Raw genomic sequence first — 62,680 nt, 5'->3', positions numbered from 1 at the left:
CTGCTTATATTAATCATTCACTTAAGACAGATGTCACTATTGATAAAGATTGTTTACTGTGTAACACCTTTTATCAGGCAGTTTCAAGGTATGCCATGAGCTCAGAGTATTTGGAGAGTGTTACAACTTGAAAGCAATATCTCCCTGAGCTGTTAGATCATTCTCGAACGACCACACCCGAGAGTGCTGACAAGAGTGAGGTTTATGCCTTTGCACGGTCTTTGTACCTAAAGAGTTATTAGAAGATGAAGCCATTTAACTTGAAACAGTTGAAGACTTTCATTCCAAAAGTTATAAGAATTGCTTATAAGTATGGGTCGAAAATAGCAGTGAAGACGTGTGAAGCAAGAAAAACAAATTGCAGTTCTTCGCTGAAGCTAAGTCTGCCAAAAGAGTCTGCCGCAAGCGCAGACTTGGTACTCTTGTCCGGCGAAGTGGGATTGATATACTTACATGTATCTGTTTATCGTTTTTCACGAGAAAAGGCAGATCTCACAATGCATGTATATTTACTCAGAAAGCAAAAACAAGTTCTAGCAAATGAACTCAGCTCGGGGTACTTTTGTGAGACACTACCAGAGCAAATAATTCCTGCAACCAAGACGATGCATAGATGACCAAGCAGGCCTATGGAATTTAATTTACCACAGCAGAAGAAGCAACTGCTGTCCTGTGGCATAAACATTCTCTTCAACAGCTTCATGTATCATCAACAGCACAACAGTCGGAAGATGCTGAAGCGTTATTTTATTTGAGCTGGCATGTTTTATAAAGTTAACGATTAATGCTTTTCACCATTCCATTTAGCTACTTCAGACGTGGTTGACAGGTTGAGTTCTTCATCATTAACATTCTTTCATTCTTACTTCCTTACTGTCATGAAATCCACATACCAACGATTCTAGGCACAAATTGTCGCCCAAGAAATGGCCGATAAGCCAGCCCTACTTCCTCGTGGCTTTGCAGTTTGCATTAACAGATAACATCGACAGAAGTGGAGGTTGTGCTGCTTTTTCAACTGGACAGAGGATTTCATGACACATCCATTCAGGCTGTGGAACCCTTGCCAACTTCCACAGAAACACTTAAAAATATAGTAAGCCCTCTACTTCACAGCAGATTTACCCCATTAACCTTAATCAGTATCACGAGGTTCAGTCTCAAATCCATCTGGAGTACCTACACGCTTCCATCCTGTTATTTCAGATGTAAACTTTATTTACTCTTTTTCACTCCCAGATGATGAGAACAATGCACTCACAAGCATGAAGACAAAAAGTTTATTGTTATATGTTAAAAAATTATGTATGTCACAATGAGGGGCTCACTTGTGTTCTTCCTGATTTCATACAGCTTTGACAACACATGACACACACTGAAACAGAACAGTGGAGCTACGCATACTGCTGTTGCTTTAGCATCTGGATTCAGGAAAACCCATATTTCTTAATGCAGTGATGGAAACAAATCCCAACATTTGCTATAAATCAAGCCATAGCATATCAAGAAGCCCATGTTAACATTTACCAGTCACTGTATAGTTCTGTAAAGGATCAGATCTGTGTGAATGACAGTAACGTTTTTGATAACATTGATGAACTTTCAGAAGAAAATTCTCCCTTATTTTGAAACGACGAGTACAGCAGATGCCACATCCCTATTTCATGAACAGAGACATGGTACACGGCAATGCTACATGTTCATGGCAATAAGGCTTCGACATTTCAATTTGTGTACTACTTCAATCAGAAAGCTTGCTCCCATTTTTCATGCAATGGACAGCTAAGTATACCTAAAAATGTTCGCATTTGACTTGCCAGAACTGAAGCAGATTCCACCTGATATTCTTTCCCACTTGAAAAAAAGGTGCATTTGCTGTAATTATTAATAGTAATGATGGATGTTCTGTAACTTTTCATGAAGCACACGACATGATAATTAATAAGGAGTTTAAATGTCCATGACAACAAGAGGTATTGGAAGCATTTCCCCGTCTTCTTCATTACCTACCATATAGGGGGAGAGTACTGACAATTTCAAATTGTAAGGAAAGTCTCCTCTCTCGTTGTTCAAATCACAAGAGGCGAATGTCGTGCAATCGTGATAAGTTGACAGATGTTGGTCTGCTTTTTAATGATGGTCCGGAACCTGATCGCTTACAAAATATTTTCACTGATGAGGTTTCATCACAAGTTGTGTCGCAGGATCTGCAGACTTGAAACAATGTTAGGAAATTAAAGATTAATAGTTACAGATATTGTCTTTAAGGAGACATCAAAGACATAAAATCAACCTGTTGCGTGTCTATATCAATTTGTTTCCCTTCCACGTGCCATTTGTTGTCCAGATGGATGACTCTTCAAAGCAGAATCAGAATCAGAATATGCATCAGCGTTGCAAAAGAGGTGTTAACCCGACGCCTTCTGTTGAAAAGTTTGCCCTGCATTTTCCCAAACAAAAACATGTATCATAGAAAGTATGTTGATGGTTAATTGTCTGCCCTCTATAACCCACCGTAGCAGATCTGCTACACCGTTTTGTTGAGAAGCTCATCCTACCAAGGTCATGTTTTTTAGCTTTATTTACCATAGTAAAATGCAAATGTTAGCTCAGTGTATCGGTTCATGGTGAGGAAATACTGCCAGCCCTTCATTAGCATTCTACAGGGGTCATGGTACGAAGGGATGATATATCTTGAGGCATACTCTACATGCAATAAAATGATAATGGGTGCGCGGTGGGGCCGCCTATGGTGGCAGCAAGCAAGGTCATCATTGGCACCTCATAAGCATCATGAAGGGCGGCACCTGATCGATGTTACGAACAAACAAATGAAGATCCTAAACATCCAATTTTGCTTCTATATTTTCAGATGCCAAGACACCGATACACTGGACAGGAGGTACTGGATATCCTGGATGGAGCCAATAGTGATTTTGATGAACTATCAGACGGTAACTCTCATATTGATATCTTCATCACAAGACAGTGAGGGAAGTGAAAGTGAGGGATTTGCTTCATCAGATGATGAACCCCTTTCATCTGTGGCCAAACATATTCCGGTGAAGAAGAAACCAACAAACGAAGAAAACTATAAGTGTGAACCAGAGCCAATGGAGGATTTATTACCGTACGGATATTTTAAGAGGTTTGTGAATGATGATATCTTCTGAAAGCTGGCTTTAGAGACCTCTATGCTCACCAAAAGTCTGGCATTAGTCTGAATACAACTGCAGCGGAAATAGAAATGTTCACTGCACCGGAAATAGAAATGTTCACTGCACCGGAAATAGAAATGTTCACTGCAGCGGAACTTGGATATTTTACTATATGGGTTTGGTCCAGATGCCATCAGTAGGTTGTTACTGGCAGTATGATACACGCTACCCACCAATAGCTGACTTGATGTCTATAAATCCATTTCAGAAAACAACTTGCTTGTTTCTGATGCCGAAAAGGAGGATAGGGCTTGGAAAATTAGGCCATGGATAAATGACCTGAATGAAAACTTTGATACTTTGAGCCCTGAAGAGAACCAATGCATCGATGAAATAATGGTGGCATTGAAAGGGAGATCTCTCCTAAAACAGTACCTGCCAAAGAAACCTAAAAAATGGTGTTTAAAAACTCTGGGCTAGATGTGGTGCTCGTGGATATTTGCACGTATTTGACATATACCAAGGAAAGGGTACTGGTATAGCAAATGATGATCTGGACCATGCTGACTGTGGACTGGGTGGCAATGTAGTCTTGAAGCTATGTTCTTTACTTCCAGAGAAACACAACTATAAGATTTTTGCAGATAACTTCTTCTGAAATTTTAAAATGGTAAATGAATTGAAAAAGAGGGACTCTTCTATGTTGGTACGATCAACAAGAATCGACTTCGTGGATATCCCCTAAAGTCAGAAAAAGACTTGAAAAGGAAGGAAGAGGAGCACATGACAGTGTAGTGGAAATTACTAACAATTTATCGCTTGTTCGGTGGTTTCATAACAAGTGTGTTACAGTTGTGTCCTCTCATGTTTGGCCACATCCTTCTGATTCTGTGCGTAAGTATGACAGGTCTAAGAAAGAGCACATCAATGTCAACAGGCCAAGAGTGATTGGTATGTACAAGTCAATGGGAGGTGTACATTGCTATGGTAAATGCATGGTTTGTCTACAAACGAAACTGCAAAGAATTAGCAGTAACAAACCCTATGCCTTTGAGAAAATTGCGAGGCAGGCCATCTCTTGATTCCGCATCAAAGACGAAGAAACAGGTCAATCCGTCGCCAGTTGAGGATATGAGGTTTGATGGCGTCGAGCACTACCCAGTGTATGGAAGCAAAAGGCAAAGGAGTAGAAATTGTCCAGATGGATTTGCGTACGTTAAATGTATGAAGTGCAACGTTCATCTTTGCCTAAGCAAGAACAGAAATTACTTCCATGCCTATCATGTTCACTAAGACACAATTACAACCAGAACTGACCTTGCTTTACTCATGTCTTCACCTTGTTTTGTTCTTTGAAGTCCATTTTTTATGTGTTTTTAATCTATGGTATGGTTATCCTGAAAATAAACCGTTACTAGAAAAGGATAAAATCTTTGTCATATTTCCAGCGTTACCCATTGTAGGAAATTTGCTACAAATGAAAAAAGTGGGTGAAGGTGGGTGAAATTGAAAATTAATATTCTATAGTTCCTTAGACCACTCAAAGTGACAGTTTCCTCAAATGAAATAATTTGTACACACAAATGAAGGGTAGTGGGGAATAGAGGGTTAATTAAGAAAACACAAAAACTTTTGGAGGGTATGCTCATTTCTGTTTAAACGTCAGGTTGTTAAAGCCATGAGAGAATTTAATACATGAAAAGTACATATTGTGTTCGATCACCCGGGAAGGCATGGTGCTTTTTACGTCATCCGCCATGCTGGATACAAAACGTCACGACCAAACGGCACTACCGAACTATCCCATTCTGACAAACGAAGCTGAGGTCAAGCGAGCCCAACCAAAAAAAAACATACGCCCGATGACATGCAGAGACAAAACGGACTGCATGGTTGTAGTCCGAATGATGTTCATGGCACTGTACACTGAAATACTTCCCATATTACTAAACAGGCTGATACAGTACCTTTTATTTTCTAACTGCTGGTGGTTTCAAAGAACAACCCTAATTTATCGAATCATAAAGAGGATGAACCTACGGTTTCGTTCCACACAGAAAAGTCGAGTTTTAAACGAGTGGTTGTTCACTCCCCTTTATGTATATGTGGAGGTGAGGACCGCTAAGAATGAAAATTTCTTTATAGATATCAACGTTGTGATTAACTTACAGAAGGTTGGACCAAGTCTCATTGACCCATATCTTCTTTTTGCAGACTTGTGATTGCGGTTGTGATTTTACATCTTTCTTTAAAGGTCACTGTAACAAAGAGTACATGTCAGTCAATTTATTTTTTCTTAGAAAACATGCCTGTTCTGTTTTCACAGGTCGTCGTAGAGTGTGGTGGAGGTGGAGAAAGCAGTTGACGAAACTCCGGTAGTGTATGAAGAAGCACTGGACATTTTATTTTACAGTTTACGCTGTAACCAGTGTTTTGCACAGGTACGGGTTGAGAAGGTAAATGTGGGAATCCTGTTTAGCGGTAATAAATTTTCAGAGGGCTATCTTCAATCCTGTTAGTAACAATGCATTCACAAAGCAGCAACAGAGTTTGCTTGGGGAATACCTGCAGAAGTAAGCTAAGTTTTCTGGTCACGGTCACCGTGACCCACTAGGTCATAACCCTAAATATTGCATCTACTCGTTAAAGGACACGGAGACTGACAAAATAATTATGTCAGAACTTGTTCAGGTGACAGTATGGATAAGCTGAAAGAGTACATCATAAATGTGGAATTGATACCAACTGAAAGCCGTCATTAGCATTCCAACATTGACCATGAGTTTGTTCTGTCAAAAACCATCAAGAACAAACTTCTCGCCAAAAGTAAGACCAAGTCGTGTGAGGAGTTCACATGCTGGATCCAAGCAGTATTCAATCACCTGTGGTGGTCAACTGACACATGTGACAAGGATCCTGAAGTGCTTGTTGAGAAGTTGTTACTAGTAGTGTACCATACGGCTAATATTCACAGCTAGGACACATCTCACAAGTTTTACAGTTGTGAACATCCACCTATTATGAAAGATGAGGTCTAGCCAGCATGGTTAGAACTAGGTTCGATAGCACACAATGCTGTGGAGGACATCGTGATGGACAGAAGACTGTTGAAGGATATTCGTTTTCTGAACAGGTCATGGGTTTTTCATGTCAAGTACTGTCCAAGGCGCCAACGACAGCTGGCAGGGTGGAAGGGTCAGTTGACTCGTGGCCCGACTGGTATCACCGATAGCGGGCGTATGGCAAGCCGTTTTACTTTTTATTCGATATTTGATGATATCATCAAATATTTGGTGATATCAGCAAATAATTGTTGATATCATCAAATCATTTGATGATATCATCAAATAATTGCTGATATCAACAATTATTTGCTGATATCACCAAATAATTGTTGATATCAGCAATTCATTTGCTGATATCACCAATTCATTTGCTGATATCACCAATTTATTTGTTGATATCATCAAATAATTGCTGATATCAATAAATAATTGCTGATATCAACAAATATTTGCTGATATCGGCAAATGAATTGGTGATATCAGCAATTGAATTGTTGATATCAGCAAATCATTTGCTGATATCAACAATTCCAACATATCACTAATTAATTGGTGATATGAGGTACCGAATTGCTGATATCATTAAATGATTTGCTGATATCATTAAATGATTTGCTGATATCAGTAATTGAATTGGCGATATGTTGGAATTGCTGATATCAACAATTCATTTGCTGATATCAACAATTCATTTGCTGATATCAGTAATTCAAGCGTATCGAACCAACGTCTACAAAAAGGAATTGAAAACGAGCGCTAAAAACAAAACCCATCTACAAAACCCCGCTAATTCTGAAGTAATGGCCGTATACATGGTACAAACATTTCAAGCTACATCGGCTATAGCCTAGATATACATGTGTGACATGTGCACTGCATCGTACAAATTGCAAGATGGAAGAAGCCGGTCCAAGTTCCAATCTCGGTTCACAGCGAACCGTCCATAACCTAGTCGGAAGAGCAAGAGCAGCTATTGCCGTGTCTAGTTCGGAAGCAGAGAATGATAACGATTTCGATGTTGTCCGACAGACTTTCCGATCTTTTCGGAGACGTCGCGATACAGAAGAGAGCTTGCGTAAGTCTGACTCTGACGTTGGCCTAATTGGGTCCCCTGCCTTTTGTGTTTTAACATTAGACCTACAGTAGGCTAGGACTAATACTATAGTAACGCGGTACTAATTTAGAATCCGTACCATTCGACCCTACTTCCTAACCCGGTACTAATTTAGAATCCGTACCAATCGACCCTACTTCGTAACCCCTAACCCTATTCCCTTCTTCCTTACCCTACTCTCTAACCCCTTACCATATTACCTACTTCCTAACCCTAATTACTACTTACCCTACTCCTTAACCCTACTTTCTAACCCCTAACCTTATTCTGCCTATTCGAATTAAGCTTTACCATTCATATGGTACGGATTCTATAGTTAGGCCCTAACCCCTAACCCTATTCCCTTCTTCCTAACCCTACTCCCTGACCCCTAACAGTAACACTTTAGTTTCCAATTGCACAACTTTTTTTCTTGAATGTCCGTTTGCCGAATAAAAAACATTTAGGATCCACAGACTGATTGGCCATGACAAATATATGGCCTACTTCCTAACCCTAATTCCTAACCCCTAACCCTACTCGCTAACCCTACTTCCTAACCCCTAATCTTATTTTGCCGATTCGAAGTAATTAAGCTTTGCCATTCATATGGTACGGATTCTAAAGTTAGGCCAAGGTGGGAATTACTCACAGAAACTCCTTTTGTGTTTCTATTTTGTTAAAAATACAATAGGTCTAGCCTGGGGCAATATTATTCTATGCTAGTCCTACAGTGCTTTGTACAGTACTTAACCCAGGGCCCATGCTAGGCTATATGTTACAGACTACAGTACTTACACTAGGGGCTTGATGGCCTAGCCTGGGTTGGCCAAGCATAATAATTAAGTTAGGCCTAACACATTTGAAGCCTACTTCGGCCTAACACCAGGTGTTAATATAATAAAAGAATAACATGTAGGCTACTGTAATAAAAAGGCAAGGTTTAAAAAAACGTTCTAAGGGGAGAAAAGTGCTCCTCCCCTTTAAGAAATTTTGCCTTCAGAAGGGGGCTTAGATTCAAAATGGTTCTATCTTTTGCATTTTCTCAAACTTGTACTGTATGTTTATGCACTAGAAATTACCATTTTTTGTGAAGAACCCAGAAACCAACATGTTTTGAGAAACTAAGCAAACTATATTTGGAAATAAAGAAAATGTGAACAATTTTTCTTCTTATTATAAATGTTTTCACTAACCCCTTTGTTAATTTAAAATCAGTACATTTAAAGATGTACTGCATCTTCTGCCAACCATAAACCTAAAAAGTAGCGGATCCAGGGTTTGAAGGAAGGGGAACCAGTCATGAAGGCAAATCCCTCACATGGGAGCAAGAAAAGTGTGCCTATGACAGGGGGGGGGGGGGACTGGGGCAGAATATAAGCAGCTTTTGTTTGCAATTTCTCAGGTTTTGACGGCCTTAGAATCATAATCAATACAATTTATCAGCAAATGGCAGCAATAATTGCCAAAAATAATGACTTAAATATAATAATAAATAAATACCATATATTAAAGTGCTGTTATCATGAAATAAAACATGCTCAAGAGCACTGTACAAAGAACCAAAACCTGGAATATAAAATTACCAAACATGGTGAACATGCCTTCAAGTTTTAGGAAAATACAGAGGCTGTGGCTGGTTGAACCCCCACATAAATCTGCACCCATTAAGGATAGGGGGTTGGTGCTGATGTTGGTTTTAAAGTCATATCCTAGACACTGTCAAAGCTGACAAACTTTGTCCTATCATTCATTGACTCCATTCATAGGGCAGTTTTTAGTAAAACAAAAACATAAAGATTTTTTTTCCTTTTCTTTATAATTCAGGGTCTTCAAAGAGGGGTAGAAAATTTCGAGTGGAATGGAAGGGGACTCCTTTTCTTTTGAGAAGGTCCAATCCAGACTACTTTCCATCACCTGCGGAATGTAGATTTTTGAAGGAGCAACACTTTGGTGAGAAGATCTTATTTTCTTATATGAACCAGGCTTTTGACTTTTATTAAGTTAGAATCAAAAGATGGACATAGTTACTGAGTGAATTGATTATTGGAATCGATGTATGGCACTGAATTACTAAACATCTTACAGTACATCGATCCATCTTTTGCCAGTCCTTATCGTGTTGAAATACTATCATACATAGAGTTATATACTGTCCAAAAATGTATGATGGTGTAATGTACTTTGTCTGTGTATTACTAAAGAACTGGTCAAAATGCAAGTTCGGAAGCATGTTGATTATTTATTCATGGCACATGGCTCAAATTAGCCTCACTTAGCATTACTATATCATCTGCACTTCTCTTAATTACCCAATGTACGTAGCAGGCTAGTGCATTCTCAGTTACACCAGTTGTTTAAATCTTCAGTGTCCCTTTAATGTAACCACCATCCTGTGGTAGTCCTGCACGATACATACTTACCCAGATACTGTAGGGACCACGAGCAGTCATCATAGCATGAGTGCGTGTGTTTGAGACACCAGCTTGTATCAAACACTTAGCCGGCAAAATGGGAAATAATTATCTCAGCAAAATTTGCACTGTTTAATGACACAGTATCCCTTTCCCGCAGCTGTATATGAGAAATATATTAGCAAACACGATAGACTGATACATTTACTGTATGTGCGTTGTGTCTTTTACTCTAGGCACCCCAGATACTCCATTTGAACCATTTAACCGCAACTGGAGTATCGAGATGCTCAAGACAAAAATTTCAGAATTATACCCCGAGAAGTCTCTTGGGGTTATCGGCTTCAAATTTGGCAGGTGTGACAAAGGGAAGAAAATTCATCTAGTTGAGCCGACAAATGTAAGGGAACTCGAGAAGGCAGTGGGGAGAGGGAAACTTCTAGTCATTCCTAACAATGACATTGGACTTACTTCGGTAAGTGTAAGACGTATTGGGTATTGAATGAACATATACATGTGCAAGTTTCAGTGTGATCAGTTGTTCTGTGTTTTCATGTTAGCTTAATCTTTCCTTAAATTTCTAGTATGTCTATAATTAACTGGTAATATATGTCAATAGACTTAAAAGGGCCTTTGTTCGAATGCGTCCAGCAAGTGCAGAAATTTCAATTGGTAATACTTCAGTTGATGATATCATAACTTAATTTAAGGTACAGTATACATGAGTTTGTAGAAGATATCTTTGAGTTCTAGGTAAACAATACAATGAAATAATACAATGACAGTATGCTACCGTAAGTGCACTCTTTCTAAGACTGTGTTATCATACTGTACTTGAGGTTTTAATTGAACATCCGGGAATTATCAACCACATTCTAGGACTGATGGATACAAATCACTGTTAAAATTACTCAATGATTTATTTAGAAAATCATTCATTGCAATCACAATTTCCAAATTTTACTTTTTTCCTTTTTGTGTTAAAATGTTGCAATTCGTTCACCATAAGCCTTTGTGTTTACAGTACCTCATATTTTTTCATAATTTGTTTTTAGTAATTTTTATAAATGTTGTACAGTACCTATTACATTGTTTCTTACAGATTGAAAGCAGCAATAGACTGGAAGAATCTGGAACTCCAACTGTCACCTTTACTACACAGGATAGACAAAGCAGATCATCAGGTAAGCAAGTGATATCCTTTTTGGTTGCAACTATATGATTCACCTATCCATTGCAATTGACCTGAAGCTAGACTAGCAATACTGTCGCCAATATAAGTCATGTAACACTTCTATCGCCGTAGTTCACTAACCTAACCATGGCCTAAGAGTCAATGGTCATGATCTGCTTTAAAGAGTCACATAAGATCCAACCATAGACGTCAAGTGGTTCTCTGCCTTTGCAACATGATGCACAATATAGTTCCTGTTCTTTTAAGGATCAGGGATATTGCATTAGGCAGGGCATCATGAGGAGACAAGAATATTGGACTCTGGATATATCGTTAAAGGGTACTGTAGATGCAGTCACCACAATTTGCCTACAGTAGGTATATCCTGGTAACCTAATTCATGTACGCTATGTTTCTTTTCTATCATGTCACGTGACAATATTTTTGTTACTGGATCGCTAAATTCATGCAGGATAAATACCTTGGTTTACCTTTAAGATAAACGATAGTGACAATTCCACATTCAAGAAAAGATAAGATTTTCTTAGTAAATGCTTTTAATGATTTTCTGTTTACACATCCGAAAGAATGGAGTCAATTTGATGTCCTGAAGTGTTGTAAAATACCGCCTAAACTTGTCATTTTCTTGTTAAAAAAATGAGCATTTTGCGAAAAGCGGTATGGTGATCATGTGGTCTAAATCAACCTGTGACGAGACAGAGGGTTTGATGGACAGCTTATGTCCGTTTATGACCAGGGTTGAAGGTTATGTGTTGCTGCCGTGCCACACCATGTGCGTGTATGTAGTCTAAAGGTGCCTGCAACTAAAATACAGGGCCCAAATGTTGATTTAATCATGGGAAAAGAGGCAAGGCAAAAAGAGCTGGATAAAATTCAAAGTAGGGTATTTTTAGAAACCGTAGCAATGATAGTTATTGTACATTGTACCGGGCCCTGGAGGGGGGACAACCAAATGGTATCAATCATGAGAAAAGAGACAAGGATAATTCTTTTACGGTACACCTACAGTATTAGACATTTGGTATCCCAAAATACTAATTGCAGCAACTTTATATTGTACCGGGCCTGTGTAGGCAGCAATCAAAGAAAGGCCCTTCTGCCCACACATAATTCATTTATGTGAAAATGAGCAGGATAAATCTTTTAGTTGCATTGGACTCCTTGGACGTTGGGGTATCCAAAAATACCAATTACAACAACTTTATGATGTAACAGGACCCATGCAGACAGCAGCCAGAAAGGGCCTGTGGCCCACACATGATATTTAATCATGTGAAAAGAGAGCAGGATAATTTTTTTTATTGGTGCTGGACCCTATGATTTTTGGGTATACCCAAAAACCTATGACTGCAAATTTATCCTCTACCATGGCCCAGACAACTCCCCCCCCAAAAGGCCCATACATTATTTAACCATTTGCAAAGACCCAAGGATAATTCTTGTAGTTGCATTGGACCCTTTACCCATTGGAGAAAACCAAAAATTGCCCATCTACAACTTTTATCTGTACCGTGACTCAGGCAACAGCCATAAAGGGCCCATGTCCCACATATGATTTGATTATGTTAACAGAGAGCAGGATAAGTCTTTTAGGGGTGTTGGCCTCATTAGTCATTGCTGTATTCAACGACATCATTTTTTCCTGTAACAGGGCCCATGCAGCAACCTTAAAGGCCCAATTGCCCACACAGGAAGTAATCATGTTAAAATAGACAAAGGGCCCGGAATTCTTATTTTTAGAAAAATTATTCTGATTTAGCAATAATTCAACAGAAAATTCACCTCATTGTCGATTTTAACACATTCATGAAGGATCAGTTTATTATCACTCCTGTTTTATAAGCAACATTTATCGTTGCTTATAGGGTTAAGATTTTTGCTTGCTTGCTGCAACTCCATGGAGTTGCCGCCAGTGAACAAAATACAATCTCTTGCTGAGAGGAAATCTTTGCAGAAACCGTTGCAAAATTCTTTACATTAATTATCTGTTTATGTCATTTATTCTAGTGCTATTCAAGGTCATTGCATTGTTTGCAAATTCCTAAATTCATATAACTTATGGAGGCGCAAAATCAGTATTTTAGTCTCAATTTGTTTATACCTTTCCTGATGTCCTATTTGTAAAATTCAAAAAGTACGTTATTTGGTAGCATGTAAACTACTGTACAGTGGATGTAAGAATTGGAATTTTTTTTTCTGTCTCTATTTTTATACTTTAAATATAGAATGTTTAATGTTCTGAAAGTCATGAAAAGTACCGTACTTGAAAAGGAAATTCAAGGAGCTTTGTTAGATTTAGCTGGTGTTTCAGAATAATGTTGGGAGACTTGTATTCCCTTTGAGCTTGTAAAATACTAGTTATGTCAGTCTTATCTTCATTCCCTTTCTACTTGACATCAAAAGCACTCATGACAGCCTCAACATCAACATCACCTGCTAGAGTAACAACACCAACAGTACCTGCCACAGCTTTAGAACCAAATACCCCTACTTCAACAGCAACAGCCACAGATACCGCTACCTCGCAGCCAGCTGGACCATCAACGATGGTGTTAGGTAGGTCTTAAATTTATTTAGAAGACACGGGGGGACTAAGGTACAAGTATGTAAACATTTTACTTGCTAAAGTATAGTTATCTTAAAATTGAACAAGGAAATGATGAATGTTTGTCATATTTTATTTGAAAGATTCCCTGGGTTAGACAGCAGTCAACCACCCTATCCCACCCCACCCTCTCCCAAATGGTATTAATATACTGTACCTATATGGGATTGTGGGCATCACCCAGCATCAAGTCTGAATATTTTCACAACTGCAAATTTGGGTGGTTGACATATACCCACTGATAGTGTTTTGGTTATATATTGTAATGTAACTGTCATTATGCCATGAGGGGAGAGCCACATCAGTTACTATTATTTGGTAAACAAGTAAGTTTAACAATCCTAATGAAAGTTTGTTTGGTGTGTGGATGTCTGGTGCAATTAGCAGAATCCTTTTGATTTTGTGGATATGATAAGTGGATAGGGCAGAATTAGTTATTATTTGATGTTAGTTACTCTTCAACAACATCTGATTTTAGTCACCTTCACTACAAAGTCATTGGAAGTAAGCGTTCAATGAAGGATGTGGAATGTCCCAGTTATTTTAAAATTAAAATGACAGATATATTGGTAAGACACAGTGCACAGTGAATTGCGGGTAACCCCAAAATTGAAATAACCGCATACTATAAATACAGCAGGTGTCATTGAGAACTGTCTCTATAAACAATAGGAATCATCTGTTCTTTCGGATACTGTTAGTCATTTTCAAATTGAGCAAAGACCTACTGCATTAACTAAGTTGGTATCATCTATAAAAAATATTGACAGTTTAAGCTGTTTATAAAAATACCTTGTAATGACTTTTTTGTGTCGGTTCACCCTAAATTATTGTATGTAAAGTCAGTACAGTATATATTTTAACAGTGTTGGACAAAGTATGTGGTCTAGCACCGTGTTGTTTGTTTGAGTTCTTGATTTAAGTATGCCTTTTTTTCTCTTGAAAAATTATGTAACAGACAAAGTTGCAGTACATGTAGACTCAATCAATACTGGACTTAGTAATCCAACTTTCGTAAATCACTTCATTTCTTAGTAACATACTGCTTGGTGAATGCATTTTATAGAAATAGTTTCCAGTTCATCAAATTGTCTCTACTTATTTGTTAGATGCCGCTGCTGACGATGAGTTACCAGATTTTGACTTGCAGTTTAATGTCATGTATGGTAAATATATTCATCCCTCATTTTCAAAATCTGCATCATTATCACATGATCAATTCTACCTCATTATTTGTAGACATATAAATGGTAACAAAGAGCAGATGTGTATGCACAAATATATTGAGAAGGATACTATTACAGTTCTCATACTTGGTATGTAGATACCGCATTTTCATAAGAAAAACTCTCTTGACTTTGATGGCAGTTTAAGGTTATCTAAGGTCACCAGTGGTCAAACTTTCAAAACCTTGTGAACACATTATCTCAAGATAAGAAGCATGGATACTTTTCATATGTAGCATGTGGTTGTGTTGCATTAAGTAGGAGAACCCCATCATTTCTTTGTGAAGGCCAAAGGTCATCTCAGGTCATCAGAGGTCAGACTGTTAAAAAATCTGCCAAAAAATCTTTTGCTCTACAATTACCTTACTGTAATGTAACCCAATGCCTTTCTTGCATTCTGGTTGTTCCTCAAAGAAGGTTGAACTTTAAAATGAGTATTTATATTGCCCTTACTAGGTGAGTAGATGACTCATGATGTTTTTCATGGAGGTAGGGATGCACTGGATATCTGGTCCGGCTGGACTATGTGACCAGATAGTAAACAATATCCATGTCTGGGTCCGGCTAGATCTTTCATGAAATACGATCGAATCTTTCACAGATTCTGGGCAGAATTAATTCTTAGAAGGTGGTGGTACTGTAGTTTCATAAATACATGTAACATCTTTCCCCATTGTTTTTTTTTTAAATGTGTATTACATAATAAGAGATTGTCCAAGGTATGGTAGGTTAGGTGTTCATTTCACTTTTAATGTAAGTTGATTGTGGTTTCTTAAAATTTAGACAAGTTAAAAATTATTCACATCTAAAATTACCAGAACTGACAGTGAAGGCAATTTCAAAGTTATTCTATCCCCAGTTATCACACACAGAAAAGTATTAAAATGTTGTTGTTGATTAATCATTTGAACGGATGAACAGCCACATTGATGTCACTGGAAACAACCATTCAGAACATGTTTCCATTAAAATACTCAAGCAAAGTAATTTATTTTGCTGTTGTTCAAAAGCCTCAAATATGTGATTTTGAAGATTTTTACATCTTTTCACCATGAAATTTGACATTTTGCTTTGGAACCAAGTAATGTTCTGGATTTTTCCAGACCCTACATACAGTTATCACACCAAAAAGCTTCATTGATTTTCCAGTGCCTCATTTTGTGTGATTCTTTTTGGAGATAAAGCTGAGGTACAACAAATTTTATAATATGAATATCCACCAAAGTAAGCTGGGAGCAAAATGCATGCACTGACAGGGTGTCCACACAGTAGGGAAAAAAGGTAAAGTCTGGAATTTTTGTACGATCTTGAAAGTCCATGAATTGTGTAATATAGGTCTGGAAAAATTGCCATATGGTCTTGAAAATTAAAAACTTACACTTACGGTACTTGAGATCATGTTGGTACAGTATGTGTGTCCAGTGTCCACAGTGTGTAAATGCATTAAATCAAGTTTGCAGTTTTATTTCTTCCCAACATAATTCTTTCTTATTCAGTCTTAAAAATGGCCATCTTGGTCTTGATAAAGTCTTGAATTTCAGTATCTCGAAAGTGTGGGATCCCTGTAAAGAACTTTACTGCTAGGATTTTACCATACATAATGAGCATTTTTTTAATATTTTTTTTTAAGATCCACTTGATACAGATCCTCCTCCTAAAAGTGGAACAAATGAGATGGAACAGGACGTAAAGCAAGGTACAGACAGATTAAAAGTTTTTCACTGAGTTTAGCTTTTGATTACAGTGGCAAGATTTGGTATCATAACAATCTGTATCTGAGTACAGGCCGAAGTATGTAGGTATTTGAGAAGATTATGGAGAGGTTTTTCTATGTGTTGTGTACAAATAGACTGCTGTTCTTGTGTCAAAGGTCATGATAGGTCAAGGCAGGTTAGAATGCAATTCACAATAAATTGTCTCAGTCTATTGAAAAAGAAGCTATAATCAAGTATGTATTTTATAAACATACTTGAGCCATTTGATCTGGGTGTATCATATATGTACTTTTACAACAAGATTAGTTAAAGTATGCAATTCCAAAGATATTTTTCTGATGGATCTGCTACTGAGGCCAGCTACTACTAGAATCTTTGGTGCACCCCAGTATATTGACCTTACATATGAACTGTATGAAACAGAGAACTACTGCTGTTCACAAAATAGATGCAGTACCAAGTGATGAACTGTGGATGGCCTAAAAATAACATGAAAAGAGGATTTAACATTTGACTTCATAGCTCCGTTGGCAAAGCAAGCATAGAAAGTGGGAGGTCCCGAGTTTGAAATATATTAGAGTCATTTTACTTTCACCACTTCCATACTTTTGGTGTTATGTACAGTATATGTAGCATTACATATACTAACAATAATCACAGTGTAGCAGTGTAACTCCTAAAGTCTGTTGCACACTTCCAAACCTAAAGTAACACATCTCAATTCAACAGTCACATGCATGATAGCAGTGTGCATGTCTTCACTATGAAGACCACCTCAGTGAAGCCTGTATTAAGTGACATTATAAATGCCATAAAATATGTTGATTCTGCTCGTCTGACAGATTGCCATTTACTGTGGTTTTAGCAATGAGCAGTGTTTTGTATATTATCCAGTCAGGATACTTGAATGTACTGTATGTATGTTACTTTTCAAATGAGGAAAAACTATGGAAGAAAAGCATGTAAGTAGCTCAGAAAGTCAACTACATGCATAGAAGTCAGTTACAGGTTTGGCAGCAGCCAGTCACATTCGTATGATCATTGGATTTGACAGAAAACTAGGTCAGGATAAGAAAATCATGAATCTGAAGGTTATATTGAGTTTACATCTTGTCAAATATGGGCTGGCTCATTTTTCAGTGAGTTACATTGACTGATTTGCATTGTAATTTATCTATGGTTTTTTGTAATCTTTGCAGCTTTCTTAGAGTTGAACATGAGTCTGTCTGGAGAAGTGGAGGTCACAATTAAGCGTGAAGAGGTGGTTGACTGTCTCTTTAACATTCACACTAATCCTGAGATTTGTAAACAAAAGATGAAAGTTTGCTTCGAAGGGGAGTCTGGAGATGATTTTGGTGGCCTTACAAAGGAGGCTCTCACCCTTTTCTGGAACAACGTAACAAAGGAATTCTTCACTGGTGAACATATCACTGTACCTGGCCTGCCACTTCACCGCCTTCGCAAAGAGGAGTGGAAGTTCCGATCGCTTGGCAGGATTTTGACTCATACTGTTGCATTAACAGGTGCATTACCCTGTCGACTTTCCCAGTCAGGAATTATTGCTATGGTGTTTGACAGTGGTGTAAATCCAGAGTATCTCTGGAAGGACTTCCTCATGTTTGTTTCACCTGCAGAAAATGTTTTAATTTACAAGGCTTTAAATGACTTTGCCTCACTGACACCTACCTTGTTGGATCGCCTTACTACATTTTTCAGTGTAAATGGCTTACTTGAAGTGCCAAAAAGAGATGAAATAAGAGACCAACTTTTGGCAATTGCAACAGAGAAGCTGGTGAAGTCTCCAAGCCGTTTCTACGCTCTGATGAGGGAAGGCATTCCAGAAGCACACCTCGGTCTGTTCTGGCGTCATCTTTCTCTGGAACACGTGTCGTACATAATGGACTCACAGAGACCTACTCCATCAAGAGTTGTAGAAGCTCTTCGTACCGCTGATGACTTGAGACCTCAAGAAGAGTGTGTTTTATATTTCTTAACGGAGTATATACGATCACTTGACACTGATGATCTTCTTAACTTTTTACTGTTTGCAACTGCATCAATCCACCTGCCAGAAGGAGGAATAACAGTGTCTTTTGTTGCCACCTCAGGACTGCTGCGCAGGCCAGTGGCACATACTTGCTCCAACACACTGGAAATCAGCACAGCATACAACAGCAGCCAAGAATTTAAACGGGAAATGAATTTGTATTTAAGAGATAAGTATTCCTACCAATACACACTTCCATAAACAGTCTCCCTTTCGGTATTTCTTTGTTCATGTACGTGTTGACTTTTTTATTACATTTAATTCAGGGTTGCCATGCACTAGCCATCACCTTAAGTTTTTAATGTTTCCTACATTCCATCCATTTCTGGCAACTATTTTTGCATACACTATTTTGATACTTTGACATTTTGTAGTAGCCATTTGTTTAAATTTTAGATTCACTTGTAGACGTCAATTCTTGCCCTGTTGTTTATTGATACATGTGTATTATAAAGTAAATGCTTAAAGGGTGCCAAATAAGTCTAAGTTTTTTTTTCACAAAGATGCAGAGGGGTTCCAAGTGACATTTCAAGATTACATTTTCTTAAATCAATTTCACATTAATATATTTTATTTTATTTTTCTTCCCAATTATTGATAAGTATCTGGTCTTTCCTTATCGTTTTGCTGTTTAGATCTAAGGACAATTTAACATAGCTTCCGTTTAAGAATAATGTGCTTACAACTCAAATAGACAGGAGCAACTCACAAATGTGCTGAATTTAAGAAAAAAAGGTCTCAACAAAAGACAAGTTGCAAACTTGGTGACCTGATGTAGATGAGCTATGTAATGACCCAAGAAGTCATTAACATCTACCTGGTAGTAAAGCCTCTCCTTTTTCAGCTTCAGTTTATGTTTGTAATGTCACTTTAGGTATTAGCATGTATGTTATGAGAAATCTTATACATCTTCTTTACTTTTTTATCAATTACCATTCCTCTTTTATTTTAGTGCTGTTCCATTTAACTGCAAGGATCACTATCATTGTCAAGGTAATCTCTATAACAAAGATTCTTGTATAAGCATTAATTATATTTCAGTAAGAATATTGTTTTCATAAAGACGAGAGGGACACAGACAGCTGTAATCACAGAGCAATATATTCCACCAACACAGTGATAGTGTTGTTTTGTTCATACCGCAGACTCTCATTTCATTCAACGTGAATTGATCTGTATTAGTTTAAACTTAATAATCTTTTTGTACTTTGACTTTAAATATGATACTTGACATTTTCTTTCAAAGTTGCACTGGCTGACCCAAATGGATCTTACCAATGAAATACCTCTAACTGACATACATGATCCTTTAATATTTTACAAAATGTGTGGGTTGTGGTTATACTTTTGAATAGTCCACATACCTTTAAGTACCATTGCATACTGATAAACTATGAACGTTACCTGTACCTCTTAATCTCTTTTGGACGTGTCTCCAGCTGCTTTTTACAATCAGTTGCATGTAAAGACATACTTCATATTTCATTTAGGACAAACCTTGTCATGATACCATTACAGAAATATCTTGTTTTCAGGCCCTTACCAAAAGTTTATATTCCAACTTGCCAAAATATTGAAGTATGATCGGTGCATATCAGGCTCACATTAGCCTTATGAAAGCCACTATTAAGTACCTTAATCCATCAAAAATAAGAACAAGTAAAACTACGCACATAATTTCAGCAAATGTATTCTGCCTTACTCATGATTTTTAGCCTTGTCTTTCTAATTTCACATATTATGTAAAGTATCAGCAGTGATGTAATATCCTATTTTGGTAACTTTGTGTGCTATCGGTGTTTTCTTGCCTTTATAATAAATTTTGTTTTTAATAGAGACAATTTTTTTTATCTTTCTCATCATATATCGTGCAGGTTTGCAAATCGTTTTAGTGACAACTTTTTGATTTGATTGAAGAGAGCAAACCAATAAGTCAGAATTTGAGAAACACTACTTAAACTGGCTGTCGGCTGAACAAGTTACATTCAGTTCACCTTTCCACTGGTGTTGTAAAACATCACAAAGGATGTTTAGGAAGGGTAAAACAAGAAATTTGACAGGATCAGCTGATGTTTCACACTTGAGTAAGGGCGACTGCCTATGCCATTTTAAAGAGTTTCAACAAGATCATCCCTGAATTTAACACCATTACATTTCCATCATCAAAGTCATTGACTACACCTTATGTTTCTGGCATGTGCATAACAGATTATTCCCATCTTTTAGCCTACCTCTCCTTAAAATACTTAAATAGTAGTTATGAATATGGTAAGTGCCAAATGAATGAGTTGTATGTATTTGCACTAGTCCTCATTTTATTTGTTCAACATGAATGTAGTTCATAGTTCATACTGCCGTAGATTTCCACGACCCTTAAAAAAAAAATATGAAAAAAGGTCAAATGATTTTGCAACATCCCATATTATTGCTGACCAGAAGTGCACAGGTATTGGAATATTCATTAATGCATGCTTCTACATACAGTATCAGGTTGAAGTTCAAACCATATTTCACTTCCTAAGTGATGATATTTATTCATATTTATTTCTAATTGATTCAAGGAAACTTAACCTCTATGAAAAACAAAAGCGATCAGCTACTTACCAAGGGCTACATAAATACAAATTTTCACTTCTTGAGATCTGGTGTTTACAAGGTTTTGAGAGTTTTCACTCTTGACCTTGAATGACCTTTGACCTCCATGAAAAACAATAGGGATCATCTACTCACCAAGGGCTATCTACAATGCAAGTTTGAAGTTCAAGCAACTTTCCCTTCTTGAGATGGAGTGTTTACAAGCCAAGGCGTCACACACGCACACACAAAGTAAAGTGAATTACAGCAGTACCAACATCTTTTATGCAAAATAAGCTTTACATTTGGAAAAATATGAGAAATAGCCTTTGATGAAAACAATGATTTTAGAAAAAGGATTAATTTTCCAGAGGACCTTTAACAGCTCAGGAAAACTAGATATTTCCATTAAGTTAACATTGTTTTTATATGTGTAACATAAGTCAGAGATATTCAGTGACTTTGTGTCACATGCCTAGCTTTCTCTGAAGATGATATCGAATGCAGTTATCCTAACTACCTGTGAAAAAATTTTAAGGTTTTAAAACTGATGGAGATAAAACATTAGTTAGCTAATCATGCAAAATTCATAGACTTTAAGGAATTTTCCTCAAGTTGCAAATTTTGCCATCAGTGTCTTATAGTCGGCTCTACAACGCCATCACCATCTCATAGATTCCTTCGGCAAGGATTTAAAAATACAAAACACATTTTCAGCTCATCACAACATTTCATTTAGGATGGTGACACATCTTCTGTATTTCAATTTGCTACCTCCATTGGTGTTGTCCACTGCATTTCTCAGTTGCTGCATCTGATCGTTGTCAAGACCTTCTATTGAGTGACTGTCAACACCATCCATGGATACAGTTCTTCCCACTGTTTGCTCACTGCCTTCTTCATCATTAGCCTCCAAGAGAGAACACAATTTTGCTTCTAGGTTGTCATCTTCCTCTTGAAACATCTCCCTTACTACTGTTGCTGTTGAGTTTGTGTTCTCTAGAAAACCATCTAGCCAAATTTGATGAGGTGTTCTACTTTGCTCTGTTCTAATTTTATGGCTGTTCCACCCATTTCTGAACTGTTCCAGGAGCTGATTGATTTCATCCAGATAGACAAATTTAAGTGCAAACATTTCTGTGGGGCTGTCAATGTGTAAGAGGTCATTGTCTTCTAATTTATAAAATTCTTTATAAAAAGTTGAAGTGACATCCTTGTGAACATCTCGCCACAGACGCTCGATTCTTTCATTATGTACTGATTGTCCAGTGATGTGGCTTCCCCGTCCACTTCCTCTTAACAAATTCATGAGAAGGGCAACATCAATGTTTTCACTGCCATAGTCTGACCTGACACGGGAGGGAAGACCATACCTTTTGGCAGCTTGCACAAATGATCTCTGAACAACATCAGCCTGGTTAGTTGTAGAACAATTTAGGTACACAACCATGCGTGAATAACCGTCGATGCCACCATGTGTCACAAATCCCCATCTGTGTGAAACAAAACAAATCTTCATATCATTTACAGTACTAAAACTTATGTTTCGATCATGCCATGAGTTGCAGGTTTATTAGACATTTGGTTCTGTAATAATGGTGTTACAGGCAAAGCATCACAAAACAGTACAATAAAACAGAAGGAACAAGAATGCAAAAATTGATTGAGGTTTGATGACTTCATTACACTAGACATCTGCTCGTTCACCAGAAATAGTTCTTAAAATATAAATGTCCTGAATAGCTTTTGGATCTACCAGTACACTATGGCATGTACAAAACACATCACTCTTCTGTGGAAAATCACCCACAATAAACAATAGGGGTCATGTAGTCAATGTGAGCAACCTCACACCAACTATGAGAAGTATCCATTATTACTCCCTTCAAATATTGTGTTTAGGTTTTCAGAGTTGACCTCTGGTGACCTCAAAATGTTCTGAATTGTTGTTCTCAGTAAGATGAATGTGACTCACGGTATTCATAGCCCAGCCAACATGCCCAGCTGGGCTTAGAGGTAGTCTGTATTGGTCCCAAATTATAGCATGCTATAATTTCTAGACGTTTTCAAAAAGTACTTTCCTGGAGGTCTTTACTATCCAAATTGTTCTCAGACATTCTAAATGAACACAAGATGACTAAATTTCCCAGTGAGGTAAATTTCTTGAAAAAAATATATCAAGAGTAAAGTAACCTATGTTTTGGCTAATGTCGGGCTTTCTGTTTCTCTGGAGCCCAGCTGGCTCCCAAGCGCGGCCCAACTGGGCAAACACTCTTATTTGATTGATGTTTATTTCTTAGAAAATTCATGTTGTTGGCATTTTGTGTGTTATTGGGAGTTTTAAGTTAAAGGATAGGCTATGTGATTACAGCTTAATGTCAATCTAAAATTTAGTTCAATTTTTGCTGGGCTGCAGCTGGGCTATTGCTGGAGTTTCCCACTATTTGGAGCCCAGCTAGGGCCCTACTGGGCACTTCTTTGGACAAAAACTCTTCAGTTCATAAACCCAATTTTGGCAACCTTGAAAAAAATATAAGAAAAAAATTAACATGCTTGTATCTGGCTTAACCCTTACAAAAACTTCACACATGTTTTCCTGCCTACCGTTTTGGGATGTACTTATTTATCAAGCAAGGCCATATATACTGTAGCTAGGCCTGTAGCGGTTAATTACCCCACGGACAAGTTTGAATTTTGAGAAATAAATGTGTGTCATATATGGTATTCTACAGTGTGTAGACTAAATCCGTGCAGCTATTCAAATTGAAGTTTTCTCATAGCTTTGAGTCCAAACAGTATCTATTGGTGTGTTTAAGCATCAGTCATCACCTACTGCCTTAATGGAGGATCTGAACAGAAACCGCCCAAATGAAAGAAGAGAAAAGGCACCTAACTATATGCATATTACTTGCTTTCATGCCCATAGGGTTTACCCAAAAAGCAGCTGGAGCCCACCTATAACCCAACCATAGCCCAGATGGAGCCCGGCTGGGCCTAAGTCGGGCTAGCTCAGTTGGGGCCCACCTAGGACCCACGTGGGCCCCGGTTGGGACAAACACGGCTTGGCCTCAGCTGGGAATGTTGGCTGGGAGGTTCAAGGACTAACTGACAGCAACTTTAAAGAAATTAATAGATTGTGAAAAAATTGATATATTGGGATTACTGTGGATATGCCAACCTTGGAATTGTCTTCTTGTTTTTTCACTATGTGGCCAGACAGCCAGGCCGCACTGGATATCCGGTGCATCCCAAGGCTTTACAGCGAACAAGCCAATTGAATACATCGAGGCAGTCACCCGAGGACATTTTGACAGTGTGTAGTATGAAGTCTAGCTTTTTATATACCGAACAGTGTGTTAGTCTGTTGATTATTTAAAACCATCACAGGGAATAATTTAGTGTTCAAATTTTGCCTAGCATTTCTGAGGTTTTTTCAGTTCTTAAGCATAAAAACATTAAAACCCTGGGGTTATGCATGGGAAAAAACTACTACAGATTTTCCATTTGTGTAGCATTTTGACCAGTTTGTATAGCAAAATGAGATGTGATACTGGATAAATTATTCCCTGCACGTCCATAGAGCAAAATTGAGACAAACCTAATGAGTTTCATATGGCCATCTATATGCCAAAGACTGTTGGGTGTTGGAACAAAGTAAGTTCTTCTGGCCACGGTCCTTCCCCATCTACTGGCAGTTCCCACCGGATCAGCTGTACGCAACATGGAGCGAATTTTTTGCCGTGGGACCAGAATTCCTTGGCTCCTAAGGTATCCATTTATCATCTGAAAATTAGAAAAGCATACAATATACAGCATCAGAAAACCACAGGGGGCAGCATGCAATTCCACCATGGAAAAGACAGAAAAAAGGTCCCATAATTGCATTGACTGGGCTGAAAAAATATAGGAAAAGGGAAGAAAATGGCCCCATAAATTCTCATCACAGAATATGAGATGAAGCTATTCTTATTTTTTTTCTGGTAATGAAGTTTCTTTGGCCAATCTCAGCCTAGTTTTGATAGAAACTGCTACCAGCCAAGATCAGTCTGTGCTGATAGACCATACACCATTGTTAGTGAGCGACCATGCTAGAAAGTTTGTTTAACCTTTGGGATCAGTATGTACATAGATATTGTTGATATTTTTCCCACACAGGCAAACATATGCCGTGTACCACTATTAACACGAAAACACACGTGTTTTCGAAGATACCAACTAGCATTTGCACTGCTAAATTTGACAGTGAAATATCTGCCATTTACCCTACAAAACCATCATCTTATATACAAACAGTTACCCACCAACTGTTATGATTGACCTACTTATTTGAGAATCTTTTGCAACTTCAATTCTTCAGAATGGAAAGAATGTATTATTGTAACATGAACAAACCTCTGTGCCACTATTTGGGTGCTGCTTACTCAAGTTAGTAATAATGGCTGTTAGGTCTTCTTCACTCATGTTTGTGTAACGTTGTCTCATTTTCATCCCATGTTGGTAAAGGAGCTTGTACACAGCAGCAACTGAACACTTAAAATGTTGCGCCATTCTCTTTGCAGAATAACCCTTTTCATACAGGTAACGCAACTGCTCAAATGGTATTTCCAATCTCGGCCTTCCTCTTCGACCTGTTGAACAGCAAACGTAAACACACACTGTCACTAAGAAAAGACAAACAGATTCACAAACAAACAGTGACGTAGCCAGAAATTTGGAAATAGGATGTTAAACTTCCGCAGTCACATGCAACATTGCATTTTGACTTATGAAAGATAATCTAGAGTGCCAAACTTGTGTGCGAGTGTAATGACATACCGTACATTATACAACGGGAGGGGAAAGGGGACTAAGTTACACAGTACTACTACTGCCACTGGGAGTGGTACAGTAACTCCTCATGCACTTGTTACAGGGAGGACAAGCGTTGGGCAAGCACCGAAGGGCCAGGCCTATAAACCTATAGATGAGAGGCTATGACAAATAATAACGGGGTGGTTAAGTAGTTCAATATGAAAGACCAAAATGTTAAAAGTATACCATGGTCGGCGACAGAAACAGGCTGGTAAATGTGCCCATTAGACTGGCTCCCCGATTGTGCCTGCAACGTTCCGTCTGGCTGTGCCTGTGCGTCTGCGATAGAAAGGAGCTGATCTAGCACAGCTGCTATAGAATTGAACCTGTGCTCATCGATGCTCGCGTTAATCCGTTCTAAATTTCTCTTTGCTTGGAGAAGACGTTCTTTCGCTTCAGAAGCATTGTCATTGTCAGTTAAGAGCCGCTCTACTTCGCCCAAAATCCGAGAAATTCTGTCAAGAACGATCTGTGCTTCATCATTTACAGCCATCGCCATGGTGAAAGTACCGCTATCCGTACCCTGTTGTCTCGTCACTGTCATTTGCATGTACTGCACAGTACACTGACATCGTGTGCGCATGCTTGTAAGGCGGGCTGTCACGGTTGAATTACTGATATCATCGTCACGGTTGAATTACTGATATCAGCAAATGATTTGTTGATATCATCAAATGAATTGGTGATATCAACAAAAGCCTGCATTAGTGATATGTACGGTTCATTTGCTGATATCATTAAATCAATTACTGATATCACCAATTGATTTGTTGATATCAGCAAATGAATTAGTGATATGTTGGAATTGTTGATATCAGCAAATAATTAATGATATCAACAATTATTTGATGATATCAGCAAATAATTGTTGATATCATCAAATGATTTGCTGATATCATCAAATGATTTGCTGATATCACCAATTCATTTGCTGATATCACCAAATAATTGCTGATATCTGCAAATATTTGTTGATATCAGCAATTATTTGTTGATATCAGCAATTATTTGATGATATCAACAAATGAATTGGTGATATCAGCAAATGAATTGGTGATATCAGCAAATGAATTGCTGATATCAACAATTATTTGGTGATATCAGCAAATAATTGTTGATATCAGCAATTATTTGATGATATCATCAAATGATTTGATGATATCAACAATTATTTGCTGATATCATCAAATATTTGATGATATCATCAAATATCGAATAAAAAGTAAAACGGCTTGCCATACGGGCGCAGCTACCCGTGAACCAGCACAAGCGGCATCCTGCTCCGCATGCCATTCCTCTAACACAATCTCCGCCGTTTTGTTCACCTCCGCCGCCTCAGTGGACAGTCTCGGCCAGAGCGGCAACTTCGTTCAGTAACAAGGTGGAACACGCAAAAAGTTCAAAGCCTCCACCGGGGGCTAGTGTCGGACACTGGGGCGATCAACGGGGCATCAGGTGGATACGGTGTCAGAGGCCGGGACGGACCGCTACAACCACGGCGTATTTTTCTGGTTTGTCATGTGAGAATCCGCCCTTTAGTAGCACGGACGTTCACTAGTGGACACTGGCCGTTTCTGTACCATTCAAGGTTATTAGTTTGGAATATAAGCTTGTATATTACGTAACTATTTTCCTCTCAAGTAGCCTGATTTCCCTTAGCCATGCAGCCAAATAAGATGTTATTTTTACGTTTGATGATTGTTTTACTGTAATAAAAGTCTTAGCTGGATTATTTATACCCAATTTAGTGGTTGAATTTTCCAATTTGTTGCAATATTCATCCAAATAGACAAGTTTGAGAAGTTTAATTCCGATCTGAACTTTCAAATCGTGCCGATCCCTGAGCGTACATCCTCCCCAGGAGAAAAGCCCGCGCATTTCAGTTCAGGCGCTACATCCCTCCAATGTTTGTTTCGTTTCAGGTTTGCCGAACTTAGGCTAAGCATAGCCGTAATATAACTAGCGTTAGGCCTAAGCTAGTACAATGCTAGGTAAACTTAGCCTCACGCTAGACTAGTTTGAGAGTTTCTATAGTATAAAGGTGGGTCTATTACATGTACGTTGTCGGTTATGTAAGGGTTTTGACAATACGTACGAGTCTAAGATGATAACCTACACATCTAAGTTATCTTCTGGAAGCCTTTGATGTACTTTCGATGAACCTTTTGAAGTAAGTACTAAAGTATATGCTTAACTTGTTCTTTAATTTAAATGTATAGTTGGCTTACAAATAGTAGTACTAAGCTACTTACTAATACTAAACTAGTACTAGCCTAGTGTACTTAAGTCTAACTAGTATTAGGCCTAGTAATAGTAGTAGTACTAGTACTACTAACTAATTACTGCTATACTACTAGTACCAGGCCTAGCCTAGTGTACTTAAGTCTAACTAGTAATAGTAGTACTAGAAGAAGACCTAGTCTACCTACGCTATAAACAAGACAGAGCCTAAGCAAAGCCGCTATTCGCTTGAAATTGGGTGCCTTTGCAGTGGTGTTTGAAACAAGAAAATCAAAACACCATCCTTGTACCAAATTGTGGCATGTAATCAGCCAAGGCTAGGCATAGGATATAAATTGACTTCGTTCACAAGAATATAGAAATTGTCCACCTGCAAGAAAGACAATGTATCATGATACTAAAGTAAATTACACAGGGCAGTTACAAATAAGTAGGCCTACACAAACAACCAAAAATTAGTAGAATTTTTCAAACACTACTTTAAAAATAACACCACAATTGCAGCAGGCTGTACAGAAAAAGCAATTTAATATTCTGAGTTTTAATAGCCAGAGAATGAAAGATAAAATGATAGCAGGTTTAGGTCATAGAAGGCTGACTGGGCCTACTACTGCATTGAATTACTTCCCACATAATCTGGACATGGATGGGGACTACTGTCATTCCAAAGGGAAGCAGCTCGTTACGTACACACAAGGTACACACAGTCCGTCCTGTACCTCACTAATCACCCGCCCTGCACATCTTATACATTTATAAATACACTTATTTCCATTAATTGTAGCATTGTCTCCCAAGCACATTGGGTAGTAATAACCCCACAAAAAAGGAATAACAAATAAATTACAGTGATTTTTTCTATAACTCAATAAATTGCTGTATCAGTCTCTTAAACTTATCTCGAGGTCTTTACAATACTTGAACACTCATGGTGACTGAATGCCTCAGTGAGGTAAATTGGCCAAAGTTGACCATATTTGAATATGTGGCATGTTTGGGGCCAATACAGTTTTGATGCATGCACATGGCCCAGGTGACCACAATAGGAAAATCATTTCCCCCCCCCCCCCACCTCTACCAACCAAAATGAATTGGCTCATTTAATAACAGACAACTTTGAATGCAAAGTTGAATGCAATCTAAGCCCTCTGTTCATTTATTGCTTGTTTTTCTTGTAGAACTGCAATGGCCCGAAAAAGAGGGAAGGAGAAAGTGAAAAGAAGGAGCAAAATAAGGCGATTGAAGAAAATGAAAAGTAAACCCTTTGCTTCTGAAGAAGTAGGCTGCGACAGAAAGGTTCTGTCATGGATGGCAAAGACCAACTTGGATGATCAATGTCCTTCTCCATTTCCTTCATTTCCCAGTAGTAGCCAGTGCTCGGAAAGCCAACAAAGTGATGGGCAGGATACAACTGCCAGCACAGAAACAGTGCCTAGTGAAAGTACAGGTGTTGACACATCTTCCAACACAAAGTGTATTTGTAATATTAAAAAGGAGGAAAGCTCACCAATTGGTGGCATTTTATGAAAACCACTATTTTTAAATTCTTGATTCCTTATTATTATGTTCATTTGCATATGACCCATTTTATTAAGACAGCACGTACCATCTTGTGTGGTGTCAGGATAATTGGCTTTCATTTCATTTGGTCACATATATGTCAGCAGTCCACCACCAAAATCCCCGTTCCCTCTTAAGTTATAACCCTAAGAATAGGTTAATGTAGGGTCATTGGATAATGCAAGTGTCAGCAGGCCTATCCCAAAATAGTATCTTTTAAAAACCTAACATGGTTTGCCTAAGGTGACTGGAATAAGTGAAGGTTTGAAGACAGCACACACCATATTGTGTGGTGTGAAGCTTTGCCACATTCTGTTTAATATTGCTGTTAGTGGCTGAATCTTATTTTATAATACTTACTTAAGACTTCACTAGTGGCCTATAGCCAATTGATCAGTAGACTATATGAGGAACACATTCATTACTCAATATTGATATATAAATGTACTTTTTAGGTTTCACTTAGTAGTAAGAGTGTTACAATATTTCCAGAAATATCCCTAATATGTACAGTTAAGCAATCAACCACCCATCACAACCTCCCACCCCCCCCCCCGCCCTTAACCTAGTTCAGTTATAGGACATTGTTCAGTATGTTCATTGAATGGTACAAATATCAGTAGGTTTATCCAAAGAAAGGCCTAGTAGTTCATATAATGTAGTTGGCCTAAGGAAATGTCATTGAACTGGTAATAATGAGGGTGTGAAGGCAGCACACACCATATTGTGTGGTGTGAAGCTTTGCCACATACTCTTTACTAATGCTGTTAGTGGCTGAATCTTATTTTATAATACTTACTTAAGACTTCACTAGTGGCCTATAGCCAATTGATCAGTAGACTTAGAGAAACACATTCATTACTCAATATTGATATATAAATGTACTTTATAGGTTTCACTTAGTAGTGAGAATGTTACTACAGGTATATTTGATAAAATCACTATTATGTACAGTGAAGTAATTACCCCTCAACCCATTACAGTTGTATGCTGTAATACAGTAGGTTCATTGAAATGTACAATATCAACAGGCGTAATTAAAGTGTAGTCTAGTACATTTAAATGTAATTTGCAATATTAAGTGACTGTTATTTGTGAGAGTGTCATATAATTTGGTGTGAAGCTTTGCCACATGCTTTCTTGCAGTCAATAGCTGAAAATTATAATTGTGGTTAGTGTAAAGTAAGCCTTTTTCACATTGAAGGTATGTCATTATGCCAATTCCCATTTCCAGCAACAATATTGTACAGGTAGCCATGTACTGTTGATTTCAGAGTTCAAGGTTTTCATGTAAGAAATTGAAGTCTTTCATTGAATTATGAGGTAATATTTTGTGAAAGCACCATGTTCCTAGTATAGACACTTCCCCCACCCCCTCCCTCTACGTTTTACTCCTTTCCCTCATGTTTCAGTTACATTTGAATATACAAGTACATCATCTAGACTAAGATTACAGTTAATTATGTATTTCAGCAGGCCTAACCCAGGGAGCATTATCCATTAAATGTTTAGGCTTATTAGGAGATTACGGTACAGTACGTCGTTGTGTAAGTGAGAGTGCTAAGACAGCATGTACCACCTTATGTAGTGTAAAGAAAGTTTTACCACACACTTTTTACTATCATATTCAGTGGCTAATTATAGGCTTATTGTGCTTTGCACATTGAAGAAATTATGATATTGTTGCCAGACCTCTATGATTTGCTAAATGAAAGCAATCGGTATTCACTTGCACTCAGCATGACTGGCCTTTCACACCCCTTCTACTGACACACATTCCCACCCTGTCCACACCATTGTGTGATGTGTTTTACTGCACTAAGTAAGCAACCACAAAGTTTGTGCTTGACAGCACATTGGTGATTTGTCAAAATAACAGACCTTTTCCAAAGATCCACAAATGCTAGTATCCCAGTGGTCATGTTTCAAGTTCACACCTTTTCTTTAATCATTGGACATTTAGTATCTCAATAATGATGATTGTTCTAAAGTAGAATTTCCTACTTGACATAGAGCGTACTGCAGACACTTGATATCCATGTGAAGAATCAGTTCTTTTGACTTGGTGGGAAGGATTGGTATTTATCAATTCCTAAATCAAGTCCATTAGTTGCACTCAACTCTTCGAGTCAAGTGTGCAGTAGACTTTTTAATTTTTATTAACTGTTCCATTTTTTTGTTCATACTACCTTGGAGGAGCACCTTTACTTCAATTTTGTTTTAAATTTTCTCTTACTGTACCAAACACCATATTTATCATGTTCCACTTGTTGTTAAAAGTTTGATTTTTGAAAAGTCAGCTTGTACTGTATTGTTCAGGGTATTGAAGGGGTTATTATTTTCAAGTAGTGCCATTATTTCTTTAATTCCCTTTCTTTGGGCCACTTCCCTCTTATGCAAGTTACCTAAGGTGTCTAGCATTTAAAAAAATATTCACACAAGAAAATGTTTGTATTTTTACCTTCAAAAGAGTTCTTTCATTACTATAAACAAGAGGTTCAACCCCCCCCCCCCCACTATTTAGTATGGCAGATCCCTACCATCACTTCCTCAATTTTACCAATTCTTGTGCTATTGATAGCTTTCTAGAACTGGCTCAGTTTACCTTTTTTCATGATCTTTGCTCGAAGGAGCATGATGCCGGCAAAAACGTGTCAAAGAAACTTCTCTTTGACATTAGAGAGGCTGTATGGAAGTGGATAGAGAGCAACTGTCCATCTTTTGCTGGAAGGACATCCAATGCTTCTTTTGAAGAAATTTTAGATCATATTTGTACAACTTCAGATGAGAGTGATTTATTTTCTGTTAAGTCATCATGTCGTTACATTTGTTCCACACCTAGGTGCAATGCTTTTAAAGTACGTGAGAAGAGAGAATGTCCAGTATATGTTTTTCAGCCTCAATTGAATGATCATAATAATGACATGGGAGCTACTTTATCAAGTATGTTTTGTAACCCCCCAAGTGGTAACCGAAAATGTGATACTTGTCAAGTTAGATCACTTGAATGTAGCAGTCGAGACAATTTTGTTAGACTTCCTGAGTATCTCTTTGTAAGAGTTCCAACTGTTAATAGGAATATTGGTGGGATACAGCAATTGGTTGTGATGGATGGCATTATTGTTCCTGAAGTTATTGACTTTGCTAATGGTCAGAAGTACATTTTCAGAGGTGCAGTTAGGGGTATTGGGAGGCATTTTACTACTGCTGTTAAGATTGATGACAAATTTGTGCACATTGATGGCAATGACACAAACATATTGACAGCACCATCACTGACACAGCTTGCAAATGCTGTGAAGCAGCAATAATACAGTTCTGTGACTAAAGCACCCAAAGAACACCATAGTGATGTCCATTCCTATCAAACTAAATCCATTGATGGATATTTTTTTTTTATGTTTAATAAGGATTTTTCCATGAAATACCTTTCACCTTCTTCTAGCACAGAGGTTATAAGGGAAACATTTGTTGAAAGTTGATGTGTACACCAAATATCCCAGTGAGGAATTCATATCAGCTTTTGACTGATGAAGCTGAAACATCCCATGAGACTGTAGCAAGCCAGATAAGATAATTCAAGTGACTCCAGTGCGAGCCCATACTACTAATTGTGCCAAAGAAAAGACTAAACGGAAACTGCTTCCGCCTCCACCCCCTCCGAGTAAGAAAATTAACTCCAGTAGTAAGAAATGTATTCTCAAGCTTGAAAATGTTGCAAAGGGCTGTGATCCAAAAGTCACATTAAAATCTAAGAATGTATCAGACTCGGATAATGCCTCTATACCGCTGAATGATATCACCAATGTGCTTTTTACGTGACCCGTCATACGGGATACAAAACGTCACGGCCAAACGGCACTACCAAACCATCCCATTCTTACAAACGAACCTCAGGTCAAGCGAGCCAAAAAAAGTACATACGCTCACCGACCTGCAGAGACAAAACGCCCAATCCCCAACTGAAATATTAAAAAACTACAAAAGGACGACCAGCAAGCAGCGAAACAAAACACCCTTCCCCAGCACACCACCGTCCAAAAAAGGCAGCCCTAGATAAACGGCGAATGTCAGACTTCACCGCCTCCAGGACTGCCTGCCAACTGGCAAATTTCCCCCTAAAAACAACATCACATCTATTCCTCCAAATAAGTTTTTTTTACAACAGAACAAACATAAATAATACGCTGCAACACAGCAACGGAACAAACTGGGGGATCTAATCCATACAAAACAAAACCCTGTCCTACCGACCAGGAACGGTCTCCCGTTAAACGGTCGGTCCAGGACTGAAACCACTCCCACAAGTTCAAAACAAAGGGGCAATGCCAATAAACATGGGCAGTACTCTCTAAGCTGTCACAGCCGGTCCTCGGGCACAGTCCATCACCCAATCGCCAGTGATACCTTTTCAGATTGGTCACCAAGGCACCGTGTGCAATTCTCCATGCAAGGTCACGGAGCCTGCAACCATTCAGCCTTGAATGCACCGAACGCCATACTTCGACAGGATGACGTCCCTGTACAAAAATTGCATTCAAGGCCCTATCCCGCAACGAACTGTGAACGAGGGCCGGCTGTGACAGGTCAACAGGGGGCAACTCAATCAGAGCGGAGCAAATGACACGCACCACCCTGTTTGGAGTACTACTATGCGGTTCTCTGTTGCTAAACAGCGCCGGGACCCATCGACGCAGGTGCAAACCGCCCCAAAAAACGTACAAAATATGAACAAGGCAACCCTGGGTCAGTTACCGCTACAAACAACTGCTTAAATAACAAAAAGGTCAATTTACTTCCCAAATGTGATCGGTTGTCTTTCATGTAAACGAAACAACTTCAATAAAATCCCATGTTTTTTATCATGGCAGATAACATTTTATTGAGAACTTGTTACCGTGCAATATAGGTTATTTTCTAGCATTTGTGTGATAGCTTAATACTACATAAACTTTTTAACTTAAAAATGTTTCATCACATATGATGTTCCTGAGTACAGGTTTTTTTTTTCAAACATTTGTTGACAGATATACTACTTTAAATATTCTGTAGTATCACTTAAATATTCTTCAAACTGAGAATCAGTATACAATATATTTTTTCTTGTTTTTCTTGAGTGTTTTTCCAGGTGACTTTCTTAACTTTGAAATTCTTAAAGCAGAGATAAATTTTGAAGTTGTTTCATTTCAAGTTATATTTGACCTACGATATTACAATATTTAAGAAAAGTTATGAAAACAAACTTTCAATTATTCGTCATGCCACGAAAGGAAAGTTTCGTTTAGTCAAGTGCAATGTTCGCAAAGAGACCCTAACTTACAAGGGTGGATCTACAGGGTAAGGACTTAAATTACTTCGACCTATTCCGAAGGAATGTGACCCTGCCAAAACAAATGAAATAACACATCAATTGACCTTCATAGTTGCAAAGGATGGCCTGCCTCTAGTTTTCTTGATGGCAAGGGCTTTTCTAATTTCATGGCCTCAGTTCTTCCTGTGTACAAAGTTCCTTGCAGGAAAACTATTACAGCAACTTTAAATGGATTATTGATTAAAAACCGGAACATTGTGCAAAAGGAACGCGACGCATGCCCGGTTGTTGGACATCCCAAGCATGCGAGGGTTACATGACTGTAACCGCGCATGATATGTGGCGTTGGTGGGTGGGGGTTTGTGGGTTTCATTAGGGCTTTTGGTTGTTGTAGCGTGGGCTGGGGTTGGCCTTGGTCCGTTTTCTTTGCACGTAAGAAACACACAACCGCGCATGGCTTTACTGAAAAGTGGGATTTCGTAGATCGTGTTCTAGACACTATTTAATTTTTCTTTGTCGCTGAAGGTCGGCGGTCGTTTTTCAGAATGGGATGGTTCGATAGTGCCGTTTGGCCGTGACGTTTTGTATCCCGCATGGCGGATCACGTAAACAGCACTAGTATTTTGGAGGAAAGGATCGTACAACAGAGATGGCCCATTTGTGCAGTTCTCGGTGTTAGGACATATACCTCGTTAAGTGATGCCAGAGTGCTCGAGCTGACAGATAAGCATTGGCGATCTGGTGCCATGTTTACAGCTTCATCACGTACGTAAAGTAAAATTCTCCGTATTATTGTATATTTCAAGGTCTTAATGGCATTTCATATAGACGTAGAAGAAATATAATTTATCCCTATAATATCCAACACTGTACTATTTTTAACATACTTCAAATGTTCAATATATATTTGTTTTTGTTTAACACGACAGATCGCAACAACAATACTTACAAGTGGAACCCAGTCCAACCCTGTCCATTATTCAACCAGTGATGCGGGCCATTGACTCCAATCACCTAAAAGTGAAACCCAATGACTCTGCTGCCATCAAGTCCTTCAAGAAAACCGTGTCTGCAGAACTGAAGAGATGAAGAACTTTGGAAGTAGTGGCATAGATCTCTTTTGAAACCAAAATGAAAGTAAAATTCTGAAGTCCGATTCAGTATTAAAAATGTTCGAAACTTTTTACCACTGAAACTTCGCCTTTTCCACGAAATCATGCTATTTGATAATATGTTACATTTGTTTCAGGTTTCATATCTCTGACAACACCGATGTTACACCTGCCCTGATTGCTTCAGCCGTTGACCGACGCTACAAGCCGTCCAGTCATAACTGGACTTGATGGTTACCTCTAGGGGTGGTCCACCAAAGCGTCGCCGTCTGGATGTTGAATCCAAAAACCCGTTAGCCCAGGACATCTTGTTTGGCAATCATATTTTAATTCCCCTAAGCTTCGACCAGAACGGTGAATGGTGGAGGTCCGAGGAGGAGAGGTTCCCTTATATTGCCAAGTTTGCAAGGTAAAATGCGACAGATCATAGGTTTCGTTGAAAAAACGACTGGTGAGTAATTTCTACCAATCGATCAAAGCGACGTACCTTCAATCCACTCCCTACCCGTACAAGAAAATAGTAATGGAAAAAAAGATGCTGAAAAGAAACAAAAGAACAGACAAGGAACAAAAACAAATTGCAAAAGTCACGAACAACGCCGAGGAAGATTGGGAATGTTCAATGTGCGATGGAGAGTGGAGCGAAAGTGATGAAGACTCTCTCTCTCTCTAATGGTGATCTGCCTAAAGGCAGGTCCCTCACCAAACACAAAATCATAAGAACCGCTCTTCTGCATTACTCTTCATAGTGAAATAATTTCTGCCATCGCTGATATCATCCATCAACATTATTCTTTCTCCCTCTTGGTCGCTTCCCGTTCATTTATCCTTCAAGCACACCTTTCAGTAGTACGTCATGTCTCAAGATGTGCCCAATCCACCTTTTCTTTCTGGGCCAAATTGTTTCTCCCTGCCTGCGGACCTCACCAACCCTCTGCAGAACTTCCTAATTTGTGACCCTCCATAGCCACATCTTCAATGCGTCTATTCTTTTTCTGTCATCTTTCCTTAGTGTCCAGGTTTCTGAGCCATACAGGAATACACTCCACACAAAACATTTCATTAGTCTTTATTGTAACTTAAGACTAGCAATAAAAAGAGTGGTGTAGCTTGAAAGTTTCCTTGGCCATTGCAACTCTTGCTCTGATTTCGGTTTCACAATATCCATCTACCAACATAATTGAAGTGTCTGACCTGTTCAAGTTCCTTCCCCTCTCTATATAAACTCTCCTTTGATCCCTTCCAATCTTCATGACTTTCGTTTTCTTGATGTTAATCCTCATCCCAAACTGGTTGACAACTATGTTCGTATTCTCCATGATACGTTGAAGTCCACCTTCCGTACTTGCAAACACTGATGAAGACAATTGTAATTGTTTCATGACTTGTCCAAGTTAAGTGTGCTTTTATTTTCCATGCTGGGGATATAACGTAAAATTTCCCTGAGCGCCTCGTTTTGCCCGACATTAACCCTAAAATATGAAACATGTTTCTCATCTGGACTGTACTTTTATCATATGAAATGAAATAATTTTATTCATCCCAAAATATTCAGAAGTTGTTGAAAGGCTGTGATCATTTTTTCCTTCAAATTTCCTTCATTATGCTTTTTTTAGTAAATGAAAAAGGAAGCGGCATCTATACAGGAAGTTGGCCGAATCTTTGACGCAGGGTAGACTGGGGTGAACAGCCCACCTGGGATAAAAATAACTCCCCGCGCTTTTCGCTGAAAATAAAATACGTTTTTAGTCAGAAAAACGAGTTTTCACAGTCCGACACGTTTTCAGTCCGACAATAAAATACAGGGAATGAAAGCAGTTTTAATGCCATATCACCAATAATCGGTGACAGCCCGAACTGATAGTAAAAAAATCGATTGAATCTTTTGTGTTCAGTCTCACATCACCGGCCTCAGCAAAGACTTGGGACCCCTTAGTAACTATCAGTTCTACAAAGATATGTAATCCGTTCTTCGCTCCTTAATCAGCTTCCTGTATAGTCATGGTTTGTTTGGTTCTAATTCCATGAATGCAATTTATACTTACATTTTGTACTTTTCATTCGATTGCCAATAATGCTGACGAAGGTCCCAGGGGGACCGAAAATTCCAATATGCTGCTTTTTACGTGCAAAGAAACGGACACGGACCAAAGGTCAACAAAACCAAAAACAATCCCAGTCTGTTTAACAACCACCAAAAACCCAACTGAAAACTCACAAACAGAAATCTCCCACTTACCCACAAATGTATAAAATATAGCGTTTAACGTGACGTGAAAAGGACACGGACCCAAAGGCTAACAGAACCAAAACAATAAAGCTCCAATATACTTTCTAAAACGTTACTCCTTATTTGTCAATTATGAGTATATACGAAAGATTCAATCGATTTCTTTACTATCAGTTCGGGCTGTGACAGTTTATTGGTGATATTATGGCATTAAAACTGCTTTCATTCCCCAACTGAAAACATTTTCGGACTGAAAACGTGTATTTCATTTTCGGACTGAAAACTTGTCGGACTGAGGGGTGTACGTTGTCAGTCCGACACGTTTTCAGTCCGAAAATAAAATACACGTTCTCAGTCCGAAAAAACGAGTTTTCAGTCCGAAAATAAAATACACGTTTTCAGTTAGGGAATGAAAGCAGTTTTAATGCCATAATATCACCAATAAACGGTGACAGCCCGAACGGATAGTAAAAAAATTGATTGAATCTTTTGTATTAAGTCTCACATCACCGGCCTCAACAAAGTCTTGGGACCCTTAACAACTATCAGTTCTACAAACATATGTAATCCGTTCTTCGCTCCTTAATCAGCTTCCTGTATATTCATGGTTTGTTTGGTTCTAATTCCATCAATGCAATTTACACTTTAAACCTAGCGTCATACTTTCATTGTGTTACACTTTGTGCTTTTCATTCGACTACCAATATTGCTGACGAAGGTCCCAGGGGACCGAAAATTCCAATATATTTTCTAAAACTTTACTCCTTATTTGTCAATTATGAGTATATACGAAAGATTCAATCGATTTCTTTACTATCAGTTCGGGCTGTGACAGTTAATTGGTGATATTATGGCATTAAAACTGCTTTCATTCCCCAACTGAAAACATTTTCGGACTGAAAACGTGTATTTCATTTTCGGACTGAAAACGTGTTTTTTATTTTCGGACTGAAAACTTGTCGGACTGAAAACTTGTCGGACTGAGGGGTGTACCCCGCATTGCTACATCCCACACATAAAATTTCCGTTGGATTCCCGAAAATAATACGAAGAATATACGAATTTATTTAGCCAGCTATCGCTGTGGTGTAGGAGATGGTATATATCGTAGTGCTAAAAATAATATTACGGCGTAGAGAACAACCTTCGCTGACCGATTCACTGAACGAAGTGGCTGATAAAATATGTCGCTCTTTGTTCAAGTTTTCTATAAATGGGAGTGGAGATAAGCAAGAAAGTTGGGCGACAGAATGTCTATAAACAAAATAAGTAGGCTGTTCCACTTTGCGAGAGGGAATATATAGGCTCGCTTGCAGTGCGGTCACTACACATCGTTTGCACACGTACATATGAATACATGTTCATTTACATTACACGTTTACATTACACATTACACATTTACATTACATTTACATTACATTTACATTACACATTTACATTACATCATTTTTGTTTGCTCTATTGTAAAAAAACATGTTTGGCGGAATAGGTGTAATTTGGCTTTTAGGGGGAAATTTGCCAGTTGGCAGGCAGTCCTGGAGGCGGTGAGGTGCGCCTTCAGATTGAAGGCGATTTTCGCCGTTTATCTGGGGCTGCCTTTTTTGGACGCTGGTGTGCTGGGGAGGGGTTTTTCGTTTCGCTGCGTGCGGGTCGTCTTTCTGTACGTTTTAGAATGTTTCAGTGGGGGGGGGGTTGGGCGTTTTGTCTCTGCAGGTCGGCGGGCGTATGTTTTTTTGGCTCGCTAGACCTTAGTTTCGTTTGTCAGAATGGGATGGTTCGGTAGTGCCGTTTGGCCGTGACGTTTTCTATCCCGCATGGCGGGTCACGTAAAAAGCAACATTACACGTTTGGCATCCCGCATGGCGGGTCAGGTAAAAAGCACGGTTCTGTTTACACTCTACTTCAAGTGCAGTTTCTTGCTATCTGTAACGTGCGTCGATGATATCACGGACAAGAGGGAAATTTGGACAACAAACACCGCCGATGAATACAGGCACATTCTGTGCGACAAGCGTATGGTTTGGATAGTGCTTTTTAAGTGACCCGCCAGCGTCCTAACCCTCCAAGGAAAAAAATTGCGCGACCCACCATGTGGGAATCAAAACGTCACGACCAAGTCAACAACTCAGTCAAGCGAGCTAAAGGAAAAAGAAAAGACTACTACAAAACAACTTCAACTAACTTCTTTTTTAATTGCTTGAGTGGGTCACTGGGGGCTCGTCTCTGCACGTCGCAGAGACACACTTTGTTTTGTTTTTTATTGGTCGAGTGGGTAGCTTGTCTCTGCAGGTCGCTGGGCGTATTTTACACAAGTATTTTACTTTGTGTAAATCACGGCCAAATGTCAACGAGATGTTTAGGTATTGCAGTTTGGCCGTGACATTATGTATCCCGCATGGCAAGTCACGTTTAAAACACTGATGTGGTGTGCGGCGTATAGACAATTGTGTCTGTAACCAATACACCTTACGCAGTTTCTTCAAGTCAACCGTCCTGCGGGAATCAAAACTTAACGGTCAAGTCAACACACGCTGACAACAAAACTCGTCCAGCGAGCCAAAGAAATGGCTCCCTTGATTTTCATTGTTAGAATGGGATGTTCAGGTAGTACAGTTTAGCCGTGAAATTTTGTATCCCGCATGGCGAGTCACGTAAAAAGGACTGATATGTTATGCGGCATATAGATAATCGTGTCTATAACTAATACACCTTAAGGTCTTTTCAAGTCACCCGCCCAGCGGGAATCACCTTCATGGCTAAGTCAACACACGCTGACAACAGCACTCAACTACTACAAAGCAACTTCATTTAACGCAGTTTAACCCGCACGACGATACACTATGTACCTTAATTCTTTGTTTTTCTTTAATTGTTTGAGTGTGTTGATGGGGGCTTGTCTCTGCAAGTCAGTGGGCGTATTTTACTTTATGGCTCCCTTAAGTTCATTGTTAGAATGGGATGTTTAGGTAGTGCAGTTTGGCCCCGACATTTTGTATCCCGCGTGGGAAGTCACGTTAAAAGCACTGATGTGCGGCAATAGACAATTGTGCTTTTTACGTGACCCGCCATGCGGGATATAAAACGTCACGGCCAAACGGCACTACCGAACCATCCCGTTCTGAAAAAGGAAACTCAGGTCAAACGAGCCAATAAGACATACGCCTGCCGACCTGCACAGACAAAACGCCCAACTCAAATATCAAAAAACCACAAGGACGACCAGCACGGAGCGAAACGAAAAACCCCTCCCCAGCACACCACCGTCCAAAAAGGGCAGCCAGATAAACGGCGAAAATCGCCTTCAATGTGAAGGCGAATGTCACACTTCACCACAATTGTGTCCGTTACTTTAACACCTTACGCACTACTATTCACGTCATCCGCCCTGCGGGAATCAAAGCTCTACGGCCAAGTCAACACACTCTGACAACAAAACTCAGTCCAGCGAGCCGAAGAAAAACCAAAATACTACAGAACAACCTCATTTGACGCAGTGAAACCCGCACGACGGGATACACTATTGTCTCTGCAGGTCGCTGGGCGTATATTACTTTATGGCTCCCCTGAGTTTTCATTCTTAAAATGTTTAGGTAGGGCAGTTTGGCCGTGACATCGTATCCCGCAGGGCGGGTGACGTTGAAAGCGCTAGCATTATATTATATTAACTCAACTTGTGTGACTTTTAAAAACATGTTTTTTCTATACCAACTTTAAAATATCATCTTAAATAGATGTGTTCCTCAGCATATTGTCAACAGCAAATATAGGGAAAAACTCGAGACGAACACAATCGTAGGTACTCTAAATCTTATTGATCGATTCCATAAATATACAGAGGACTCCTCATGAACTATAGTCAAAGCTTGACACGTTCTGTTACCATGGTGATAGATACAATGCTCTTTATAGGCAGTGCTATTTGGGGAGAATGTTAGTTTTTAAAGGACATGTGACACGGAAAACGAAACTCCACTGAACTCTTTAAAACGTATAACAATTATCCCAAATCGACTTCGATGGTTTTCGACAGAAAATTGGTGAAATATAACCGCTCATATCAGGATCTCCTCCTGCGACTCCCGCCAAACTCTGCTGATTGTTGGATGCAGCCAGTTCCTCTGATGCCTGTGAAATGTCCGTTTTGTAATGGCAGGACAATACATACTTGTAAAGACCCGCAGGGTCTTTGAAGGATTTGATCCTGCAAACAGAATCCCTGCACTCATCATCAGGTTGCCATGGGGAATGTTTCCTACTAACGTCTGGCTGTCCCAGAAGGGGATGTTGGCACACTCTTTACACCTCTGCCTGACCCTTATCATGGACCCTATAATGTTCCACACAACTGCCTGCACAGTTCCACTGCATGCAGAACATAACTTGAAGAGAAGCAGGAGACAACTCTCTATCACCAAAAATATACGTTCTTTGGTCTCCTCAACATTTGGTTTTCTGCAGATAAAAAAGTTTTGAATTTTTTCCCCAGACTTTCTGGCAAACCATGCACTCATCAGTACATTGGAAGTGTATGCAAAGAACAGTGTCAGGGCTATCTATGTTTGGGATTTAGCATGTCCACAAAATTCAGCTCCCACTCACTGAATTTGCAAAGACCACATTCAAATCACTTATCACAATTTTATTTGGTCATTGAGACAGAAATTATATTTTTGAGGATTTTTTAGAACAGCCTTTTTTCATCATGAAGGTGTGAAAAATGTCAATCAACAAAACAGGCAAAGTCCTTCAGAAAAAAAACAGACCCTAATACTGTTCATCTATGATTTGCCAAAAGAAATGTAATTGGAGGGGAATAAATCTAGTAACAGGAAAACCATTTTGCACTTTGAGAATTGCACACACCACTGTTTCATGAAAACCTTTGATATTACTTTCTTACATTAGAGCAGGCAGGTTTTGTGTGCTTGACCAAGCGCATGTAAGGCTGAATTCTAAAAACCAGCATGATCTGCTGATAATTATTACCTAACAAAAGAACCCATTCATCTGCTCACACTTTTTTTTGGTCTTTGTCTTCAATTTATTTTTTCACACATATATGTCATAAACTGACATGCAAATGTGAGAAAGAAGGATAATAGTTCTTACACTGGAGATGATCCAGGTCCATGATCACCACTGGGATCAGATGAATGAGAAGTAGGCTCATAAATTGGGCTTGATGGCTGGTTTGGCTCACTGGATTCTTCACTAAGTTCTGATGGTCGCTTTGTAGGGCTAACTGATAATGGAGTGGTTGGCTTAGGAGTAGCTGGCTTTGGAAACTCCTCAGATGTGTGTATGAAGTGGTGGCAGTGGGACAAAAGCACACTGAACGTATGCATCAACATACTCTGAACGGTCTGTCTGGGTATCTGTTCAAAAAATTGAAGGTTAAGATTTATGTAGATTGCAAAATGTTTCTTACCTAACTAGACAGTAATTTGCACTTACAGGGTTTGACAAACACATGGCTGCATTGTTTTTTCTTCTTTTTAACAGTTTCAGCAATGTAGTTTAGAAATCCTCAATGTCAATGTCTAATTAATGACATGAATACAACCTTGGGTCTATTTCAAATGTCTTAACTGTCAAGCAACATGAAGTCATGTACACAACATATATGAAGTCAATCTCACATTTATTCGCTAAAACCTGCAAATCATTACTATACAGCATATTCACAACAAAACCAATAGGGCCCACCATTGTGCCAAGTAGTATTTCCACCAACCCACAGTTCTATAGATTCTGTGTGAATGAACCAAATTCAGGCATAATTTTCTCGGGCCCCACCCCTCATATTTAATCAGCAAAATGAAATCTGGCACTGAAAATCTTCAATTCAAACCAACCCACTGTTCTTACATTTACTTGCATCAACACACATGTTATCTTGAGTAAATAGTACTTGAGCAAAGGAACCAAAAACTATACAGACAACAATCTTATCTACCAGTAGGGTATGGGCAGAGGTGATATATTACCTTTAGACAAAAATGCAGTCTCCACGGCCAACTCACCTCTGACCTCAACGTTGACAGTATCCTTTGGTGCAACAACAATACTACTTTCACCCTAGAGATGCAAATGATAGATAAATCACTGATGAAACATTGCACATGACTCCATTCAGTTCTTATATATTCTGTATTTTGTGTCTATGGACACTTACATATTATGCACAGAATAAAACTATATATATATATATTTTTTTTTTCTTTTATTTTATCGCTTCTCGGCCTTTTGGCTAAGATCATGTGTAGTATCTGTTCCCTTAGGGAATGGTGATACACACCTGACGATGATCACACAGTCACAGTCCCGATGCAAGGGGACTGGGGCTGAGAGCGGATCAGTCGTTTGGTAGTTTGGTTTTCGTGCCCAGGTTCTTTCCTGGGTGACTTTTTCTTAAAAAGTATATATATTTTTTTAAATATATATAATGTATGAAATGCTATATATTCAGTGAAAATATCTGACAAAAGTGTTTTCACTAAGTAGCAAACAATACATGACTTATGAAAGTTGCATTGTTTGCATTGCAGACTTTGCTTCCAATTCTTGCCACAACAACTAATAAGATGCAAGATTTATCATTAATTGGAGATTTTTCAAATTCAACACATCTAATGGAAGCAACATTAACAATACTTTTTAACTGTTATTTATGTAAGTATCACTGCAACAGAAATTTATATTGTTAAAAGAATAATTAAAAAAAAACTCACCTCTGATGATGCAATATCCATCATCAATGGTGTTGATTCCAGATGACTGGCTTTCTTTCTTTTTATTAATTCGCGCACTGTTGGGAGTGGTTGTGCTCGAACAGACGATGGTTTTTCTGATATACTGCTACCTTCTGCAGCTTCAAGGGTCTTCATCGTAAAGAAAAACAACATTATTTACTAAAATCCAATGAAGCAAGACACAACGTACCAACATGTTAGTGATTTCCACACATAGAAAACACACTCAACTCTTTCCCTACTGAATAACCCTCTTGAACTAAAATTCCCATTGCCTCATGCGAGCAACGTTGTTCTGTTAAATGAAGAAAAAAAAGAAATCTATATATGGCAATTGACACGTACAGATCATGTCTCTTTCAGTCAGCCTATTGCCAATATTTTGCCTTTTAATAGCATATAAGCAACTTGCAAGTAGATACAAAAATTATTACAACAAGCAAACTGAACACAAAAATCGCTTTTAAAAATATTTATGCCTCTGTTGTCATTTTATTCTGTTTTCTGACTGAAATCAACCCCTTTATGTGTTTGACTTCTGGTATAGAAATGAGCCCAAAAAATCTTTGCTGGCCTTAAACTGACAGCCTATGGATTCAATTGAAAGCTATCAATTGAAAATCAATCATATTTCAGCCTTCAAAGCCTTTTTTAATACAAGGTACTAGCAGAATACTGTACCTGTCATGGCATGTAAGTAAAATTTTGTTCTGTTGTAAGCTTTTGCATCCTGCTTATATTGTTGCACAGGCATGAGACTCTTCCGCGGAAACGCGGATTTCAGATAAATTTTTTTTTCATTTTCGCGTTTTTTCTCGTAATTCGCGTTTTATTTTTTGTATTTAATTTTGTATTTTTTTTTTGGCCGAACATGCTGGACTGTGAAGGGAAGGAACACCGAATTTGACCAGTGGTGGAATCAAGTAGCACAAAGCAAGCAAAACAGCCTTTTTTTGGTTCAAAAAAGCTAATGGATAAATTATACAAGCAGAAATTCCACAATTTTTTGGCGAGTTACGTGATGTGATAGATTCCATCTAGAGTCCACCATTTTGCATTTAAGCCCTCCTTACCTGAGAAAAAAATTCTAAAGGGGAGGGGGAGACCTCCTCCCCTTAAACCCCTCCCCCAGGACGGCGATCAATAAATTTCAGATTTTTTTCCCCCGGCTCAGTCTCATCCCTGGTTGCAAATTTAGCAGGTTTATTCCTTGCAATTTACATTATCTATCGACATGACGACAAGCCCTGTCTGAATGGCCCCCTTGCTAGGCCTACAGCTCAGGTTTTGGGTAGAGTGGATACTTCACAACCTATGACCTACCCTCTATTGCCATTATAATCAGTTTAGCACTTAAAATTTACCTTGTGACAAATACATGTACGAACCAGCTGGAAGTTGCTGACATCTCACAGATTTTGCTAAATTTTATAGGCTGTGGCTATTCTTACGACTAGTCGTAATAATTATTTATAAATTATTCTTATGACATCGGCGAATTCAAAGTAAATAAAGCAACTGCGCATGTAGTAGGGGTAACCCTAACTGTAACCCTCAATCCAACCCTAACCGGAAATTATTGTTACACCTGGTCATGAAAATAGTACTCCTAGTCGTAAAGTAGCCACGTTATAGCAACTGTGCATGCGCAAAAGGGAATTATTGTCCCAACGAGTCGTAAGAATAGCCACTTTGAATTTTATATACTGTTGGAGCTCAGCAATAGGCGTAAATCATTTTCTTAGCTACAGAGACAGATTGAAATACTAATAGGTGGCTGCTGGAGTGCACTCTCTGTCAATACTCATTGGAAAAATCCTGAATGTGTAAAATGACAGCTATGAACCCACCGTGCTATCCTTTGGTCTCAATAAATAATGAGTTACTCACAGCACTGCACGAAACTGTTATGTTAGGTTAGTGTAACTAGGGAAGAACAGTAGGCCCTATTCTCACACTTTTAAAACAATCCATTGTAGGCCTAGGCCCTATGCCAAATACCTGCCACCTCACAATGTAGGCTCAGCAACATCACTACATTTCTACATAAATGATCAAGTTGAGGCTAACGCTTTCATATCCTACACCAACATTAGGGTAGGACATGTACATAGTAAAATTATGATCATGAGAAGATACCTTGCTCAGTGATATAGCTTGGACTAGGCCTATGTTACTAAATGGGGTAATGATTTGAAAGGTGGAAAACCAGCAAAGAGTTTAGTCTAGGCCTAGTCTGAATGCACTCACCCTAGCATGTTCTCTTTTCCTGAAAGCTCCACCGATCTTTCGTTTCTTCACGACCGTTTCGGCCACGAAAGAGACCGGCCCAGGGGTGGACATGGCACTGCCGCTTGGCCTGCTAGTACTACTGCCAGTGCTGCTAACATCTGGCCTATCCATCGGGCTGCTTCCTTCCTGTTGACTTGGCCTAGCCTTGCTTCCAAACAAAGTTGGCACAGCATCGTCCTTCAGCCTTCGAAGTTTATGTGGCGGAAGTCCAAATTCTGCAAACCTACTCCCCACAAATTCTTGAAAGACATCTCATCGAAGTGTGCACAGCACAAAAACGAATAAGCAGTGGGCCGAAGCCAGTCTTTGCGGGTGTTTCTCACGGCATTTACCCAAAGTTTCCGAACGGGTTCTCTTTTGGGGAATCCATGAAGACTCACGCCGTCTTTACTAGAGTTGCTGCATCCGCCAGCGATACAAAATTTTCCCATCGTCGGTAACAGCGGTTTAAAATGAAATCACTTTAGCTTTCAGAAACTTATTGAGTAGGGTCAATGGGTAAGGTCACATGTCCTTTAAGTCGCATGGTGATTGTACGTGAGGACTTGTGACCGCTGTCATATGTATATGTTCCATATACATAAATGTAATTGTCAGATAACACGTAAGTTGAACGTCTGCCTTTGAAAATTTTGTGTCCGTTTATCAAGACAATGTTGTCTGTTATAGGTAATGTATATACAGTTATCTTCAGGTAGATGTGATAAGGTGTGATAAGGTGGGGGAGGATGAAAGATAGGATCTTAAAGGGTCTATAGAATGAATCCGAGAGAAGCATCGCTTGGTGGGAGCGAACTGCCGTGTGCAAATTATCCCTATGCCAACACACTGAAACTCGACTCCCAGTAGCGTAAACAGTAGACTATATATATATATACACTGATCTGCAGTACTGTAGGTAGCCGAGTACACGTCAATCTAGCTAGCGCTTTATATGTGAACAGAGTCGTAACGCTCGTACGTACTATACTAGGGAATTGTGTGTAACAACTCCCCGCTCGTACTTACACGGCCGTAATTAGCTTCACTATTATACTTATACACAAATATCTTGGTCTAGGTGCATATACAGGGCCGGGACACAGTGTACTCGAAATACACATCGAAAGTGTGTCTAGCTCTACAAAGCATTGTAGGACTAGGAGAATGAATTGAAAGAAGACGGCAAAATCTCTCTGGTAGATTTTTTGGAAAACGCTGAAGGAGGTCCGTGTTTGCTATACCGCAGTTGAAGTAGTTTAGGCCTAGGTAAGTCGAATAACTCTCATTACCGATTCAACTACGGTAAGGATGTTGAACGCCTAGCTACAAGCACTGTGGGCTAGCTTGTAAGGTTAGTTACGCCTTACAAGTAACATTCAGGTAATCTTAGTTAGTGTCACTGTCAGGACACATGATAAAAGTATCTGTAATACTTTCACTAGGCCTAGCCTGAATATTTGCAATAGACCTAATGTAGTTGTATCTAGTCTAGACGATCGTGTTTTGCAGCCACCACGGTCAGCTAGGGTATTCAACAAGGACTCGGAGTTGGATAGGAATATATTATTACTAGGCTACTCCTTACTAACCTAACTTTGTGCAGCTTTAACATCACTGTTAGGTACCTTTGCCCATTTGTAGAAACGTAAGGCTTCATTCATGGTATTTTGCGTCCTCCAAAAATCCACAAGAATATCAAATTGATGTCGACCTACACATTTTACGAACATTTCATAGGTCTTCCCAATATCAAAGATCAAAGTACTAGGTAGCAATCTTTATGTTCTGTAGGTTTTGCTTACTTTGAAAAAAGTTAATGCCTGGCCCACATGCTTTATTGAAGCGTAAAGAAAGTGGATCATTTTTTAGTTTTACAAGATAATATTTACATCAGGAGTCACCATTTTGAAGGAAAAGGATGCAGGTACATGTGGTTAAAATATATATGCCTTCATGGCTAGGAGCAAACATTTGGGTGCATGTAGTGTAGTCTGTATAGGTGACTAAGGACAGGCCTTACTTTATTACTAACGTGACTTCTTTTTTTCCCTTTCTGATTGATCATTGATGTATAATTGACTCATGGCCCACTGAAAATTCTGAAATTCTGATTGCTATATAATTGACATTGCTTGCTGAAAATGACCAAACTTAATGCAGCACTACTACTCACCCTTAGATATAGGCACCTTCTGTACAAAATTAATGGAAAGTAGATGTGTTTTCTTGCCTTCTCCTACTACCCAGGGGACTAACACTCTAAAATCAGCAAAAAGACCTCTCAGCAATTATTTTTGGCAAAGAATGGACATTTTGTGCTTGTGGTTAACTCCCAGCAAATGATTCTGCCTATAAGTGTAGCTTATGAAATAATAAGTAAGCGTCAAGAAAGCTTTTAAGAGATTTCGCAAAAGCAACTTTAAAAGTGTTCATAATGGTGGAGAATATGTATCAGATTACAAAAATGGTTAGGCTAGTAATTTACAACTTGTTTGAAAGGCCAACTGAACTAATTTCCTGTTTGTCCTATGCATGCATAGCAAGGTAGGTATAGGCTGTACTTCCACCACATTCACTTTCCTTTATTGAGTTACAATAGTCTCATGTTAGCTGATTACAATCAATAGCCCATGTTGACACCTGGAATGCCCCATGCCAAAACCTAAAAGTTGCATGGACATCCTTCAAGTACCCTGCCAGCTGACATAATTTGGAAACTGTATGTGGGGAGAAAGTACTTGGCAGCCCTCGATTTCAACTTTCACAAAAACCGTTCCAAAGAAAGATGGAGATGGGAATGATGAGTAAGTGTTTCTGTCTATGCCCTCATTATGTACTTATTTATATGTGTAGTGAATGGCATTAGATGTACAACCCATTTCAAATGATACCTTTTAGGCACACTTCTCTGACTCACTTCACAGAATATTTACATTATTACCATAGATGCAATTGAAACAATTTCAAGGTATTTATCCTAGTACATGAACATACAGTTCTACACTCCTTTTGATGTTAATTGTTTCTAGGTAGTATTTCACAGTGAAAACAATCAAGATTTAATTGACAGCAGCCTTATAGCTGCATATGAAGATATTTAATACCCTGCGAGTTGATTATCTGGAGGTGCAGAAAGGAATATGCAAATCAAAACGACCTCTTATGATTTCTTTTCAGGGTCAAGGTGAAGTACTCCATAGCCACCAAGCAATGGCATCCGGTACCTGTGAAAGAGCCTAAAACCTATGGATACATTTTGCATTTCTGGAGAACATCTTGAAAGTTCTGGTAGTTAATCTATGTTCATCCAAACAGGATTGAAAAACCCTACTTGATGAACCCAAACATACCACCAGTGTCCACCGTCCATAAGCCAACAGTTGAAGACTTTTCAGAGCCAATATAAGAGTGGGTGTACACATATTTCCACAAATACCGTACTATACTTTGCTATTTTTTAAATCCCATTCGTTATTACAGCTTGCATTAGACCAAATGTTATGGATGTAAGCTCTTTAAATTCACAGAAGATAAAATACTGCAAGCAAACATCAGACTTCGTAACTGATGCACATAAAATTTAATCTCACCAACTGAAGTCACCGAAATGGTATAAAACTTCTGAAATTGTGCGTATAGTACATTTCTGGTGAAAGTTAGACACGTGAGGCAGTTTTTGTGGATATATCGGCGAGGTATGGATAGTTGCTTTGGAAGAAAAACTACCCTATTTTCCGCAACTACCTATCCTTTGTTTTTCAAAGTTGTTAATGCATATGGCATTGAGAAGTAGTCTCTATAGGTCAATTTATAAAGGCCTACATATGTCAAAATAAATATGTATAGCATGTATTGTCTTTTCCTTAAACAATATCAGGTCCTTTCTGTACCCTCAAAGAAAGTTACCTTACAATCCATGATATGCATTGAAAAACAAATGTTTCTTAATTTGAATATATTTTGCTAAAATATGCCAACTTTAATTCCTGTTTAGTGATAATTCTCTGACGGAAACATGTTCCTTATGCACCAAACTGCACAGAATGGGATGATTACACTATTGTCACGTCCAGTTCTGACGGCTTTCCAGCATATAAAAGTCCTATGTGCAGTGTACCTGTAGGTACAATTACATGTCTTGCGTCCCAGTATCTGTAGGTCATATCTTTGGACCATTGCCAGATTCAAAGCTTCAGGTCCATTATTAATGACCGAAAATGAACGTTTGTTTAATGTAGGAAGCAAATGTCTTGACATATGATCTGCTTGGTTCTCGAGTTCTAAATGAATGTTATGAAGGGGCTCTTGCAACCCTAATCTGAAATATGAATTAGCATGTAAAAGTAGCCAAATTATTGCAATATTATTTAGCAATTATTGTCAGCCAATACTCATAGCTAGTACAGTAAAACTAGGTACAGTGTGCTTTTTACGTGATACAGGCTTGATACTTGATACAGTGCTTGATACGTGATACAAAACGTCATGGCCAAACGAAACTCAGGTCAAGCGAGCCAAAAAAGTAACTAGCTACAGTACCTCTTGATAACAGTTACACCTCTCTTTAAATGACTCGAATTCGTCATGAAGATAACAAAGAAAGGCCATGTTCGGGTATATCAGTAGACCTGCTTATAGGAAAAATTTCTAGATACGACTTCATTTTACAATCACGTATTAAACACCCGCACTCAATGATTGGATACAGCAACTACTTTCCCACAACCGTGCAACAGCAATAACTACTTTGTATTCCTAACATGTGTATTAGGACATGAACAGTGGTTACTTTCAAGCCATGAGTACCGGTTGTTTTTGTGTACAGTTAAGGTCTCTGCTGTGACACTGTTTTAATGAATACTCCAGAGGCATGCTATGTCTTTGCTCACAAAGACTCACATTGGTGTTGCCATATATATACATTCTTAAAAATACTTCTCCAAAATAATATATGATTTATGGATATTGTTTGCAACATATGCCTACAAAAAAATGTACGGCAAGTTGTTAATTCAATCACATCCTAATATCAGCCTCGTCGTTATTGTAAAATGTTCACAGAATTGGATTAATAAGGGGATTAGGGGAGGCATTAAACCCAGTTCCCTCTCCCACAATGGATCCATCGAAAGGTTTCAAAAAAGAAAGAAAGTTTCAGTGAGATCAGGCCAGTCAATCTCATTGTGCTTTTTACGTGCTAAGAAAATCGGACACGGACCATAGGTCAACAAAACCAAGAACAAACCCAGTCTGTAAAACAACAACTGAAACCCATCAATCTCTCACTAACGCAGCGGTTAACGTGATGCGAAAAGGACACGGACCCAAATGCCAACAGAAGCAAAACAAATAAAACACTACAAACAGGCCCCAAAAAGCCAACCCCAAACCACAAAGACAAAAATTAAACCAACCTATATCATGTAACGACCACACAACCCCCACACCTACCAACTAACTCACTCCAAATTTCATCCGGGGAAGGCCGTCCCGGTAGTAGACGACAGGCTTGCGTCAGCGTCTACGAAAGGCAGTGTCTGGAAGCCGTGCATGGTCCGCCTTCATGCGCAACCTGATGTCACTTTGCACGAGGGGGACAACATCCTCTGCCCTCCAGACGTCCCCATCGAAAAGTAGGCGGCATCTGCTGTTCCAGATGTGTCTCCTGATGACAGCTGCAAACAACAACAGCAGATCCCTAACCCAGGTTGGGCACACAGGGGGCAACAAACCATACAAAACAAAATCACTACTAATGGCCCACTGTGTGCAACCAATAACACCAATAACGAAGGCGTAAAACCAATCCCACACCAACCGGACAAAGGGACACTCCAGCAAAAGGTGTTGCATAGTCTCGATGGCTTTATCTCATTACACTGTCATTACACAGTCAATCTCATTACACTGCTCCTGCAGTAGGCTTTACTCTGACAAAATATGGTAGGAAAATTGTACCAATTATTAGTGCCGGACTGGTTGCCGGGGGTACTTGGTAAGCACACCAGCCTTGGCCCCTGAATCATCAGTTTGAAATGAAAAAAGTTTGAACCACTTGTTAGATCTCCTTTGTTTCTTTTTCACCTTTTTGTTTTTCGAAATTGTTCCATTTTGTAGCTAATATGGGCCTGCCCCATCCCCACCAGCCCCCCCCCCATACCCTAATCTGAAAAATCTGCTTCTGTGTCACTTTTCTTAAAAAAGAAAGTGGCTATTCTTACGACTAGTCGTAACAAGGATTTCCGATTACGCATGCGCAGTTGCTATTTTTACAACCAAGAGCACTATTATTACGACTAGGAGTAACAATAATTTCCGGTAATTTCAGTAAGGGTTAGGATTAACCAGATGTCGTAAGAATAGTTAATGAATAATTGTTACGACTAGACTTCCGTCTTTCCGTAAACCAATATACATTCGATCACCCGTCTTACGGCATTGACACCATGGAGTCACCCACGCACGAAAGCCAAACAAAGAACTGATCCGCTCTCAACCCAGGTCCTATTGTTAAACTCTTTGGGAGATGGGTTAATAGGAACACAAACACTATTGGTTGGCTAAGGCACACGTGCGACTAGGGTAAACCCACGTTACCACTGTTGAGGTGTCGCTAACGCATATAGCCAGAAAAGTGTACAAATATCACAACTAACGCAATAACCCGCCCGACGGGACACACAATATAAGTTAATACAGTATGTTTACTACACCCTAGGAAAACCAAACATTCAAATTCCACATATTTAACGTAGCCTGCGTATTTATAAGGTTCGTTATTCATAATTGACAAAAACTATCCTGATGATGGACCCTTTGCCTAGTATTTGCGTGCGTTATGCAAGGTCAAGGCTACAGTAAGGCTTAGCAAAACGGTGCTTGCAATGTAGGCATACCAAGTGATTTTTACGTGCTCAGAAAACGGACCTAAGGTCAACAAAAAGAAAAACCAATCCCAGTCTGTTTAAAACCCAACTGAAAACCCAGAAACAGATCTCTCACCAACCCACAAATGTATATAATGTAGCGTTTAACGCGACGCGGAAAGGAAACGGAGGCCAACAGAACGTCACAATGCCTCAACCAATAAAGCAGAGTTCTGGACAGTCAGAAATCAGACTGCGACTATGACCGTTATTTCGCAATCATGAAACCCTTCGCAAAAGCTTGGATATCGTCTGAAAGTCCGTTTTAATACATATTCCAAAAGCAGCAATGGAATTGCTTTAAGCAAAAACTTAGTGCCTTGGTAGTCTTTGTCGTGGCTGGGAGCAATTAAGGCAGAAGCTGTGCCTGCTTTATAGTTCATTACAAGTAGTTCAAATGGTCTATCACTATTTTCACCATTCTTCACCTCACAAATAACAACGTGCAACTCCCTGTATCTGGCTTTATATGGCCAGATAAAACTTTATATACATATCTGGATTGACTATATCCAGTCATATCTGGCTTTAAAGAAAACTTTTTCTGGCCAGATTAAACCAGATATAAAGCTGGAGATCGGCGGACTGGAGTTGATCTGACAAGGTTTTCGTCACACGCAGCAACCACTCCATGAACACGAGATTTGTCACAAATTGGTGATCCAGCAGGACAGCGAGTGACCTTGCTCCACTGGCCCTGTCCGCTGAGTGTTGGCATGCCCACCTGGTTGGTGTCTGATAACCGTTTGACTTCTACATGTGGGCTTTCTGTGTTTTGCTCCTTTTGGAATTTCTGATGCACCACCGACGAGGAGAAAAAATTGTACAGTGAATGGATTGTGACGAAAAACTCAGAGATTGACCTTATATTCTTCACGCAGTTAACTAAAACGAGGTGTAGCCGATGAGCGTAGCAGTTGGTGTATACGGCCTGTGGAACATCTCTTCTGAATCTTTCTTGGACCCCTTTGGTGCAACCCGACATAACTGCCGCTCCATCATAGCACTGGCCGACACAGGCTTTGTGGTAAATTTCACCTTTTGGCTAAACTTTCTTTTATAACGATTCTGCATCAAGACCTTCAGCCAGTGTTAAATCCAAGAATTCCTCATGAAGCTCCTGGTTATGGAGGTACCTCACAACAACAGAGATTTGCTCCTTCTTCGCTACATCCTTTGTTTCGTCCACCATCATGGCAAAGTGCTCTGCTTGTTTCACCTCATCACTTACCTCCTTTCTGATCATACCTGCCATTAGTTCAAAGAGAGAGTTCATTCTGTATGTCATGGTGAGTATATTTTGCATTCCTCGGACCGTCAACTCTCTTTTCAACTGTATCATCATATTTGGCCAGCATATTAAGCAATTCCAAAGTTTCCTCCATTGTTGGATTCAGCCCCTTCTCTGTGCCCTCTCTGGGCAGCATTTTGACATGCTGTATAGAGGCATCGACAACTGCTCGAATGTACTGCCGATTTTCCGCCACTGTTTTGGCATGCTCGTCATCTATGGCTCGATAAATTGTTGCGCCTCTAACTTTCTGCAGTTTGAATTCTGCCCAAGCTTGCATCGCAAATTGATGACAAGCTGAAGTATCATGAGCTTTCAGAGACATGGTTGCCTTCTTCCAATTCTTCAATCCGTCGTGGGTGAATGATTATTCAGCTCGACAAAGATGGGAAGTTGTAAAATGTCGACAAGCAAAACAGTAAGCTGCATCTTTGACCACGGAATATTCAAGCCAAGAATACTGTTGGTGCCATCTTTTACTGAATTATCTTGTCTGACCACCTTGCATGTGTGAGGGATATTTCTTCAAATCAGGACAGGTAGGCCCACTATCTGGCAGCAGGCTGATGTCGTCTGGCCCAGGAAGACGTCTTGCGTTTCTCTGGCGCTGAGTACTGTCATCGTCCACGACTTCCATGACCTCTTCCAGCTCCGGATTATCAGTTGAAGTACACGGTGCATGACCGTCATCATTAGCTCATTGCCTTTTGTGGGGAATTACTAGGAAGCGATCCATGACCTACGAAGATTGAAGAAGCAGAAGAAGTGGATTCATTTAGACGTTAAGCTGGAATTATCGGAAAGCAGTGAACGGCTGCAACTTCGTCACTCTATGTTCGTTATCTTCCAGGTAGGATCAGAGGTCATTCAAGTCAAGTACGAAGTTCACTAAGTGATGGGCCACAACTTCAAGAGAAGCGATTGCGGGTGCACAGTTGAAAATTTAGAACACAAGAGCTGGCGGAATGTTTGGCCAATGGCCACAATATTTGAAGGTGAATTGCGCCACCGTTGTAGAGTGTTTTATGCTTGCAGTCCTGAGAAACAACTCATCAACACCTGGCGGATAAAGCTGCATTCTGAATTGCTTTTATCAGTCACCAAAACAAGGCTTCCTGCACCACAACTGAGTCACTGACTATTATCATGTGAAAATTTCATCCAAATTTCCATCGACCATTGTAGCACTGCGTTATGGTTGACAAAATTTGGGTAGGCTATATTGTTTCAATGAGGTTATTTTTTGGGGGGCTGATGGGGGGGCTGACTACTTCAGTGGGGGGCTAAAGCCCCCCCAAGCCCACCTTGGCGCCGCCACTGTTCACTTCGTTCAATGCCATGACAGGATGATGACTTCACATCAGGTTCAACCATCTGTAGCAGAGCTTTAAAAACCAGGCAGTTGTTAAATTATCTTACGAGTGACGCTCACTCAACCAGGTACCGAAGGCAGAAGCAACAAAAGTTAAGTGCGTCTGATACCTTCATCTTCTCAAGTTGGGACGGTGTAAGTTGTGGCCTCTGTCAATTTGGGAGCTAGTCTTTCCTTTCTCGAATGAGAAGATCTTTCAGTAATTTCACACTGACCTCTTCATTTGACAATTCATGTGCATTTGCCAGCTCAGAGGGAAGCCCGATTTTCTGCATTAACCAATGCTGACTTAAGAATTTTGAGGACTTACATCTGCAAGCAATTGGAGAGCTTTCTTTATTGTGGCATTTCTCCACTGGATGTGCAATCTTGTTGATAGTCTGGCAGTCCTTTCCACAGAAAATCCCAATGCTTCTCCACATTGCGCTGTTCATGTTCATACTTCTCATGTCACTGGTGACTGCAAGAACCTGAAGTCCTACATAATGAGCTGCTTTAATGACATTTCCAGAATTCACACTTTAACAAAGGCAAGTTATTGCCTTCTTTTCTCTCCTTCCGAAGTGTGTTCTGTGTTTGGAGAAGGTGTATTTAAGATCCTTTTGGCATATAATGGATTAGCATCCACTTCTTTCTCTCGTCACATTTGGTTATTATATATTATATGGTTCCTTGTCCCTTCAAGGCTCTGGATGCAATGGTTCGCCACTTCGTTCTATTCGCTGTTCGTGCCAGATCGATCATGTAGGCTTTTCCCTGTCCAATTCCGGATGTCTGTCAACCACGTGTTCCTTGGTCTTCCTCTTTTCCTTTTGCTCCCCACCTTCTCTTCAAGGAGTTGTTTCTGAAGCCCACCTTTGGTAGTGCTAGCGTTATTGCCACATTGAGTAGTCTTCACAGTTTTCTGCACTGAAATGTAAACAAATCTTAATTTTAACTCTTAAGTTCTCAACACAGGAATAAAATTACCGAAAAAGTGATGTGTAATGATATGTTTTTATGACATTTCTACAATATTAAATATATTAACTACACTCAGATGACGTGAAGAGTACTTTTCCACACATGAATCTTATGTTGAAGGGGGACAAAATTGTAGATTACCATTGTCGTTTGTTTCATTCTGCCATTTGTAAGACTTCTGTCTCATTAAGTAAATACTTCTTCTTAAATATACTGCATCAGTTGAGGTCACTTGATCATTGCTAAGGTGGAAACTCAACAGCTTAATAATGTGTGTAATGCAAACATGCAAGTCGCCACAATTTTAAACTGTTGCGTATATGTACAGTAACTTAGGTACTTCAAATCAAATCGGCTTAATATAATTATCCAATCAGAATTGGATGCTATCTTTTCAGTCCACTTTATGACAGTTAGACCCTTGTTAACCAGCTGCCACAGAGTCCATTTGAAAGTACCAGACACACAATGTAAGGAATGCTGTTTGAATTGTTAAGTCACCTATGCAGTGCTCATCTACTCAATCTCTTTTTAGAATTATCTACATCTTGTAAGAAAAAGATGTCTAGCAATCTTCCTTCATGCAAACCTTTCAGAATCATGTATATTTAGATTAGTTTTGTACATAACTCTTGATGGTAAGTACCTGTAGAGAACAACATTGTAGGAGTGGAGTGAGAAATTACTATAATAAGTTTTCCTGTGATTTATTGCATCGATTTAATTGGTGATTTTTTCACTGTTTTGATATCACAGGGTGGTGGAGTAGGAGGCCTCAGGTAAGTTACTGCCTCTCGCAAGACAGCGTCGCCAAAAGCCATGGTTCGTGCTTTTAGTCTTTGATGTGATTGATTATGATGGAGTCCGATTTGGTGACGTACTTCTTCAGGATTACAATAGCGATATCTTTAATTTTTCCTGTTTTTGTCTCGTCAATTGATTCTGCTTTAATAAAACCTGTACTGCGAACAGTACAAAGTTTTGCTTTTTACAACACCATCCTTGATGTAGGTTGTTGGCGGCAACATAGAAGGCAAAACACACTTCAGGGGCACTTCAAAAGGTTCAGACTTCCCTCTCATTTCCTTCATTACTGTGTAAAGAATATAGAATAATTGAAAAGTAAACATATTGAAACACTCAATCTTAATCAAGTTTTTAGTTTCCCTATTTTGAAGTGAAAGTATAGCTTCATACTAAAATGTGGAGTTACAGAATTTGAAAACTGACCTCATATTAAAAGCTCAATGAGCACGAACAGTAACCAGAGTTTTGTGTATATTAACTTTCTATTGTTAGCATCCTTTTGCATTTAATCACCTTTAATTATACAAAAAGTGTCAGCATTTCAACTGCGTCCACAAACGTTGACAATTTGCAACCTTCTGTTCAGCAATTATTCCACCATTATTTATAACCATTAAATAATGTGGGATGTTAGGCATACTTCAAGATGGTCCATGACGAGTACAAGAACCCTGTCGTCTATGGTGTGTAATGCATGCTATCAATGACGTCACAGGTTCGAAGGTCAAAATCTGCAGTTGCAAGTCACAAAATTCAAACTTGTTATGGTGCTAGTTGTCTGAATTTGTATGTGTAAAAATAAGAGGGGGGGGGGGAGAGAACAATCATGATGGTTATTAGTCTATCCACCTATCGAGTATGAGTAGAAAAATGTTTTTGTAGTAGATCATGTTATGAATGTTAATGAAGTCACAGGTCCAAACAAATCTTAAAATTGCAATAACTGTGCAATTGCATGTTTGGATTTATGCAAGATTGTGAAGTTGCTCTTGGTTGATAGCTGACAAGTGCTTGTATATATGTGTTCAAATTGCTATAGGTGTCATACATAAGGTCACAGGTCATACTTGATTTGATGCTAGATAATAATTGACCATGCAGTTCAAGTTCATGTAAATGTAATGTAATGTATGTTATTACGGAGATGTGTGAAGAGGAAGAGAAGTCTGATCCAATGAGCTGGATAAAGTCTTTGGTAACGATTAGACCAGTGTTTGATCCATTGATGAAATGACTGATAAGCAAACACCACTGCTAGCTAACCAGTAGATGCACATATGGAGGTTTTGCAAGGAAATCCATGTTGGTGTGAGCGATCACAAGAATGAAGATCAAATATCTTGAAGGAAAATATCTTTGTGGGTCTCACAGAAGTTTACAAAATACACAGCTCCTTGTACTGCTGCCATCGGAATCTGACTGTCAGGAGAACGCATTGAGTCCACAGAGTCTAAAAGTTGTAGTGTAATGTCACAAAACATGTTGTACACAAAACATGTGTAAAGAAAGTCAAACGCGGGCAATCATGTCAACTTTCTTCGATTTGGGAGGGACAGTTCCTTTTGAAATCGCTGAATTTATTTCTGTCATAAATTCTGTTTCCATTTCCTGCAGATACTTAGTGGAATCTTCAAAAAATGTGTACGAAGTCGTGGTTATGTCGATAATTGCTGACATTATTGTTAGAAATGTGGGGCAACTTGGCAAATCCTCCAGCGTCCGTTGAGAATAAAGCGACTCTTTTGGGGTTGGTCGTAAGTATAGCGGCACATGTATTCAAAAACGGTCAATTGGGCCCTGTCCTTGATTGAGCATCACCAATAACTTCGCCAACGGAAACATGTCAATGCACCTGACAAATGGAGTGAGCGGCAGAGATGGTGGTTTCATTCTTAGTGGCATAGTTGAAAGAAAACTGTTTACCTGCAAAAAGCTCACATAAAAAGGCACTTTCATTTGTCTCCCTTTGCGGCTTCAGAAGTCGCGACAGCGAGTCAAAAATCTCTGGGCTAATAACATAGCCTTCCTTGTTCTCTGACATTTTTTGGATGAGTCCTGACACAGTGTATTTTTGGATGATTGGATCAGGGTTCATGGCAGCAAGTTTCAGAGCTTGGCTTTTACCGCTGGACGGAGGTGCAGTTAACAAATGGAAAATGTTACTTTTCTGTATGTGTCCAATTGGCATTTCTATGGTTGACTTCCTGGCAATAACAAATGCACATGCTGCAATAATGCTGGACAATGAATATCCACTGCACGTACTAACTGCCTTGGCGCTATGCTCCATGAAAGAAGAGACTCTCGCAGGAAAAACATTTCTTCCATCAAAGTCTACAGAGGTCAACCTACGATGCAATTTCGTCCAAGTTTCTTCTTGCTGCTTGACTTTTTTGTTAAGTGCCATGTTCGCATGTAGGATTAGGTATCTGGAACTGAAACCAGTATAATAAAAGGGCATGGACATCAATAATCAATCGGGTGGCGCATGCTCATTGAAGCGAAACAAACAACAAAGACTTTCACTGGATTGGTCTACGCTCCATACATCATGAAACTGTAATTGTCCCATTTTCTCTTCAAGCTGTCTATATAGAAACATGAGTGGTGCAAAGGTTAATACCCAAAAAATATTCACAAGAAATTATCTCGATGTCTCAAGTCCCGCAACTTCATTCCTTCCATGATCGTAAGGCCCCAGAAGGGTATCGATAAACTAGGGTTTGTAGATCAAAATAGAACCACACGTTGCTATGACTCTCCAATCGAGACATGATGTAAAGTAGTTGGAACTATCTCTTATTCAATGCCTTTACATTCCAATGTTGTGAAAATAAGATCCAATTGCCAACTACAACTTGCAATTAATGTGGGGACATGTCACAAGTTCTATATAGTTAAATAAGCTCACTCCTGATAACCTGTCATATCGAAATACACAGGTTACCCCCCCCCCCCAAAAAAAATTGTAATGCTTAGTTAAAAGCACAGTATTTTCAAGCAACAAATCAGAAAGACCCAGGATGATCCGTTATCCCCGATTCATTAACCCCTATATAGACTACTGTTCAAGTAAAACTATTACCGATACTCTTCATAACCAATTGCAAACTGAAGGAGAAGCATCTTCTGTAGTTTCACACAACTAACTATAATATTAATAGCAGATAATTGTATCAAGAGCACCAACTGACACAATGGTGGCTTTGTTTTGTGTGTTGCCTATATTAAAAGTTCAAAGTCACAATTGCGAAGGCCACAGAAATAAATGGTATCGACAGATGTTGAAATATTTGGAACATAGCACAGGGCCAAAACATACATAAAGGCAACATCACATCGTCAATAAACCGCGATACACATACAGTAATACAAGAAACAAACAGCAATTTATGCTAATAACAAACTTCTCACTTGTGAATTAAATATATGTAAAGAGTATCTGAAGCGGCCCCTAAGTGCACGCGGTGGGCAAAAACGCAGTGCATAGCGTCTGTAATTATAGTGGTCAAAGAAAGGCTGTGTCGGGTCTTGACATCTGCATAATTTTGAAGCAAATAAATGGGAAGCCAATAACATTCGGATTCATTATTGTCTTTAGATTAGAGCCTATTGAGCGTAGAAACAACTTTATTTGTTATTCTTAATTTTGTATTTTCTTTTTAAAGTGGAATGCTCATTAAAGCTCTGCTTCCCATCCCACATATTTTTCTATCATGTTGTTCCTTTCATAACATTTTTCATTATCATTGTGGCTTTCCTTTAGTCCAAGGCCCGTCACTAATTAGCCTTTTCGGAATTCAAACAGGGAGCTCGGTGACGTCAAAGGTCAAATGAGACCCTTTTCAGCTCTATGGCGACGAAATATCAAACAAACCTACACACAACAATAGCCTAC

General features: G+C 39.1%; 3 protein-coding genes and 1 pseudogene across 5 annotated transcripts; 2 read left to right on the top strand and 2 right to left on the bottom strand.

Moving 5' to 3' along the window:
- Nucleotides 1-7,117: 7,117 nt before the first annotated feature.
- LOC139983743 (uncharacterized) lies at nucleotides 7,118-20,940 on the top strand. Its single transcript, XM_071997470.1, has 8 exons — nucleotides 7,118-7,298; nucleotides 9,144-9,269; nucleotides 9,967-10,205; nucleotides 10,833-10,914; nucleotides 13,329-13,481; nucleotides 14,640-14,696; nucleotides 16,387-16,452; nucleotides 17,671-20,940. Exons 1-8 carry the CDS (start codon nucleotides 7,118-7,120, stop codon nucleotides 18,717-18,719), a joined length of 1,953 nt encoding a protein of 650 aa, XP_071853571.1. The 3' UTR covers nucleotides 18,720-20,940.
- LOC139982957 (uncharacterized) lies at nucleotides 20,846-27,068 on the bottom strand. Its single transcript, XM_071996181.1, has 4 exons — nucleotides 26,130-27,068; nucleotides 25,485-25,720; nucleotides 24,691-24,875; nucleotides 20,846-22,585 (listed from the first exon to the last, which is right to left on the bottom strand). The coding sequence occupies exons 1-4, from the start codon at nucleotides 26,524-26,526 to the stop codon at nucleotides 21,814-21,816; spliced, it is 1,590 nt and encodes a 529-aa protein (XP_071852282.1). The 5' UTR covers nucleotides 26,527-27,068; the 3' UTR covers nucleotides 20,846-21,813.
- Nucleotides 27,069-40,110: 13,042 nt separating this feature from the next.
- On the bottom strand, nucleotides 40,111-48,578 carry LOC139981920 (uncharacterized). Of its 3 annotated transcripts, none has more exons than XM_071994344.1 (4): nucleotides 47,400-48,578; nucleotides 45,129-45,278; nucleotides 44,385-44,475; nucleotides 40,111-43,772 (listed from the first exon to the last, which is right to left on the bottom strand). In XM_071994344.1, the coding sequence occupies exons 1-4, from the start codon at nucleotides 47,550-47,552 to the stop codon at nucleotides 43,687-43,689; spliced, it is 480 nt and encodes a 159-aa protein (XP_071850445.1). In that variant the 5' UTR covers nucleotides 47,553-48,578; the 3' UTR covers nucleotides 40,111-43,686. The 3 variants fall into 3 exon arrangements, with proteins under 3 accessions (XP_071850445.1, XP_071850446.1, XP_071850444.1); XM_071994345.1 differs by having other exon boundaries at nucleotides 44,421-44,475; XM_071994343.1 differs by lacking the exon at nucleotides 44,385-44,475 and having other exon boundaries at nucleotides 40,112-42,849; nucleotides 43,507-43,772.
- LOC139983903 (U2 spliceosomal RNA) lies at nucleotides 44,628-44,839 on the top strand (annotated as a pseudogene).
- Nucleotides 48,579-62,680: the final 14,102 nt, after the last annotated feature.

The sequence above is a fragment of the Apostichopus japonicus genome, chromosome 16, assembly GCF_037975245.1.
Source record: "Apostichopus japonicus isolate 1M-3 chromosome 16, ASM3797524v1, whole genome shotgun sequence".
NCBI lineage: Eukaryota > Metazoa > Echinodermata > Holothuroidea > Aspidochirotida > Stichopodidae > Apostichopus > Apostichopus japonicus.
Note: the sequence above shows the minus strand (reverse complement) of the source record. Positions and strands in the feature narration are given on the sequence as shown.

Bases quoted from the DNA above. Each gene is read 5' to 3' on its own strand.
- LOC139983743 (XM_071997470.1), top strand. From the start codon at position 7,118: ATGGAAGAAGCCGGTCCAAGTTCCAATCTCGGTTCACAGCGAACCGTC. The intron at 10,915-13,328 runs GTAAGCAAGTGA...TGACATCAAAAG, and splicing joins TAGACAAAGCAGATCATCAG to CACTCATGACAGCCTCAACA. The intron at 13,482-14,639 runs GTAGGTCTTAAA...CTTATTTGTTAG, and splicing joins ACCATCAACGATGGTGTTAG to ATGCCGCTGCTGACGATGAG.
- LOC139982957 (XM_071996181.1), bottom strand. From the start codon at position 26,526: ATGCGCACACGATGTCAGTGTACTGTGCAGTACATGCAAATGACAGTG. The intron at 25,721-26,129 runs GTATACTTTTAA...GCTGTTCAACAG, and splicing joins TGTTTCTGTCGCCGACCATG to GTCGAAGAGGAAGGCCGAGA. The intron at 24,876-25,484 runs GTTTGTTCATGT...TCTAATTTTCAG, and splicing joins ACCCAAATAGTGGCACAGAG to ATGATAAATGGATACCTTAG.
- LOC139981920 (XM_071994343.1), bottom strand. From the start codon at position 47,552: ATGGATAGGCCAGATGTTAGCAGCACTGGCAGTAGTACTAGCAGGCCA. The intron at 45,279-47,399 runs GTGAGTGCATTC...TTTACGATGAAG, and splicing joins GGAAAAGAGAACATGCTAGG to ACCCTTGAAGCTGCAGAAGG. The intron at 42,850-43,506 runs GTAAGAACTATT...TTTTATCTGCAG, and splicing joins GGACCTGGATCATCTCCAGT to AAAACCAAATGTTGAGGAGA.